Source organism: Miscanthus floridulus, chromosome 8 (genome assembly GCF_019320115.1).
Source record: "Miscanthus floridulus cultivar M001 chromosome 8, ASM1932011v1, whole genome shotgun sequence".
NCBI classification, from domain to species: Eukaryota; Viridiplantae; Streptophyta; class Magnoliopsida; order Poales; family Poaceae; genus Miscanthus; species Miscanthus floridulus.
Genome location: NC_089587.1, coordinates 209973303 through 210045391, shown reverse-complemented (window position 1 = coordinate 210045391; position 72089 = coordinate 209973303). Strand labels below are relative to the sequence as shown.

The 72089-nt window shown below is 45.6% G+C and overlaps 1 protein-coding gene across 1 annotated transcript; it reads left to right on the top strand.

Moving 5' to 3' along the window:
- Positions 1 to 21207: 21207 nt before the first annotated feature.
- LOC136478077 (ethylene-responsive transcription factor ERF060-like) lies at positions 21208 to 23069 on the top strand. Its single transcript, XM_066476403.1, has one exon. The coding sequence runs from the start codon at positions 21758 to 21760 to the stop codon at positions 22727 to 22729; it is 972 nt and encodes a 323-aa protein (XP_066332500.1). The 5' UTR covers positions 21208 to 21757; the 3' UTR covers positions 22730 to 23069.
- Positions 23070 to 72089: the final 49020 nt, after the last annotated feature.

Here is a 72089-nt window from a genome sequence, read left to right as displayed (position 1 = left end):
TCCGTCTAACGCTCCAGGTGGACTGAACTAGGACTACTTTGCAATTTCATTCGTGCAAAGCATATGCCAGTCCTGAAAGAGCTTTTCAAGTTCCGTGAACTTCAAGCACGAGCAACCAAAAACATACTGGAGTACGTTCCTTCTTCATCTTCTCTTCCATGCTAGGGCGCTCCTCCATCCAGCTCCAGGGTCCAGGCCTCCATCAGTCGCGGACCGGTCAAAGAGAGCACAAAACACGCGCCAGCGTTGTGTAAAGCGAGCGAACGATAGCCGACAGAAGTTGTGCGTGTGTAAAAGCTGATACCCTGATAGGCTGCCTGCCGATTCGGCGAAGATAAGAGGTCGGGCGCTGCGGCGCGTGGAGGAGAAAGGAGGAGAAGGAGGAGGAGGAGAAAAGCTGGAAATTATCACCGGAACCCGATGTGAGCCGAATGATTGGGCGCGGCACGCGGAGCCGGGGTCCGTGGAATTCACACCAAACAAGCAGGCAGGCACTCAGGCACACTCGTATTATCACCTCTAGTCTCATCCACTCCTTGGCCCGCGCCTCGCCTCGCCTCACCTGCCGCCCACCACCTCCGCCCAAATCACCGTCGGATCACTGATGCGACGTCCAACTGTTCGATGGCACTGTACTCTTGTGGCCGGGCTGCCAGTGTTTTGCTGGCCTCTCATCAGACGGTTGAATACCAGCTGATCATGTCACCACTACAACACAGTAAGGGGTTGTTTAGGCGGTGTTTGGTTCCATGGACTAAATTTTAGTCCATGTCACATCGGACGTTCGGATGCTATTTAGTAGAACTAAATATGAGTTAATTATAAAACTAATTACATAGATGGGGACTAATTTACGAGACGAATTTATTAAGCCTAATTAATCCGTCATTAGCATATATTTACTGTAGCATCATATTGTCAAATCATGGGCTAATTGGGCTTAAAAAATTCGTCTCGTAAATTAGCCACAATCTGTGCAATTAGTTATTTTTTTTGTCTATATTTAATACTTCATGCATGTGTCCAAACATCCGATGGGACATGGACTAAAATTTTCCTGTAGAAACCAAACACCCCCTTAGTTCCCCCAATTTCCAGAATTTAGCACTATGCAAAAAGAAGATTCCCCGTCACATCAAACTTGCGGTACATGCATAGAGTACTAAATGTTGACGAAATCAAAAACTAATTACACAGTTTGGTTGTACTTTGCGAGACGAACGTTTTGAGCCTAATTAATCAACAATTGGACAATTATTACTAAAAAAACAAAACGGCACTGTTAGATGCGCTAATTCGGCGAAACTAAACGAGGCCTAAGTTAGATGCGCTAACAGCTGCTGAGCCAACGGCTGCCAGGCTGGGAGCTCCCGTGGCCACCCATTTTCTAAATTGCAGAGCTCGATTAGCTCATCCGGAATTAACAAGCATATCTAACGGGGCGCGTCTGATCGAGGTTAATTAACCTGGCGTCGCACAAAGGATATGGGTCTGATGAGACGATGGCGCAGTTTTCTAGTGCGTGGTGCCTATCCATCCTATTGAGTGTTTGATCAGCAGCGCTCCTAGATTAAACCAAGGGATATCTTTGAATACTGAGCTAGGTAGCGGCGAGCGTCAGCATCTGTTGTCTCTGTTGATTTTACTTACTCCTATATAGGCTAGGTTGGACGGGTCGAAAAAACGACCGATACTGATGTTAATACTAATTTATTATAAAAGAAAAATAATGTCCTTTCGCTCGAACGGTACGGCTGTCATAATTAACTACTAGATGCTTCCAGTGGCTCATGAATGATCCTCATCCTGGACATGCTCAACTGCAACATACAAATATGTCACGTCAGATTCTAGGCCAAACCTGGATTCTAGCTACACGAACGACATGCATAGTGTAGGGGTAAAAGGTTACATACATGACAGCCTTCGAATCAGTGGTAAATAATCCATCTCGTACTCGGTACTCATACACCGGAAATCTTCCTGTCCGAACGATCCGACAGGAGCAGCGCGCCGATGTTTCCCGCGCGCGAGTCGCCGATGATTCCCGCGTACGAGTCCCACGTCTGTTGGCGAGTACGGAGTAAACACGGTCCAGCAATGGAGGCACCCAGCCCACCAAGCGTAGTAACTTTAGGAAGTGAAGTTTCTCTTTTCCCCCTTATATTACTCTTATATTTCTCTCTCTTTTTCTTAACTCTAGGTAGGCTGGTAGTCAGCTTCTATTTTTTTTCTTTTTTATATATTTCTTCTTTTCTTAACTCCGGCAGGCTGCTAAGTTAGTTTCTTTTACTTTCTTTCTTTTTCTTTACTTTTTTTTTATTTTTTCCCTTTTCTTTTCTTTTCTTTTCTTTCTTTCTTTTTATTTTTCCTTTCCTTTTTTATTTTCTTATTTCTCTCTTATATTCACATACTAGTTGTGTGATGTTTACAATTTCTCTGTCGTTCATTTTTTGTTTTTATTTTCTTTTTTGTTTTCTATGGTATTTTTTCATCTTTTAGTATTTTATGTTTCATTTATTTCTTTTTATTTTATTCTAACCAATTATTTTATTTATACTTTTCTCTTTCTTTTTTTCTTCCTTTCTTTCTTTCATTTACTCTATGAATTTTTATGTATTTTACTTATTTATTTTCTTTGTTTTATTCATTTATCTTTTAGTTATTTTTTATATATATTTATCTTTTGTTATTCATGTTTTTATGTATTTTTCTTTTTCTTTTTTATTAGTTTTATTTCCTCTTATGTTTCGTTCTATATTTTATTATTTTTATTTTATATTTAACTTATTTATTTGTTCTCTTCTTTAATTTACTATAATTAATTATTTAAATTATGTTATTCCTTTCATTTTTATGTTTTGCTTTATGATTTCTTGTATTCCTGATTATGCATGTGACGTTCGGGTAGTCTACATGTGATGTTCTCTAGTATATTTTGGGATGTTCACATAGCATAAATGTGATGTTCTCTAGTGAATTTTGAGATGTTTACCTAGCATAAATGTGATATTCTACGATACATTTTGTGGTGTTCATAAGATATACATGTGATGTTCACTGTAGTATGCATGTGATGTTCTATTATATTTTTTTATGTTCACATGTTAAGCATGTGATGTTCTATGATGTTTTTTTATGTTCACGTGTTGTGATGTTCGCGTAGTATACATGTGATATTCATGTAGAATACAATGATGTTCTATGATGTATTCTGTGATATTCACATAATATATATGTGATGTTCTATTATGTTCTTTTATGTTCACTTGATATAAATGTGATGTGCTACGATGTATTTTTTATATTCTATTTCATTTCATTTATTTTCATGTTTGCTTTTTTATTCTTCCTATATTCAATTCTTTTTATTATATAATTCTATATATTTAATATTTTTGTTGTTCTTTTTATATTTTACTGGATATTATAGGACCAATTACTTAAATCTATAATTTTTTCTCTTAGATCTGGAATATTGTTTCTCTAAATCTAGAACATTTTTCTTGTGAAGGCGGAACATTGCTTTTTGACCTAGAACATCACCTTGTTCCATAATAAAAGAAAATGCTCTATCTTTATGAAATAAATGTCCATTAATGAAACTTTATCTAAATATATTCATGTGGGGTCTTATTTTGAAGCATTTATTATAAGAAATGCAATGGTGCAATGGTTTAGCAGTTACAACTTTTTTTAGTTTACAAAATCATTCTTTAGTTGATGATGTCATCAATTCTGAGCGTTGGCGGCATCGATGTATGCACATATACCGTTTATAGTTGGCCAACTGGCCGGCCTAGCCCGGCCCGCAGGGGCTCGGGCCGGCACGGCACGCTGTGCCTCCTAGGCCGTTGTAACACCTCGAATGTTACGAGCTGACTTAGCACCTAAGTTAAGGTCTTGGAGAAATCAAGCCAAACATGTTTTCAAATTTTTAATAAGTTTGAACACGTATGAAACGGAAAAGCGATCTCGGTAAACAAAAATAAGGTATAACTTGTGTATAGTGTTTATGTAAAATGATGAGCGAATATGGTAGATAAGAAAGCAATTGTAATTTCTGGAAGTGAATATTGTAACTAGGGTTTTTGGAAGCTCAAACATCGAATCCGTGATTTAACGAGAACTTCCGTTGAATCGGCAAGAATTTGGATTGTGTTTAAAATATCATTTTTGATGAATTAAATTGAGTAAAATTGTTAAAGGGTGCTTAGATATTTTGCTCCTATGGGTTAGTAGGAAGTATGGGCTATTGCAGGGAGTACGGGTTGATCGAGGTTAATAGGGTTAGGCCTTTTAGAAATTAGGGCAAAAGTGTTAAAAGTGGCTTAGCTCCAATTGAAACTTTTGACTTTTCGAAGTCGAGAAAAGGAAGTAGACAATGCTATTTTGACATCCAAATTCTAACAAAATAGTTAGGCACCAACTTCATGTTCTTGTATTTTTGGTTGTCCCTGAGTGTACACTTGAGCATGGCTTAGGTGGTAGTGGTGTTGGGTGTTACGATACCCTCGTAAATTTGCTCTAACTTCGTAAAAACATGTCTAAATCGTGTCGTTGGCGCTCCATTCATGAACGGACGTTCAGAGCGATGAGCCCATGTTGGCATACATCTATCTTCTCCTCTAGTTGCTCCTACTCTTGGTGATTGCTTCACCAGATAGTTGGCACTCCTGCTTGTTGGATAGGGAAATTAGTTGAACTTCACTAGATAGTTGGTGATTGCTTCACTAGATCGTTAGCAGTTTTTGGCTTGCTTTAAAAAACATGCTTAGCACCGTTGGTCCCATGGGCGCGGTCACCATCCAAGCGAAGCGCTGCCGCTGCCGAGTTCCAAGTGTGCCCGGGCCACTACCACTGGCCAGCTTGCGGCTGGCTGACGCCGCGCGGCCTTTCCCCGGGCATCGGCCGGTCCTAGCTGGCTATGGCTGGTCTCGCTACTGCACGCGCGCCGCGCTTGCACGGCTGGCCAATGGGCCGCACCGTGGTTGCGGCTACATCGCGCGATTGATGTGATGCTCGCCCCGCCCCTCATCCTACCTACCCTGCCTAGTTCTTAAGCTAGAACCTTGCCATCATGATGAGTCGAGGGCTGAACACAGCGGCGGTGGGACGCTTCCCTACCCTGTTTTGCCTGCTAGCCGACATAGGCGATCTCGCTTAGGTCCTGCTGCTTATTGTTATGAACGTCATGCCAAGCCACCTGGTCTCATCACCTATGTGCACGAGCTCGCTCTGCCACCGCCGATCGAAGCCCTGCTTTAACACGCCCTACTGCTCGAGCTCCTCTACATGCTTAGGTACCGCACCCCACATTTCAAATTCGCCTAGCCCATGGTTTCTCAGCCCATCTCCTCATGTTAGTAAGTAGCAAGGAGAGCTAGCTAGCCGCCTCAACTGCATCTGGCCACGGTAGAGTCCTACGCCACGACAATTCGATGATTAGCTCGTCGTGGGCCATGTTCGCCGCTATGACCTTAGACTAGGGAGAGAGGTAGTATTAGAGCGGTAATAGTTCAATTGATTGTGGCTCTGAACTCGCCTTGACTCACGCCCTCTGGTGCTCGTGCGGTTTTGGCCAGGAAGCTCACCATCGGTGTAGTGCCGCGCCGGTGCCACGCTTAAAACGTCGTTGTGCGGATCGGTAGCACGTGGCCAGGCCATCTCAGCACCCCTCTGCCTTAGTCGCCACCGCAGGTCGAATCCTGGTGAGCTACTAGTGCTTATTCGCTAACCTCTTCCCTCCAATGGTGCCACAGGTCATCGGGACGAACGCGCTGCCGTCGCGATTAGCCTCTCACCACTACGGCTCTCGGTAGTGCACCACCAAGCCTCTAACCGCTGCCTACCCCTGAGGGTTTAGCCTTAGGTAGTGGTTGGTTCGTGGTTGCTGTCGTAGTAAGTCTAGCATGATCGGTGTAGCCGCCATTGCCGCTGGTGCGCTGCGCCGCCGCGCGTGGGCACTGTAACACCCTCGGTGTTACACCATAAATCATTTACTAAAACATGTCATGAGCATCATATTTATGTATTAATGCATGTGATAAAGTGTGTAGATCAATTTTTGTAACTCAAAACGATCAACTAAAATGTGAAACGAAGGTTGATTCGTTAGTCATGTTGTATCACTTAGGGTTTAAAACCAATTTTATTAAGAAAAAATTCTATAGAACATGTATGTGATACTTAAATAAAGTTTGAAGTACAAACTTTATAGATGACAATGAAATACTTGCGAACAAAAAATGATATTACTAGCTAATATTTCCACTAGCTTAGAAATTACAAATGGAAATCAAATTCAGCTAAAAAACTTAGAAATTTTTGTCTACCAACAGTTAGACACTGCTATGTTTAGCAATTTCTTATGAGAGATTGGGTTAAGGAGTGGTGTAGTGTTATAGCTCGATTTGGTAGTCTCATGTGCCACCTTGAGTATGGTGAAGATGGTTTAGGTCCTGAAGCAACCGTTTGGTCGTGTTGAACGTTTTAAACTTCATGCGTGTCACTGTCTCAGGTTTGTTGGCGCCGGGTGCGTGGTCATCGTGTGACCTTTTCATGCCGCGCACATGGCCGCATCCCACGTGGTCAACCATGCCACCGCGCTTGGCCGGTAGGGCTGCCTGGGCATGGCTGAGGTCGGCCGCAGCGAGCCACTGGCGCCGCGCCCTACTGCTCTGCCTCGCGCTGCCATCTTGGGTGCCGCCGCGGCCGCGCTACGCTACCGTCATGTTCGCACTACCAATGCTCCTCATGTTGTGATACTGTCGCTGTCGTCGCTTCGTCGTCGCGTTCGCTCTGGTCCACTGCATCTCTGTGCTGTTGCTGGTTCTGTGCGTGTCGCCTCTACCGCGCGCACGTGGGCGAGCCACCATCGCCATGCCATTTATGGCACTACGGCATATGGGCCATGCTGGCCGGACGCACGCACATGTTGTCTGTAGCACCGGCGCGTGGGGCCTCCCAAGCTCACCGCTCGCGTCTCGCTAAGGCAAGGGCAAGCCGAGCCCACTACCGCACTCCATTTCTCTCTTTCTCTTTTTCCCATGGTGAGCCAAAGAGCAAGCACCTCTCGTCAATTCCTCGTGCCCGTGTCTCCATCTTCATGTCCCCTCTCCAGCCGACCTTGTCCCACTTTGATTGTAGCTCAGCCGAGCTCCAATTTTGGACTTTTCCCTCCACCGTGCCATTAAGGCCAGGCTCGGCCGTGGACGAGGGCAGTCACCCATGACACCCATCCACGCCAATCCACCTACCTCACGAGCTTTGCCTCCATGTCCGCTTCACCCTACGTGCTTCGCTTGCACCTCTACCGTCTCCCCACTGCCGCTGATGTGGCCGTGTCCTCCGCGGCTCGTCGCCGTGCTCGTCGTGCGCATGTGGCCAGCACTGCTCAGGTAGTCGCCGATCGAACCACCACTTCGGCTTGGTTTGCGGTGTGCCCCTGGTGCTTATCCCCTATCTTTGCTGTCCTGTTAGCGTTGTGGCTCACCGAAACACGATTGCCGCCGTTGCAAGTCGCTCGCCACCGGGGAGAGCCCACTCTGCTTCACCCCCATTCATGCCACCGCCGCCCATCGCTTCGTGTTGAACCCTAGGTGAGCGTCAGCCTGTAGATAGGTCCACATGGGTCCCAGTGGCCGGCGCAAGCGCCAGTGCCACCGCTCGCCGCGCCGGAGTGCGCGGGGGAGGCCAGGGACCTTACCGTTGTAAAGAGGAGAAAGATCCAAAGGTTCTGTTGTAAAGTCGTTGTGTATAGAAATAGTAACATGGACTGTGGGTTATTTTGCTCATAGTCTAGGGGCATTTTTGCTAATGTACCAGCGCGCGTGGGATTCCCCCGTCGTGGGCTGCCTCGCGCTGCTGGCATGCCTCGAGTGGACAGCGCCTGTGGGCCGCCGCACGCTCGCGCGCATTGCGCCGCGTGGGCCGCGTTGGGTCAAATTGAGTTTATCTTTTTTTGTGGAGAATAGAAATAGCTTTTCATATTAATTCTGAGCTGAACTTTGGTAAATCATATAAAATCATGTAGGTATCCAAAAATTATGAAACCAATTTTGTTAGGTTCCTAAAATTGTGTTCTATCTGTTAGTGTATTTAGTTCATATATGTGCTTGTTGATACCAGGAGCTATTAAATCATTTGAGAGTGCTTAACATGATTAGGTTAAATACTGATGGAATTTTACAGTAGCTTCATGGTATTATTATGTGCTCACTGTAATTTTTATAGCTTTAGAATAGACTTAACATAAGGGTAGTTAAATGTTCTTTGTTTCAAATATACATTAAATCATTAGTAGAAATAAAGATATATCCTTCATTTATAAAGCTAGATGTTTGTTAGTTGAACCCAACTATCGGTGTGAAAAGTGATCAACTAGTAAATATTTGTTGTTTTGCCGTATGTTGTGATCGGATGTGGCCTAGCACTCAATGACATAGGGTTTATACTGGTTCAGGCAACATGCCCTACGTCTAGTTTGAGTCAATCGGTGACTTTATTCCTGAGCCTAGGTGCTTGAAGTTTGCTATGGGGTTACAAACGAGTGGGAGTAAGAAGGGAGGGTATTAGTGGTCCGGTCGGACTCTGGACCGAAGGGCCAAGAGTGACGGGAGCTCCGACGTGCGCTAAGTGTTCGAACGTATGTTCTGTTTGGCTTTAGAGTTCTAGAGCCAAGCAGAGATAATCAGAATGATCCATGTGTTGTCCGTTGGAATCGTCTATGTGAATCGATCATTGTTGGACTTCTCCTTTTGAAGAGAGCGCATCCCCTTTTATAGATGAAGAGGATGGCTTTAAAAGAGAGAGAGAGTGTGTGCTACCTAGTCTTGTTGCCCATGCCGTTGGTTACAAGGTGGTTTGTCGGCGCCCACAATACTGTTGATGGCCGGATGCATGTGGTTGGTTCCACTATGTTCTTCTAGAATGGAAAATGTCGACGTCTACCATACTGTAGGATAAATGTCAGTGCCCATAACATTGTTCATGTCCTGACATGTCTGGAAGGTTGCATAGCACCCTTCTGACATGACCTGACAGTACTATCCTACAGATGTGTAGGGTACGATCCTCGGTATTGCGGTTAACTTGAGAGCCCTACCTTACTTGCTCCGCCTGATTCTTTGGGTTCTTACCGAGCAGGCGTCCCTGTTCGGTTGTTTCCTAGTTGGCTCCGACTACACTGGTCGGAGAAGAGCTGTAAGCAGAGGTTCAGTGTTCTTCTGATCGGAGCCAGGCCTTCCGGTCAGAGAGGTGGGCCGGAGTCGGAAGCGAGCGTCGTCCTCTGCTTTGCCAGACCTTCTGGTCAGATAGGCGGGCCAGAGTCGGAAGCGAGCATCGTCCTCTCCTTTGCTAGGCCTTTCGGTAGGAGAGGCGGGCCAGAGTCAAAAGCGAGCGTCGTCCTCTCCTTGGTTAGGCCTTCTGGTTAGAGAGGTGGGTCAGAGTCGGAAGCGAGTGTCGTTCCTTCTTGGCCAAGCCTTCCGGTCGGAGAGGTGGGCCAGAGTCGGAAGCGAGCATTGTCATCTCCTTGGTTAGGCCTTCCAATCGGAGACTAGATCACCCTTCTGGCCTATCATTTAGGTTTTTTGGGCCAGCCCAGGGGTTGCGCGTTGTTCACAACGTCGTCTGCTGGGCTAAGCTTTTGCTGAGAAGCAGGTCCATTAGGGACCTCAGGTTTATGAACCCAGCACCAACACTTTACTTGATGAAGAGGATAGTTAGCATAGTATCTTAGTCATTAGAGCTAGCTTAGTACTTTACCATGTGTATTCTTATTTTTAAGAGTTGTTGTTGTTGCCAAAATGCTAAGTGTTGCATCATCATCGCATGCATATAGAGAATGAGTTAGTAGAGATCGTGACCATCGAAGATCATGAGTTCAAGGAAATCATCAAGGAGTACGATGAGGAGATCCTCATGTAGGAGGAGGTACTAGAGCCGCCACTATGTGACTGAGCTGACACCCTGCTTGCCAAGGCAAGCCCCGGTGAATAACCCTTATTTTGAATAATAACTGGATATATATCTATGATGTGCATTTACGTTACAGGAATTTTATGGAAACCACCTGCATAAATATATTTGTCCTATGAGTCCTACTATTATAGGTGTTAGTAGCTGCTATGCTTAGGTTTTCGGCAGCGTGAGTAACCTGTCGTTACTCATAATAGGTGATTATTATTACTCTCATAATAGAATGGTGAAAGGAAATGGAGATCGGGCAGGGATATGGTATGGGTATTGGTGGGTGTAATAGGTTGTGTCCCACGGTCAACGGAGCATAGCTTGGTTACACTGTTTTCCCTATCCGTGTTGGTTAAGGATCGGCCGTTGCATTGGATTCTAGTCAGGTCATAGACTTATTATCCTGAGTATATACTTGCTTATGGGAGCAGGTAGGGCTCGTTGCTCTCTTGTCATGGTTTCAGCCCTTTCTGAACCGACTGATTGGAGGCGGGGATGGAAGAGGTCTAAGCACCATACTGAGTCCGGGACTCAGGTGTGGGGGATTGGAGTCCAAGTTTGGATGGGGACCTAGGCCCCTTGATAGAAGAGTGGTGGGCTAGTCCTGCTTGTGCCTGAGGTATAAGCAGGGCGTGTGTTTCAGGGTACCCAACTGAGCTACATTGGTTCACGAATCGTCATGTAATACGATACGACTTGTCTATGATCTAACACCGTAGTAAGAACTAGAAGATGAAAGATGGTGAAATAGATCTGATTGCTCAACTCTTGCTTAAAAGTAGAACATGTGCTTACATAGAATGATTAGCTAATAAACTAATCATGACTCCTAATAAAACACATACATAAGGATTCACTACTAGTATTGCTTTTCGCAAAAAGGAAACCAAACAAACCATAAAGCTTATCATATTCTTTGGAGTCAGGAAATTATTCCCACTAGTCGGGTAAGTCTTGTGAGTACATTGTGTACTCAGGATTTATATACCCCTATTGTAGATGCAGCTTGAGGAATGGCTGTTGTTTGGAGGATTCTTCTGGTGGGCTCAGACAGATCCTTATATCTTGACGTTAGATGTTTATTTTAATTGCGATATTTAAATTCCGCACTCTGAACTTGGTATTGTAATAATGTATTTCTAAGAACTCTTGTTGTATAAAATAGACTAAGTATTGTAAACTTATTTTCATTATTTGATCCTAGAGGGAAAATATGGATTGTTCGAGTTCTTCCTTGGGGTGTGCTCGACGGGACCATCTGATATAGCTTGCTTTCGGGGTGCTTAATGTCTAGTGAAAGACGAGCGCCTCCGAAGGTGTGTTATTTCGGACAGTTCTGCCATGGACACGGCGAAAATAGCCCTGTTACCAAGGCAGCTCTTTCCAAGGTGTTTTGTGTAAAGACCTAGTCTAGAGAAATAGTACCTCACTGTGTCGTTTGATTTCCAAAGAGCACAGGCCCTCCTTTGCAAAAACGGTCGTGAGCGCAGGCTCCCCCGCCTTGTGCCATTTTCTAGGCCAGCTGTTGCGCACGGCCATGCCTCGCGTTAGGCTGCTAGGCCAAGTAAGTGGCCACCGGCCCTTTTCTTTTCTAAAGCGTTTCCTAATTTAATTGCTAAAAGCAAACTTGTAAATTCAATAGAAAAATTTATAGTTAATCAAAAATTGTGAAACTAATTTTGTTAAGTTTATAAAATTATGTTCCAACTGCTATTATATTTTGTTCACCTAGTTTCATAATACTTTCAAGTGTAACCTAATTAATTGGAATACTTCATATTGTGAAAACACAAACTTGTAGGAATTGCTGTGGCAAATTGATAGTAGTGTTGGCTCTAGAATTTTTACACCAAAATCCTATTATTTTTAGGCGCCTACGGTAATTTTTGTGGCTCCAGAATAATTATTTTACTAGGATAGCTAATCAGCCCTAGTTCGAATATATATATATATATATATATATATATATATATATATATATATATATATATATATATATATATATAACAAAATAAAGAAATACTTTGAAATGGTATAACTAAAATACTGTGGTTAAATAGCACGTTGTAGACAACATGAGTACGTAGCTTAGTATGTTAGTCATTAAAGCCAGCTTGTTAGCTTAGCAATGTAATCATATTTTAGAGTGGATGATCGTGTCGCCACAAGGAAATGCTAACTGTTGGTTATATCCTATCCAGGCAAGCTCCGGTGCATAATCCTTATTTTTTATAATCACTGAATATATATATATATATATATATATATATATATATATATATATATATATATATATATATATATATATATATGATGTGTATTTATGTTACAGGAATTTTATGAAAACCACATGCAAAGATATGTCTGTCCTATGAGTCTTACTAGTGCAGGTTCAAGTAGATGTTATGCTTAGGTTTTCGGTAGCGTGAGTAACCTACCATTACTAACAGTAAGTGATTATTATATTTACTCTCATGATAAAATGATGAAAGGAAAAAATGGAGACCGGGCAGAGATATGGTATGGGTATTGGTGGGTGTGACGAGTTGTGTCCCGCGGCTACGGGGCTTAGCATGGTTACACTTTTTCCCTGTCCATGTCGATTGAGGATCGTCTGTTGCTGTGGATGGTAGTCAGGTCACAGACTTATTATCCTCGTTACATACTTGCTTATGGAAGCGGGAAGACTCGTTACGCTCTTATCGTGGGTTTCGGCTCTTTCTGGACCGAATGATTGGAGGCAGGGAAAGGTGGAGGTCTAAGCACCATAGTGAGACCAGTTCTCAAATGTGGGGGTTTGGAGTCCAAGTTTGGACGGGGACCTAGACCCCCTTGACAGGAGTGGAATGGGTTGGTCTTGTTTGTGCCTAGGAAACAAACGGGACGTGTGTTTCGGGGTACCCAGCTGGGGTACCCAGATGGTAAAATGGTTCTCATTGCTCACCACCTACTTGAAAGTAGCATAGGAGCTTACATAGAATGGATAGTTAATGAACTAATAACGACTGTTAATAAAATTTAACATAAGGACACACGTTTAGCATTGCTTCCGTAGATGCAATAACCCTCAAGCCAAATAAGTTGCATATCCTTGGAGTCTTTTATTTTTCACCTGTCGTGTAAGTCTTGCTGAGTACAATCGAGAACTCAGGGTTTTATTCCCCTTGTAGCAGGTGATCGGAGGATAAATAGAGTTGACTCTTGTGTGTGAAAACCTCCTGGTGGACTCAGAGAGGATTCCTTTCACGTTATGACCGTAGTGTTTATTTATAACCCTCACTAAAGTTTTTTATAAAAAAATATGTGAAATCTGCTAACATTCTCTCGTATATAAATATCCACTATGTTAATACTCACCATGTCATTAAATTAATCTTTGTTTCCTCTGTAACTCTGATAATATTGTTATATTCGGCTGTTATAATCAATTGAGGTAATATTTTATTACTGTAATAAAGTGATGTAAGAAATAGCTTAAGAATGTTGTAAGCTTTATTGTGTCATTTATGATCCTGATAAAAAATATGGATTTTTCGAGTTCTTCCTTGGGGTGTGCTCGATGAAACAACACGATTTAGTGCACTCTCTTGGGTACTTAGTATCTAATGGAAGACATGTACTCTTGGGAGGGCACTAGATTAGATGGTTCTAGTCACTAGCCGTGCCCCTCCAGGGTCTCATGCCTGGCCTTCGGCCCAAGCACGGCCCTATGGGCCAAAATCCGTAAGCCGTGATAGCCCACAACCAGGTGCCCCTTAAAATACCTCAAACTGCTTCTCTCATCCAACACTTCTCCATTTTCACAATCACAGTTTCATAATTCATTCCTATTTCACATTCACAAGTAATAAATTGATCACAGATTCTAAATTCTAACAAAAGCCACCAAAGGAGACAAGGGAATTAAGATAACTGAGCTGTTTGTTCAATGTTGCCTCATTAAAAACCTTTCTAGGTAAAACTCACCCTTGTGGAAAACCCTAGAAAGAGAAAAAGAGTGTAGCACAGCTCTTAATTAAGTCTTAAACTATTGTTCACCAATATCAGTCACACATCACAGATACAAAGTTAACAGATCACTCTCAAGTCTCACAACTCTCAAGTCTCACACAATAAGTACCAGCAGAAGCCACAGATGTAGATCCAGATATGCCAGCCCTAGATGTGCTAGCAGCAGGAGCAGCTCCAGATGCATCTTCATCAAGATAAAGATTCTTGAAAGAGTCTTCCAACTCTTGGTTGTCAACAGCATGTTGTAACCTTATTTCTCCTAACTCCCAATCTTTTATGCAAGCTCCACAGTTTTAGGCAACAAGCGTCATCGCCGCTCTTCATTTATCCTTTCCTGTCAAGCTGAAACATAATTATGAAGAGATAGTTGAAACAGGAACAAATATAATATCTCTAGCCATTATAGATAGGATATGATAGGTTAGTTTGTGGTCATGCCACCAGAGAAGTAAGTCAAAGTCATCCTCATATGTTGTGACATCAGTCACTTATCCAGATAAGCTGTGAGCTTACAACTAGTAGCAGAAGTAGATTGAGATGAAGTGCGGGCAGAGGCAAGGGAAGGACCAACATACACCAGATGATCCAGGGCCTCCAAAAATTCTTCCCCACACCTATTTTTTCTTACCTGTATGGCTTACAGGGTGTGTAGGCCTCTGAAACCTAGCTGCACCAAACTTTCTCTCATATTTGTTAAACAACTTGTAAATTTCAGTTTTCACATCAGCATAATATGAACTGTAATCAACACCTAGTGTTCTCTATAAGTATTTGCAGAACATTAAATAAACCTCTCAACTTAGCTCTAGGATCAAGAATAAAAGCAAATGAATATAATAGAGGTATATCCCTGTCAGTATTTAAGGAATTTAAGCTTCATAGGATAGACAACAACTATTAGATTTTGATCTTTTTCGCTTGCATGCAAATGAGAAGCAATGTCTAGTAGATGGTGTAGAATAAGTGAACAAGTTGGATAGTAAACACCAGAAAGAACAACTGTGGATTCATAAAATATTTCCAGAAACTTCAATATCTTTTCAACTATATACCAATGCCTTGCAGTCAATAATGTTGAGCCATAATTTACATTAATGAACACAGAAAAAACATTCTTATATGGAACCAAGTGTTTAAGCATAAGGTATGTAGCATTCCATCTAACATCTATATCTAAGCGAAACTTTCTAGGTCTAACACCCTGAGCAGTACAGTAGTTCTTAAACATAGCAATTTTTGATTAGAAGAATTTAAGAAATTAATAGCAGTTCTAAAATCTTTTGTGTAAGGTTTGAACCTCTTTAAACCAGATTTTACAATCAGATTAATGATATGACAAGCACAACGTTGATGTACAAGACTATACTTACGTTGATTAGGATTTACTGGCTCAGGTGAAGGATCACAACCCTAAATAACCAGCAAACATAGGTGTCAAAGTATCCATAGCCTTAGCATTAGAAGAAACTATTGTCTAGAGTTACAGAGAAAATCTTGTCAATCAAACCAAATTCTCTAACCACACAAGCAAATTTTTCAAGTAATATTTTCACCAGTATGCTTCACCTTAATCAACCTCAGACCAATAATATTTTTTGTAACTCCTAATCAGCACTCACATAATGAGCAACAACACTAATGTAGTCCTTTTTAGCATTACTAGACTAAATGTCTGATGTCAAAGCAACTGATGAAGCATCAGACAACACAGAATTCTTAAGTATATTACGACATTCAGTAAATAGCTTACTAAGATCTCTAGTGGTGGTCTAGTCTAGAAACCATAGTAAACCTAGGGTTATGAGCACGAACAACGTACTCCTCCTATGCATCTGTCTCACCAATACTCAACTGGACAAATCAAGCCTAGCAATCAAGCAACATAATTCAGATCTAGCAACATCAGGTTTATAGTCCCAAGTTATGCACAGAACCATCAGGATTGTAAGTAAGCCTAGACTGAACCCTAGCATCTTGATCAGTTTTCTGCATACAAGATTTCTAGTGCCTCTTCAAGTTGCTAGTGCCAGCATTAGATCTAGCAGATAAAGTATGCTTACACATTTACAGGTAGCTTTAGTACAAATTTTCCTACCATTCACAGTCTCATAGATCTCATCAAAATCAACCCACACAGCAGATTTATGCTTACCAGTACCAACACTAGAAGAGCTACCAGCAATAGATGGAGCTGAGTCATTGGAGCAGGCCGGGGTCCCAGTCGTCGTCGCCCCTTCACCACCGTCGTCGTCTAGATCAATCGGAGCAGCAGAGCCGCTACCGACATCGACACCGAACAACGCAGTAGCGTCATCTTGGGTGTTGTTGTCATCCTCAGAGGGCAGGCCTCCCGCGATCATGTCGTCGTTGCCGGTAAGCGACCAGACAATATCGTCATCAGCAGCCGCCATGGTGGATGGCTCTCCAACACCGCTCCTCAACGGTGCGTGGGGCTGCCTTGGTCGCTCTATGCCACAGCTAGAGGATGACGCATCGGCTACCGACCTACGCAAAGAGATGGAGGATGAAAAGATCACATCAGAATACATCAATGGAAGAAGATAGTAGAGGAGGGTTAGGGTTTTACCTGCGCAACCGGAGCCCGATGCCGGAGAAGACGACGGCCACCCAAAGAACATGACACACCGGTTAGCAAGGACGATAAGCGACGGAGGAGGGACAGACGGGGACAATGAACTCACATAATCACCGAGATCTAGAGGGGAGATAGGGAGACGGAGAAGGGAGAGGCAGAGAGGGAGGGGATCAGGGGAGGTCGCCGGTGGCAGGCGGTTCGAGGTCACCGGAGTCGGGGTCGGCGAGGTTGGATGACAGCAGACAAGATGGCGAGGCGTCGACCGTCGAGCTGTTGAGGCGAGAGCTGGGCGAGAGGCGAGAGCGACGAGGCGATGGGGGAGAAAATGATTTAGGGTTAGGGTTGAGGAGGGAGAGCGCCGCGGCCGTCGCTTATATACGTGGGGGTGAGGTGTTGTGGGGCTGGGCCGGCTGGCCGCTTTGCCGCTGGAGGGAGGTCTCGGGCCGCTGCTGGGCCGATCCCTATAAACCGTGCCGTGTCGTGCCAACCCGTGGGCCTGAGTAGCGGCCCAGGCACGGCATGCTGCCTCGTGCCAGGCTAGCCCGAGCCCAATGACCCTTGTTCCGTGCCGTGCTTGGGCCGGGCCAAAATTGCGGGCCTCGTGCTAGGCCGCCGTGCGTCGGGCTGTATGGCCATTTATAATACCGTTACAAATAAATAGCTTAGTGTTCTGCTGTGTACCGGGGCAGAGAGATCAACATGCACGCGTACGCATACGTTCACGTACCCTGCACTGAGCGCTGACACGTACTCGTGTGAAACACGAAGCACGTGGCGCCACTTCGGCTCCCCGTGCGCGCTGCTGCACTGCCAGCCCCGCGAAAATTTTGGGCGCGAAACCGTCCGGTGCGGGAATCGCGCCGAACGCGCGGACCCTAAGAGCGCCCCTCATACACCACCACACTCCCATCATCCTATACCTGCCCTCCCCCGTAACTGCGACCACAAAATTCACCGAGTTCTAGATAAAAGAGAAACGACCATGTTTCGACGCTTCTCACAAGTCACAAGGAAGAAAAAATCGGAAGCAGACGAGAGCTACCACATCGTTTTCCTTAGCTCTTGTTTCGGGCAGGCAGGAGGCCACGCCAGCGGCTGGTGCAACCTGTGCGACTCGAGCCGGGCACGCCAACGCCAGGCCGAAATGCTTCGGTTCGCTTGCCGAAACCGCAGCGATTCCCCGTCGGCGCACGGCCGCCAATCGCCAAGGCGTGGCCGCAACCGCAACCACGCGCGCGGCACGCGGGCGATTTGCCCGTCCCCTTTCGGCCCACGTCACTGAACCGCCCCACCCAAAACGAGCTAGGGGGCGTCGCGTTTCACCTTTCACGGCGGCGGAGCCCACATGGATCCGCCGCGGCCACGGCATCGCGGGGTCGCCGGCTCCACCGGGCGCATCCGCATCTCATTCTCATCCGCGCGCGAGCCGTGTCAAAATCTCGTGGCCGTGCTCGCGCGGGGGTCGCTCGCCCGGCTCGATCGGATGCGGTTCGTCAGATATTTTTGTTCGCTTGCCTGGACCAGAATTGCAGCGGTTTTTGTGCGATCATGCTCGTGTTGCCCTTCTGCCGCCGGCAAAATTTATGAGACGCTGGTTCTGGAGTTGTTCTTCTGGTGTCGAGTTTTTGTCGGTAGATTGCAGCTCGCATCGGGCAGGAGCAGTTCTCCGCCATCAAAAAATCAACTCGAAAATGTCCCGACGTGCGATGCAATGGCTTGTCCAGCAGGATGTTGCGATCGCCTTACCAATGGCGCATTAATGTGCCCAACACGCATTTGCATCCTTCATGACCTGCTTGACCCGGTTTAAGTAAAGCATTTTCGTCCCCTTGATGCTTGTATACAATTTGCAGCATCCTACGATATGCTGCATCGTAGTGTTTGGTTGGTTCAACTTTAACGTAAACATAAATAAAATTAGTTCATTTGCATTACCCGTTGGTAAGGTCTGCAGCTTTAAATCGTTTGCGTTTGCGTTACTATCGGTAGAACCAAAAAGCTCCTAAGATCAAGCTTGCTAATAAAAAAGCGACTATCGGGCCGTTTAGATCACTCAACTTACACGTAGCTATAATCATTTGCGCACCTATTAGTTGCAATTAGCTGGTTGAAAATAGCTAATGTGTTAGTATTGCTAGTTGGGCCGTTGATTTTTTTATTACAGGAATACTATATAACACACATGTGTTTTAGCGAAAAAAAATACATAGATTTTTTCTCCCTCGCTCTCTCTCTTTTCAACTGTCTTCTCGGCCTCTAGCACCGTCTACCTTTGTCTGCACGTTTCTTGCTACTGGCTGCTGCATGCGTGCATGTGTGTGTGCGTGAGCGTGGGGAGGAAAGGTGATGTGTAAGAAAAGCCAGCAGAAGGACCGCCCGTCCTATACGCGTATACGCGTGTGGCTAGAAGATCCGAAGTCCGATTTGTTCTTTTGTTCAAAATTATTTCTTGTGATTTGTTGATCTGTGATCCTGTGATTTGTAATCTTCTGGAGGTAGAAAAATGTTGGAAGCTGTTGGATCTTAATTCTATGGTGTAGAAAAATTCATGTGTTGAAACTACATAAAACACATGGTAAGTTGATCTTCTTAATCAGTTACGACTTTCATTAACAAATTTTTACTATTAGTTTTAGCTGATTCAAACATGATTTAATTCTCAGTGAAACGGCTCCAACATCACCACCAGCGTGACTTTATCGTGAGGGATTAATGGCGGAACATCGAAAACCATACGGTAGCGATGACTCAGTCCTCGGTCCACTTGGAAATCGATTGGAACCAACAAAGTTTGAAATTTTCCTTCATCTCGCCTTATTTTTCTTGTTCTGTTGCTCTCCAAGAATTTATTGATTTTCGTTTCTCATGTTTTTTTCTCAAATAGTTGACGAAGCAACCTTATGAGAGGGACTCCATACTATAGTATCACCTATCACGTGGCTGTGAAGACTTCTGGAACCATGATTAGCTAATAAGCAGTCTGTTCGTTTCGTTGTAAATGATCGTGAATTATTTACTGCTGACTGATTTGCAGCATGTTCGGTTGGTTGGTTCGTATCGTTGCTGATTCGTTTATGTGAGAGAGAAGTACTGCTGGCTGGTTCATTGGAACAGTGTCCATGTGAGGGGGCTGGCTAGCCCAGCCAGTCAGCCAGCCCCAGCCGATCACGCTGTTGGTGTGAGAGAAAAATATTGTTCCATCTTATAATCTACGATTATATCCGAGCAGGCGAAAAGTCAGAAGAAACTCATCAATTGTAGAGTTGCCCGTAGCAGGAGTGCAAGACCGGCCTACAATTGGCGATATAATTGAGGAGGTACGGTTCAAACTTGTCCTTTTTGAGGTCCAAATCAATGGTACCCACAACCTCATCCATCACTCATCGGCTCCTGGATCAAGAAAGTTCAAAACTCAAATTTGTTTCGACTACACGAATTCACAGTTTCATACACCAGCATTCCGTATGAAAGCAACATCGACTTTATCAAACTTCTGCCCAAGATAAACGCGAGAACATAGGTTATATGTACTGCAATAAAAACTTCTGAAAATATATTTTTTTGTTCTCTTTATTTATTATTAATTCCCCTCCTAAATGCAAAGGGAGCGCAAATGTAAAACGTGGTCCCTAAACCTTAGTTTTAGAGTGCTATAAATAAATTAGACAGTTCAAAATGTCGCCACACTTACAAATCACGCTTCCACGGCAACAATAAAAAAATCAAGATGGATATAGAGCCCTAGATATAAGTTTGCCCAAGTTTGTCATAACTCAAAAACTTTTTAATTTTTGCTGTTAACGTATAAAAGTTTTGTTATAGATTGACCACACATGAATGAAATTAATCGATTTATTATGAAAAAACTTAAATAAATATTACTCCAGTATATTTTTATACACATAGCTAGGGCAAAGTTGGAAAATTTTAACTTAAACAAAATCTCGATGACCTTACAATTATAGTCGAAGGAAAAAATATTCAATAGAACATCCTTGCTTGCTACCGATTTATTTAGGATTATTTCAATAGCCCTAAAGATGTGAAATAGAGGGCAAAATCCCGGAACATCCTTGCTTGCGTTCGACTGGCTGGCTGGGCTGGGGCTGGCTGGCCGGCGCACTCACATAAACTCTGTTCACATGAACAGTGTTGTCAGACAGAATCATATTTTTCTCCCACAACAATCAACAGAAACAATATTTTGCTTATTTTTCAGTCCTGCCGAACAACGTCCTTTGTGCAATCCAAAAGGCAAATTCCAATTCCAAAGAACAAAGGGCACCACCATTGGCAAGTCAATCCAGCCCACGACACTCCCAATACACGAGACCAGGTGCACACGTGGCAGACCAGGACTGGCTGCGACTTGGCATTCGCGCGTGCTACCTCGCGTGGGATGACGCCATGGACCATGGACGAGAGCAACAGGCCTGCTTCCAAATTGCATTTAATTATTTTTTCATTCACGGAGCATTATTAATCGAATCGTTTTGTGCTAATCCACCGAGGAGAAGCAATCGCATCGCAGAGAACAGCGAGGAAGAGATGCCCGCTTGGCTTCGCGTGCACGGCCTCAAGCCTGGCACTATATAATGGCCTGGCCGAGAGACCTTTCTTCCCCAGAGAGACGCCTCAACCCCACCCACCCCACCCGCACAAGAACACCACGCCACATCCCACCATCCAGCTCCACGGTGAGGTTTGAGCGATCCGAGCAAAAAATCCTCCGCGACGCAGCAACGCAACGCAGGTTTGTTCTCTGAACTCTCTGATTCTTTTAGCAGCAGGGACGCACAACACAAGAAAGGTCCGGTTCAAGAAGCTCTTCTTTTGGGTTTATTAGAATCCTCAAAAGAAGCGTGTTCTTGGGTTAGGATTTTTTCTCACCTTCATCACACCTCTCCTAGGAGGAACAGAGATCCAGAGAACCTTTTTTCTCTTCTGGATTCTTGCCGCCTTTTGTTTGGCCTTCGAAAGGGTTGTTTTGCAATACCCTCTTTTTCTTTGCACAAACCCACCTCGTTTCTCTACTTTTATTGAGGAACAAGGCTGATTTCGAAACTTTTTCCATCTTTGATTTTCCATAAAAGAAAGCTCCTTTTAATTCTTCCCGTTTTAAGTTCTCCCCAGCCTCTTCTTCTACCTCTCCATCCAAGCTTTCTCCATCTAGTAGTCCTAATGGCCGCAGCCATCGACATGTACAAGTACTACAACGCACACCAGATCGCCTCCTCCTCCCCCTCGGATGAGGAGCTGGCGAAAGCACTCGAGCCTTTTATAACGAGTGCTTCCTCCTCCCCTTACCATCGCTACTCGTCCTCTCCATCCATGTCCCAAGATTCTTACATGCCTACACCCTCCTACACCAACTTCGCCACCTCGCCTCTTCCCACCCCCGCCGCCACCTCCTCCTCGCCTTTCTCGCAGCTTCCGCCACTCTACTCGTCACCCTACGCGGCGCCGGGCATGGCTGGGCCGATGGGCCTGAGCCAGCTCGGCCCGGCCCAGATCCAGCAGATCCAGGCCCAGTTCATGTTCCAGCAGCAGCAGAGGGGCCTGCACGCGGCGTTCCTGGGCCCGCGGGCGCAGCCGATGAAGCAGTCCGGGTCGCCGCCGCTGGCGCCGGCGCAGTCGAAGCTGTACCGCGGCGTGCGCCAGCGCCACTGGGGCAAGTGGGTGGCGGAGATCCGCCTCCCCAAGAACCGCACGCGGCTGTGGCTCGGCACCTTCGACACCGCCGAGGACGCGGCGCTCGCCTACGACAAGGCCGCCTTCCGCCTCCGCGGCGACATGGCGCGCCTCAACTTCCCGGCCCTCCGCCGCGATGGCGCGCACCTCGCCGGCCCGCTCCACGCCTCCGTGGACGCCAAGCTCACCGCCATTTGCCAGTCCCTGGCGGGGTCCAAGAACGGCTCCTCCGGCGACGAGTCGGCCGCGTCCCCGCCGGACTCCCCCAAGTGCTCGGCGTCGACGGAGGGGGAGGGGGAGGAGTCGGGCTCCGCCGGCTCCCCTCCTTCCCCGACGCTGGCGCCGCCCGTGCCGGAGATGGCGAAGCTGGACTTCACCGAGGCGCCGTGGGACGAGACGGAGACCTTCCACCTGCGCAAGTACCCGTCCTGGGAGATCGACTGGGATTCCATCCTCTCATGAACGATCAACTACAACTGCTATAGTAGTAGTAGCAGCAAGATTCAGTCAGTGTCAGCTCAATGATAGCTGTGTAATTTTCGATTTGGGGTTTGCAGCTGTGGTGGCTCGATGGCATTTTAGAAATCGGCCATGGCGGCTGCGAGGAGCAATTGAGTAACTAGCTAGTACCTCTCGTCCAGTGTTGTGATGCAGCTAGTAAGTACGGGCTAATCTCCTGGTTGAGCTGCCGGTTGTTTTTTCTCACGGCACGGCCAGTCGAGAAAGTCAGTGTAATCCCGTGTTATTAAGTGTTATGGTCTATCTGTTGCAGCTTAATTAAGTCTTCGAGCTTATCTATCTAGTATTCATCTTGAACGTGTTGTGATGACGTGTGTCTTTCTTTTCTAGTCGTCTGTCTTATAAGCTATACTTTTTCGATTAACTAAGAGTATTTTTCTATCCCAACAACTTAGCCAGGGCTGTGGCTTTCTATCTAGTATTCATCTTGAACGTCGCATGTATGGTGTGCGCACTTGTGATCTAAGCTGTTGAGCTGTGGCTTTTGGCTCCTGATTTTGTTTTCTGCTGTAGTGCTGTAGCTGTAAAGCCGAGATCTTGCTCGCAGTTGCCTGTTGGAAACAAGCCAAAGAATTTGATGTCAGCCGTACTTTTTCAGAGAAGTATTTTTCGGCTTATTTTTTCAGCGGGTGCAAGCCAACATGGAAGGTTAGCCTCTTGCTTTCACGGGACTTCAACGTGCGGATCGGAGTGTAAGCCCTTGTTTAGTTGGAGGCCAAAATTCAAAAAATCGCTACAGTACCTGTCACATCGAATGTTTGCGGCCCGTGCATGGAGCATTAAATGTAGACGAAAAGAAAAACTAATTGCACAGTTTGGTGGGAAATTGCGAGACGAACGTTTTAAGCCTAATTAGTCAATGTTTGGACACTATTTGCCAAATAAAAACGAAGGTGCTACAGTAGCCCCAAAATCCCAATTTCGCGAACTAAACAAGGGCTAAACTGTGAAGCACTGATGGTCATGGAGGTGAAGTATGGGAGAGAGAAGGGTGTGTGGAGTGTGGACGCTAGGAGCCGTAAAGTTAGCCACCATTGTTCCGTTGTCTGAGCTAGTCACTCCAACCTAAAAAGGTAATTCTAGAATAGTATTTAGTCATACTATCTTAATTTTTATAAACATATTAATACTTACCATACTAAATAAGAATTCTTAGATTTTTTATGAAATATATTTTCGTAATATACACATTTAGAGTCTTAAATGTTAAAATTATTTTTTATAAACTCACTCAAACTTAAATTGGTTTGACTCTAGACTCAGAATTACTAATCAGTATTCATTCATTATCTTCCAAAAAGAAAAGAAGCCACGAAAGGACTGACATGTGATGAGGTTGATCCGTTAGTGGTTTAAATCTTCAGTGTTTTACGCGTGCTGAGGTAGCTGTAACTCAAGTTTGCAGATGACCAAGGAGTGGCCAGTCACCAGCTGCCTATAAGTATTCGTATGATGGTGGTTTGGTTAGGATGCACACGAGAGCACTAACCCAGACGTACGCCCATCCACAATCCTATCCGTCCATTTGTTTATTCCAAAGATGGCAATGCAATTTGCGGCAGAAGCATCCGGACTGCCGGCCGGCCGAGCCCATCAGCAGCATTTCTGAATTGAAAGCTTATCCCGGCGAAAACGACCGGACGGCCGCGGCGGACCAGCCAATCCTCATCGCCTCCGCGTCCGACGACGGCCCTTACCTTCCATTGCCACTAGACGCATTTCTTTAATCGCCCATCCAGGTCAGGCCACAGATATATATGGCCATGCAGCCCAAGGCCGTCGGCCCGACACGACGCCCGTTTTTTTGCCCGACCCAAGCACGGCCCAGCCTAGTGGCGAGCAGGCCCGGGCTAGCACGGCCCGGAAGAGCAGACCGTGCCTGGGCCTTACCCTAGGCACGTGGGCCGGCACGGCACGGCCCCGGTCCACAGCGAATGGCCCGGTGGCGGCCCGGCCAGTCAGCCTGCTAAGAGCTTCAGCTAGCCCGGCCCGCCCTTATCCCAGCCCCCACCCCTGAACTGCCGAACCCTATCCCTTCCCCTCCCTCGCGCAGCCCCCTCCCCACGCCGCAGTGCCGCTGCCGCACTCGCTCCTCCTCCTCCTCACCTCTGCGCCGGCGCCCCTCCCTTCCCTCGCATCGGGCGAGGCAAGCATGGACGCGGGACGCCTCCTCCTTCTCCTCGGCGTCATCGGCTCCTCGCGCGACCTCTCCTCTCCTCCAGCCGCCTCCTCCACGCCCCCGCACCATCGGCTGGCGCATGGCGACTTCGAGCACGACGGCGTCGAGCGTGGTGGCCGGCCTCCAGCGGCTCCTCCGGATCCAGCTTCGTGGGCGTCAGCCTCCTCCACACCTCCACGCCTCCTGCTCCAGCGAATCCGCGTCGAGCTCCTCGGTGGCGAGAGCGCCGGCCTCTTCCGGATCCGACGTCGATCTCCTCGGCGACGAGCGGCATCGACCCCTACACCTCTCGGGCTCCCCTTCGCCCTTCCCCTCTCTCTCTCTCGGCAGCCAGTAGGCCTCGGGCTGGCACGACCTGTGAAATTGGTCGTGCTTCTCGGGCCGGCCTGACACGAAGATCGGTCCATAGTGCCGTGCCTAGGATGAAGGCCAAGCCCGTGGCCTTGTGGGGGCACAGCCCGGGAGGCACGGCGTGCCGTGCCGGCCCAACCCTTATCGGGTTATCGGGCTGGGCCAGCCCGTTGACCATCTATAGCCCAGATAATGAGGCACCCCCAACCAACGCCCTCTGTACGAGAGGGGGCGCCTATCTCTGTCCCTTTGTTCTCATTCCCTCCAGCAATTGCTGCGCAAAAGAACCGAGAACAGTTGATTGTACGAGCTCCTTTTTTTGAAATCTGGCTGGCAAGTTGGCCTAAGCGACAGGCGTAACTCTTGGCAACTTTGTTTACACGCAAAAAAAAAAAAATGAGAGGTTTTCAGTATTCGCGCAGAGCATTTCGATCGCACTCCCTTCCATCCAAAAGTATCGGCGACCTTGCATGTTCATCTGAGCGCAACGTCCGCGTCCACTCATAGTTTCAGCCGAAATATCAGCACGTTCGTTTCGTCGTAAATGATCGTGGATTATTTACTGCTGACTGATTTAGTGTGAGAGAAAAATATTATTCCAACTTATAATCCACGATCGTATACGAGCAGGCGAACATGCTGTATATCTCCAGCTCCAAGCTTACACACACCTGTTAACGCACAAAGGCTACAATAAACAACAACGGCAGCAGAACCCTATACCGTGCCGCCTTTTCACATTGCCATTCCATTACTATTTGGTAGGAGCACCAAAAAAAACAAACAAACAAAAAACACGACGAGATGGCGAGAGAACACTCGGAGATATGCGCGGATCTGATGAGAGTGAAGAGGCAGCAAAGTCCGGAGGGCATATGATGCTTTCACATCGCCCAAATCTTGCCGTAGCCCGTAGCTCGTAGAGGAGGGACCGTCAAAGTCGCGGAAAGCGCCGGCGACGACGTGGACCGGCAATTATATTGGCTGCGTAGCTGCGGCCGCGCCTGCCTGTCTGCCTGCCTGCCCAACTTTATTTGGCTCGCTCTATGGCGCCGGATTTGTCCAGCGATGGAATCCGCCAACTGCAGCAAAGATGCGAATGGGCATTCGATGATAGGATCGCGTGCTCCCTCGCTCGCTCGTTTCTTTTGCTTGCCGTCAAACTAGCTCTAGAAGCGCAATTGATTTCTCGGCCACTTGGATGGATGGATGTGATGCGCTAACTTGTTACAACTTAATTACCAAAGTGACGGCAGTTACTGTCAGTCTGTCACTCGGTAAAAGTGTACACAGCAGGGGCGAAGCCAGGTTGATGGGGTCGATACTTGTATACTTTGGCTGTGGCTCGTCGTAAACGATCGTAAATTTTTAGTCGGAATAGTATTTTCTCTCACACAAATCAGCCAGTAGTACTTCTTCACGAACCAGTAACGATACGAACCAGCCAACCAAACAGGCTGTAAGGACGTGTTTGATTCGTGTCGCATCACACTGCACCTTCCACGCTGTAGTTTGGTGTGCGTTTGGTTCGCGTCCGCACTTACGGCATGCCGCGGCGTGACCATGGCTCCGAAGTTCAATTCCTGCGCCTCACCTTGCCAAAAGTCCGGCGACAAATCATATGCCGCACTTTTGGCTGTGCCCCTGCTGCGGCTCGGCGCGTGCCAAACAGACCCTAAGTCCTAAGTCATAAGTTACGATAATATATATCATACATAACATTGAAATCATAAAATAACAACTGCATAGTGCGATAATATAAGCTTTGAAAACACCAGTTACCTCCTATAGTTCCCTCTATGGTTACGATCCTTCATCTATGTGAAAGCGAGCTATCACATCATTGATTGGAAATGTGGCTAGAAATCCTGGTTTTGTGAAGCATATGATACAATCATTCATAAATCCATATCTAATACTATTTTCACAATATTGTCTTCACAATTTTCATTATTATATTCATCATCACCAACTAGTGGTGATTTCCTTTTAGAGAATCCCTCCAATGTGCTTTGATTGCCAGTCAAATTGGTCACATAATATTAAATTAAGGCCCATAGATACTAATTTGCAAGCACGAAGCATCCATGATCCATGCCAATATTATTAAAAGTCACATAGATTCCTGGCATCTTTACTCCAACTGAAGCAACAGAGAATGTACTAATTGCCTTTCGAGTTTAGACTGGATCGAGACACAATCGGGAGAGGAGATGAGCGGAGAGAGCTACCTTATTGTTATCGCCGGAGGTTGCCCACCATTGCAAGTCGACGGCTCGCTCATCACTGTGATTTAAGTCCGGCCGGCCACCCAACGCAGATCATCAGTTCACCACCCGACGACAAGGAGGATTATCGACGGGAGAAGCCACATGGATTTGGGATGCGAGCAGCCGAGAATAACGAAGATGAAAGGGCGTGGCAATTAACGTTTGGCATTCAGGCCGACTGTTTGCCTGGCTGTACGAGTATTGCTAGGGCTATGGAGATATCGAAATGGGCTCAGCCTACCACCGGGGTCCAACAAAAAAATTACTGGGGTCAGTACTGGCCAAAAATCGCAGGTACAAGGGGTGATGGCAAAACCGTCGGGCGACCCGATGGTTACACGTTGCTTCGCCCTGTTACACTGTAGGAGTAAGTCCATTGATATAATGAATGAATGGAATAAAATAACCTACAGGGCATGTAAGTGAGGCGTGCCGAGCTCCGTAACATCCTCCATTCAAGTTCTCTGCTTTGGAATTTTAACCAACTAAAGTCGGGTTAGGTTGCACTGCCACGCCACGCAGGCACGCACGACGTCCTTGGTAGTTCTCCTCCGGCAGCTTCTGCCTGTCCTGTCCGGCGCAGCGGCGCTGGCGCCACGTTTGGTGGCTTCCGCCTCGCATTTGCAGGCCGCAGCCATCGTTTTCGTCCTGCTGCTGACAAAGCGAGCGCGTGAGGTGGTCGTGCAACGTGCATCCTGCGCGGCTCCGCTTGATAAACATCGCGACGGGGACGGGTGTGGAACTGTGTACTGTACTGCTGCTCGCGTAGTCGTGTTTGTTGAAGTTGAAGGAAGGCAGGCCGCGCAGGAAAGGAGAATGGCGGAGAATTCGCGTCGGAGGCTGGGAGCGTCGCAGTCCACTAACATGGTCGTGGACTGGTGGTCCAGTCCCAGTCGTGTTCATCTTGGGCCACAGCCCGCCCACTAACATGGTCGTGGACTGGTGGTCCAGTCGTGTTCATCTTAGGCCTGAACCTGAAGCGCTTATGATATGATGAGTCTGACTGAGTGTCACCATCGGGCCCGGAAGGAACCCACCCACCCTTCTCGAGCCATCTCAATCAACAACATTTGTAAAAGCGGCCGGTCTCGTGATCCGTGGGCCGATAGGCACGCGGCGAACCGAACGCGCTCGCTCGTTGGGCCTTGAGCGGGGCACGAGGACCACAAGGGCTTTGCTTGCATCTGCCGGAATGCTGGCGGACGGTTTCACACAGGTGCGGTTCGGACCGCGGACCTGAGGTGGTGCTGGCTTTGGACCACAACGCAAGGCCTGGCCCCGGGGAGGTCAGGCTTCCAAGAAACGACATGACAAGCTCGAGGCACTAGTGGTACTACTGCACAAGCAACCAGTCCCCCAGGCCCTGCTTGATGCATGTGGCTGGCTGACACGGCACGACTGGCGACACGAGGCTGCAGGTTTGCACTGGCTTTTTCCTGTCTTGCCGCTGATGCCGATGGAATCTCGCGTGCTGTTTTCAGACCCCACCAGAATCTAGGTCAAAGCCTAGATTCTCGTGTGGGCGATGGGGGCGTTCGCTTGACCACACAGTGACACAGAGGCAGACAGAGTTACTGTACGTACTTGCAGCAAGACTCGGAGACTGCCGTTCCGTTCCAGGCTTCCAGCAGCGTTCAAAACCATCGGCGATCCATGTGAGGCAGGCTGATCAGATCATTGTGGTGGCAATTGCTGGTGGCCAATGGCAAGCCCGTCTTTTGTAATATAAAATGATTCGACCGAAAGATGGGAACCTTTTGGGCCACGTGAAATCCAAAGGTGCTGTCCAGTCCATCACGGTGCAATATCGATGCGATGCCTGCCCGGCTGCCGGTAGTCGTAGCTTTCCAGTGTCATCATTTACACAGTTACACCTATGCGGCCTGTTCGCCACCCAGCCAACAATGTTTTTCCCTTACAATAAACTAGCACTAGCCAGCCCAAACCAGACCAAACTAACCAACGAACAGACCGATGATATTTCGTTTTATTTTATATAAATATATAGCATGGTCTACAAGCCCCGGAACCAGGTTACTAGCTAGCTACTCCTGCTGTACTTTGTTATAGGGCGTGCAAATGGAGTACGCAACTTGCAAGGACACGCAATTACTGTAAGTGTGCTCGTACTCCCTCCGTTCCAATTTATCTATCGTTTTTAGTGTTCGTGTCACGACTTTAACTTAATTTGTATAAAATATGTGCAATATTTGTGTCTCCAAATAAATTTATTAAAAAACTAGATTCAAAGATCTTTTCAATAATGCTAATTATGTATCATAAATAATAATATGTTTTAATATATATTTTGTTAAAATTGTTTCTCGAGAAAAAACGAAAACGACAGATATTCTGGGACGGGGGGAGTACATCACTAGTTGGTGGCTTAAACTATTAGTCTATTGCCCGTGTGTGCAGTGTGCCGACTGGGCCGGTGATCCCTAAAAAAATCGGAAGAGAGCGTGCTGCATCACCCAACCTGGCGCCGTTGGCTTATGCTGAAATTTGACTACGTTGTGAGAGAAAAACACTAATCTATAGCTGAAAAGTAGCTCAAGGGAACAGGGCTCTGGTACTTGTATAACTCAACTCCACACCTTCAACAGCCAGTTCCAAGTTAGTATTAGACTAGATGTTCCGATGAAGAAAAGAAAAGCACAAAACTTTTGAGCTAGCGAAAATAGAAAAGCACAAAACTTTTAGAGAGAAAATATATAAGGGGTGTTTGGATCCGGTAACTAAAATTTAGGAGGTGTCACATGAGGGTGTCGTATGTGGTGTTCGGATAGTAATAAAAAATAAATTATAGAATCCATCGGTACTCCACGAGATGAATTTATAAAGCCTAATTAATCCATCATTAGCACATGTTACTGTAGCACCACATTGTTAAATCATGGACTAATTAGGCTTAAAAGATTCATATCGCAAATTAGTAGCGAACTGTGTAATTAGTTTCATAATTAGTCTATATTTAATACTCCATGCATATGTCTAAACATCCGATGAGACAGCGACTAAAGTTTAGGAGGAGGAACCAAACACCCCCTAAATAAAGAACAACTTATATGTGAGTCATACATGATAAGATGCCATCTAATCTAAAAATCGATGCTGACCCTCATTATTGGAAATGCCCTAACGATCGCTCAACTAGAGCCCTACAACAGAACATGCTGCATGCGCATCAATCTCCCCACTAGTGCATCCTCTGTCCTAAAAAAAATTCAATTTTTGCTTTTCCACTAAACAATTTTGAGATTGAAAAAATATATAACAGTATTAACGTCTATGATACCGAATAACGGGGAGTATTACTCTGTTAATAATTAATATTCATAGTATCAATTGAAAGATACTCCCTCCGTACCAAAAGAATGAAATTCTGGAATAGTGTCACATTTTAGTATATAAAGTTTGACCAATTATAAATAAAAAGTATAAATATTTATAATATAAAATAAAGACCATCAGATTAATTACGAAATGTATTTTCATAATAAATTAATTTAGAGCGCAAAAAGAAAGAAAAGATGGATAAGGATTGTATTCTTTAATTATTTATCTATGTTTTATTACTTAATTTATGATTTACGAATTTCAATTTTTTTTTATTCTATTGGATTGGATTTGTTCGAGAATTCGAAGAATTACAACAAAATCTTTAGAAATCACATTTTTAGTTAGGAACTTCTATGGATTTTATTCTTCTTCTTTTCTTGTGAATATTATTTACTAGAAACTTAGTCAAATGTGAATCACTCTAACTGGCACACAACCCATAGTTGTATTCTTTTAGGGACAGAGATAATACAAATATTGATTATTTTCTATAAATGTGATCAAACTTTTAAAATTAACTTGTTGTAAGCATTCAGAATGTGCGGTACTCTTTCGTTTTAATACGGAGTAGACTCAAAATTGGCAGCGCGGCATCAGCAAAAAAAAGGCCGGGTCTCAGTGTACCGCTTGTCTCAAAGGAAGCTGTACAACGGCGTCTGTGCAACACCAGTTTGCGGAGACACTACCTGACAGGTCGAAAATGGACGGAACGTACAGACTACAGGCACCAGAGAGCACAAGCTAGCGTACACCAGCTCGATGGGTAAATTCAAATTAACCGTGTGCCGCTCTTCACGCCCGTACGCACTGTGCATGCATCTGATCAACTATAGCTACACCTATACTGCTCCCTCCGTAATAATCGCACGTCTAGGATTTGAAGCTGCAAATTAGGGCAATTCTATCTTTGCCCTTGTTTAGTTTCATCCCAACTTCCAAAAAGTTGCTACAGTACCTGTCACATCGAATGTTTGCGGCCCGTGCATGGAGCATTAAATGTAGACGAAAAGAAAAACTAATTATACAGTTTGGTGGGAAATTGCGAGACGAACGTTTTGAGCCTAATTAGTCCATGTTTGAACACTATTTGCCAAATAAAAACGAACGTGCTACAGTAGCCCTAAAATCTAAATTTCTCCAACTAATCAAGGGCTTTGTATCTGGACAAGACGTGTTCATATTCAGAGTTACATTTTTTTTTATTGGGGGAGTACGTTTTTGCCCTATGAGGTGACATGAATGCAGAAGCAGCAACGTTACTGTGTGAGGGGACAAGGACACATGACTGGTGCTGCAGTGCAAAAACGTGTGGATGAGAGCATCCGCACTCCGTCAGTTCCCTCAGTTGGTCCCACGCCGTTCAATAAACTTTTGTCTTCTACTGCTACAGACATAATAGTAATCGCCGTGTTCGCTATAGATACTTTCCAGTTATAGAACTTTTTTTTCTTTCACAATATTTTAACATAACTATTAACATAAACTAAATTTTAGCATAAATAAACAGTACGAATATTTTAGGACGAAGAGAGTACACGCAACCTACACGACAGCAAACACACAGTCCGGTCGATGGATGCATATGCATGGGCGGCATTGGGCAGAGGGTATGGCTGCAGTCCGCTTGCACCGTTCGATTGACTTATAAACCATATTTTTTTAATAATAAATAATATTTTTATCTCGTAACAAATCGGCTAAAAAAAGGTCAGCCATGGCTATTTCGTCGGGCAAGCTAGCGCCACGCCGTGGGGCCCCGGTCGCGTTCCGACGAAGCGCGCTCTGTGCTCGCAGGCGGCGCGTACTTGCGGCCGTGGGGATTGGCCGCGTGCCAACCGAGGTGGGAGGCCCCGCTGCCCCGGCCCCGCAGCCGGTTGGTCACGGTCAGCCGTCAGGCGTGCACGCCGCCACAGGCGCGCCCTCTGGTCTCAGGGCAGGCAGTCAGGCTCTGGCTCTCCCTAGACCGTTCGTTCGTGCATCCTGTGCCGTCCCATCCGCGTCCGGCCTCCCTTCACAAGTCTGAAAGAATTGACGCGAAACGACGTGCATATGTGCGTACGAATACGCGCAACACATGCTCGGCTACGCGACGCGACTGCGTACTCGAATCCACGAAAGGCCGGCCGGCCGCCAGGCAGCCAGAGAAGAACTCATTCACAGGTAGCGTAGCGGCGCGGGAAAAAAATTGGGTATGGGCGTACGCGGCATCTTGCGGCTGGCCACACAGATGATGACGCGTGGCAGGCTCAATGAAACTGGCTCGGAAGGCTTGCAACTGAAGGTTCACGTGTCGCTGGTTCACTGGCCAGCCGCACAGTGCGGCGTACGGGAGTGTCGTACCCAATTTTTTTCCGGCTGCTGCCGGCTGGTGGCGACCATCGATCGTGTGATCCACGAGACCCGGCCGGCCCCGGCCCCTGGGCAGCAAGCGGGGGGCAACAACGAGATGGAAAGGATGGTGGCTGACGCTGGTGGCGACCATCGATTGTGTGATCCACGAGACCCGGCCCCCGGGCAGCAAGCGGGGGCAGCGACGAGATGGAAAGGAGCGCAGCTGACTCGACCGGAGCAGGAGCCACAGCCCACAGGCCCACATCACAACAGTGGTGAGGGCTTCATCAACGCTGCTTTTTGAGCAGTAGCCTCAATTGCCACGTAGGATCAGATAATTAAAGTAGGTGCTTCAAATTTGTGACAATGACTTGCAGAAGCTACATATGTTTGGGAGAGAGAAGGTGGTCAATACTAAAAAAAAAAAAGAAGAGGAAAAGGAAACAAATGTGTGGCATGATAAAAAGAAAAAGTTTCTTTACAAGCCACGAGGAGTGATAGTTTGTATTGTGTAAATAGTAGTATCAACACTTTTAGTCTACTTATGGTCCATCGGCCACGGTTGAAGCACCACATGCATGCATTGGGATGGTACAATGCGGCCTTTTTCTCTTTATATATACTCTAGGAAACATGTGGATTGTAACAGGGTATGTAATTTGTAGTGGTGTCCATGTCAATAATACTGAGATAAGTTCTTCTTAGATACCCTATAGATTATAAAAGATAGATTCTAGAAGCTAGATTGTGAAAATCTAGATTCTAAAAGCTGAGATGGGAGGTTGTTAGGATCCATAGATTCTAGAAGCTAGGATGGGATGTCTTGAAGTAAAATGTCCATAATACCCATACTCTGCCTTTTGCCCATATAAGGTTGAAAAAAGAAGTGAAGGGTAGGTAGGTCTTATCAAGTCTAGAAGCTAAAAAAACTACGATTGCCCAGCTTATCAGACCGTAGAATTTGGAGTTCTATAAATTGTAAAAGCTGACCAAAAGCTATATTTGTTGGATCCAAAGCTGGATTCTGGAAGCCAGCTTCTAGAATCTCCTTCAATCCAAACAGGACCTCAGTTATTTTTATTAGATTTAATTAAACTTGACTAACCTTAAATGAAATAATTTCAAGATCCATAATAAATGCAAGTGCAATAAAGAATAAATCATGTATGAAAAAACACAGTAGATTGACCCAATTTAAATGTGTGCCTATATATTAGGCACACCTATTGGTGGGAGTTTCAAAAATGTGGAAGGTGGGCTACACGATGCCGCAACATGCACAGGCTCGGGCGGCCAGACAACACCATGAGTGGTGTGGCGTCAATGAAGATTTTGTAGTTCCAAACTCAAAGCGAGATGGTAAGAGTAAGGAACAGATGGACGAGGGAGAGAGTGATAGATGAAAGAAAAAATACTTAAGAGGGAGGCTTGAATTAGGGCTGTTAAAAACTAGGACTCAAAAACAACTTATAAAAAACCTAGACAGGTTCTATGTACATGTGCAATATTTTTTTTTCTAAAGTGTTCTTATGTCTAATGCAAAAGTTTGCACCCTTCCAACCCAATCAACTAACCTAGCAAACCAACAAAGAAAAATGATCTGGACTGCTTGAATCAATGGATCAGTTGCACGTAAGACATCAAAACCTCTCACGGGAGCATAGCGGAGTATGTTTTTAAAAAAAAAAAATTCAACCTTGTGTATTTGTAACATGTTTCTCTGCCAGGTCAGCACCATAAAAGCCATCAAATGTAAGCCATGATCGTTGTAGTTGACTCGGTTTTATTTGTTTCCCCTTTTTCGACGTTGGTATTGGTGCTAAGACTCTCTGGCATGGAAGACAAGAGTCGGACGAGCGAGTCGTCAAGATTAGGGATAAGACAAGAGAATAGGATGAGATGGCGATAAATGGTAGTACACGTTGGGAGAAGAGCTGCGTGTGAATAAAAAAATAGTTTGACGACTTCTCATCGACTGCTGAGTTACCGACGTCCAACTTAGATATAACTCTTATACATGCGTGTAATGCCTCTCATATTTATAACTCTAATTGAATTCTACAAATATTTTTTTGACAGTCTACAAATACTCCTATATATTTTATTTATGATTGTTCTATCTATCTTTGATTTATTATTTATTTATTACTATATACTATACTTTTCATAGAGACGTTACATCTTGATTTCTAGAATCATTGTGTATGAAAATAATAAAACTTGAAAGCGTTCGGACATATATATGGAGCTGAGGTCCTTCGCAAATGCTGAATGCATATGCGTTTTTTGCTATTTTCATTTGCAAAAGACACACATTATCCCCTCTCTAAATTGGCAATTCAGCGGTCTGCGTCGATTCGATCTTCGTCCAATAGAAACTAATTAATAAAATCAAGCTACAAGTAAAGTTTTCATATCAAGGAGAACACAAGATGTCGCAAGCAGTGATCTGATGCAGCTAGCTGATGCCTAGAGTTCAACAGATCGATTTCAATTTGGTAACTAAACTCCAACTAAGATCCTACTCACTAGATCCAGAAATATAAAATGCATTTGTCCTGGCTGTTAAGGAAACGTAGCGAGCAAAATCATGGGCCGTTTTTTTCTGGGCAAAAAGGTGCTTTTAATTTGTTGGTTGGTGCAAACTAAAGAAGGAAAAAAGCAACAAAAGCCGGGAGGAGGAGTGTGGCAGCAGAAAACGATGGGTACTTTGGGTGGGGGACGCGGAAAGCGGTCGCGTTCTTTTCTTTTACACGACGATGGTTTTGCCATCCCCTAGCTTTTTTCTCCTTTTTTCCCACCGCGCACTAGCAAGCTCCACGGCTCCACCCGACTGCGACGGCCCTGAAAATCTCAGATTTTCGATCGGTGCCGAGTCCATGTGGCATGAGCAGATAAAATTTCTTTCCATCTTCCCATCTCAAATACGCATGGCACGCAACAATGTCTGCGAGTTGATAGCAAGCGTTCAGTTAATGATATCTCTAAACATTTTTTTTGGACGAACCTACCTATATATCCCCATCTTTCCGACCCACGAACACGATTATCAAAATCAGTATGCTGTGTGTTGTTGCAAGCACGCACACAGAAGATAGATTAAAGGTAGATTTGGTAGCACAATACTATAGTGTAGTTGCTTGGTTTGTTGATCCTGGTTGTTGCCACCACTAACAATGAGGAGTGTTTTTTATTTATTAATTTAGTTACATCCTTTAGCGAAGAGCATCAGACAAATTAACAGCGTAAAAGCTAGAGCAGATATTACCCAATGAAAGCTGCTGAGTGCCCAACTTAGGTTTCAGAGAATTATATGTTAGTTGACTCTTCTTTTTTTAAGTCGTTTCCTTTATTGACTAGTATAATGCTCGTGCTAACGCTACGGCAGAACATATTCAAACAAATCAAGAAACTAAAAGGCTAAATCCACCATTGCCCTCAAGCTCAAAATACAACTACTGAAAAGAGTCATCAGACTTGTTAGTATCAAGTACTTGCTTCGTTTAAACGTTGTACGCTGCGACAATATCAACAACCGAAGAGAATCAACTAATCATTTATCGACTACCGTAATCTAATAACAATGAAGTGAATAATTTTTTTCTTCCTCTCGCGCCAGGAAAGGAGAGGGCGAGGCAACCGCACGCACATTGTCCCACGCGCCCGCTCCTCTCGCTGGCTCAAGCTGGACGACCAGGGGACTGCACTCCTCTTGCTTGACCGCCCCGTGCCGGCCTCTGGGCCAGGGACCGCGTCGGCCGGCCGAGCGAGCTAACTCATTGATTCTATGAAGAAATTTTCATATGTAATATTGTGAAAATATAGTGAGAAGCAATGAATCCACCGTACCATAGGTTCTATCATTTCACAAGGGAAACAACAATGCCCTTTAGCCAAGAAGTAACCTCACATAGTATTAAAATCAGAAATACTTGTAATGAAAAGAAGATGACAAAGTATAAAATCACTGCATACCATGTATTCGTAACTCGCGCTAGGTCCTGCTCCACGTTTCTCTTGCATGCATCTAGAAGAGTGGTTCTTGCCTTCTCACTTGATGGCCATTTGTATCCCATAGGTGCTCTGTTTATGGCTGCTACCATTTCAGACCACTGGGGACTTCTCAACACGCTGAATGGAATTCCAATAGCACACACATATGTTCAGTCAGTCGGTGAAAAATCCTGAAGAGAAAAAAAATCAAAATATTCAAGCAAGAATATCTAAAGATACTGAAGTCTATATGCCACTGATCCACCTATTTTGCCATAGCAATTGCGTGGATCTCTGGATAAGCTTTTGCACATTTGCAGTTTCTCATAATTATACAGGTGTATAGCATGCGTGTGAATGGTACTTTTAACGAATAATCCATAAAGCAACATTCAGGTATATACATACTAAAACTGAAATATATGCATACTAAAACAACCAAATTGCATTGTAGAAAAAAGGCAATATAATTGTTTCAGGTAAGAAAAACATTATACATGTCAATTTTCTAGGAGTATTATGGCTGCGGCTTAGATTAGTTCATTAGAACTTAGAGATTGTATTAACCAACGATAGAGAATGTTCAGTCAACTATAATTAAACAAATCTTCACAGGCCACACCATTCTACACGCCTCTGAGCAGATGTAGCTCCTGGATCTTCACCATAGGGATGCTACTAAAAAAGGAGAAAAAAACTAAAATTCTAAACTATAAGGAGAACCCAATGTAAATCAGTCTGAGTCGAGATCTTAAATGAGTACATGATAAATGAGCACATGAGCTGGACCAGCTAATCCAGGAAGCTTGATTGATAGAGACAAAAGACAAGAATCTGCTATAGGAAATATTCAGAAGTGGACATTTTAAGGAACAACTCGCGGGCGTCTCGAATCCCTTTTGGGGGTGGTCAGGGAAACCAGCAGGCTTTGGGAATGCAAGACGAATCAACAGAGAGGGTGAGCAATATTTAGAGCCAAGTCGAAGATTCTAATGACCCAGGCATTTAATTTGCAAAGACTGGAATTTTGGGCAAAAACAAGTCGATGTTTCTCTCAACGTAGAACTCGTCGAGCAGGAGGAACCGAGTCCAGGTTCTTGAGCTCATCCCTGCATGCTCAAGGTGCCGAGGAGAAGTCAATGCCCGATTGAGGATCGACACAAACGAAATTGGGACTTGGCTGGCTTTTACTTACCTGCCGGTGTCAGGACCGTGGTGCCCTGTCCCTCGAGCTGCAACTCCGCACAGACCTTCTTGACCATGGCACTGGGCTTCTCGAATGTTGAGATTTTTCTAGGGGCGGCCGGAGAGGAGGAAGAGCAGGCAAACAAGCCTGCGACTGGGCGAAGTGCATCCATCCAGCCCAGTAGCACTGAGCCTGCGCGACGCGGCGGCGCCCGCGGGTTTGCTGTCCGGTCTGGCGGCCGACGGCCCCGGCGCTCGGGGCTGGCCATGGATTGTTTGTCCACGCCGCGACCGGGCCTGCCGCCGTCGGATTCGGAGGCCTGCTCCCCGTTGCCCGAAACCCTAACCCTAGCCTCCGCCGTCGGCGGCGGAGGAGCGGATGCCGCTGAAGCGTTCGTGGCCGGCAGCGAGGACTTCTTCTCATCTTTGGCCGCGCGGGGCGGCCTTGGTTGTCGTGGTGCCTGGCGGCCGGCGGCCTGGTGGGAGAGGAGAGTGACGAGTCGCGCACGCGTGGGGGGTGGAGCCGCGTCTGTGGGAGAGGGAGGGGCGTGCAGGATGCGGGGAGGAGCGAGGGCGCGGCGTCGGCGTGTGGATGCGTGAGAAGCGTGGCATCCCACATCGAACCGTGGCCATCAGATTTGATTTAGATGTTTTATTAGCTCTTGATTTTAATGGAGATAAATTCCTGTGTGCATTTTTCTAGATGCATAATGGTTGAAAGCTCTTAGGGGAGGACGTTTTCTGGAGGACCTAGTATAATTTTGATTGGTCTATTATAGTAGAGATTAGTACAGTTACACAGCACTTGACAGCAACAAGAATCTGATTAGGCGGTTCCTAACATGCGAGTCAGAAGCAGGGTCCTTAGCATATAATTGTACGGTTAAGCATATGCAAATTTAAATTTATATCTTCGATGTTTTAGTTATGTAATCAGTCTCGTCCCCAGACCCTCAAAAAAAAAAAAAAGAGGCAATGAACTTCGGTTACATATATGGTTGGAATCCTTTATTTTTTCTTACAAATTGGAGGTTCCTAACATGTGAAGTTGCAGCTGAGAAGTGCATAATTATATGCAGCATATTCACATATTTTTATAATACCACCCTTGTTTCAGCCATAACAAATTTAATTCCTAAGAAAAAACGAAAAATAGAGGGAAAGCTGTAATTGAAACTTAAACCAGCAGCTTAATAACTTGGCAACGCGTGCTGAATGTGTTCTCTGAAGAACGGCAGCAATATCCTGTATCACCTGGACAAGGCCATGTTTTGGCCCGTTCGCTGGTCTGAATCATAGCTGAAACGGGCTGAAAAACATTGTTTTGGTTGAATTGTTGTGAGAGAAAAACACTGTTCCGGCTGAAAAAACAAGCCGACCTAAGCCGAACGGAGCCGATCCTGGGGATCGAACCTAAGTTGGGAAATTAAAAAAAAAAAAGAAACTTAAAAAAAATTACTAGTCCCAGACTGGGAAATTCAACTTTGAACACAATTAAGGCTGTGTTTAGTTCGCGAAATGAAAATTTTTGGACGTCACATCGGATGTTTCGGGGATGTCGGAAGGGGTTTTCGGATACTAATAAAAAAAATTAATTACATAGCTCGCCTAGAAACTGCGAGACGAATTTATTAAGCCTAATTAATCTATCATTAGCGAATGCTAGTTACTGGCCCTGTTTGGATACTCTAGCACAGCTAGATGTTAGAGTTAGTTTCTAGCTCAGGACTAGCCCTGAACTAACTCTAGCCTAAGAGATGTTTGAATACAAGGGTTAAAATGACAATAAATGTGCTTTCCAAATCATTGGTGCGGGTGAAAGTAGAGAGAAAACAGTGGACCCCACCTCAAATAGCCCCAACTAGCCCAAATAATCACCTCTTTGGGGGATAGTTTTTTAAGGTGGGCTAGTTATAAATAACCCACTCTAGCCCTCCTGTTTAGCTACTTTAGGGCTAGTTGAGCTCCAACTAACCCAAACTAGCTCTAACCCATGGATCCAATCAGGGCACTGTAGCACTTATGGCTAATCATGGACTAATTAGTCTTAAAACATCCGTCTCGTGATTTCTAACCAAACTGTGCAATTAGTTTTTTCGTCTATATTTAATACTTCATGCATGTGCCACAAGATTTGATGTGATAGTTTGGGGTGGCTACTGGATGCCACATCCTGGAGAGTGTACTTGCACACGCCTCTTCCCTTCTGGTTGGACAGGCCATGTCTAGGTTCGATGAACTCAGTCGGCTACGTAACATAACCGCCTAGACACACTGTTCTCTCTCCTTCCGGGTTCTACTTGATGGATTTGACCTACACAAATCCTACTTATCAATAGGCCAACCAATCTATCATCTTCATGGCCCCGTTCGGCTGGCTCAAACTTAGTTGAAATTGGCTGATTGTGTGAGAGAGAAATACTGTAGTGGCTGAAAGATGCACAGTGATTTATGAGAGAAGCAACCGGCTGGTCTGAACAAATCAGACCAGCGAACGGCGCGAATGAGTCAATGCTCTGACCATTTTATGTGCACATGAGAGAGATCTGTCAAATGGGCAAGGAATGTCATCAATCCAACATGGCATGCCCCACGGCATTTTGCACGGTTTTATGCGCCAAAACAATACTCCTTCCACCCCTAAAATATTTGACGTTTTAGTTTGAACATGAGAATTAAGAAAGAGTAATGATAGAGATATCTCTACTAATACTAAAGAGACAAAATTTCTGGCTAAATTTTCGTCTGGATCTTTTCGTCCGGCTCTGATCCACTTCTCTTTCCCCTTTGACGGCTCCCTCCGTGATGGACTCAGACACGGTCTCCCCAAAATCTCCACGGGTCACAAGATAAAAATTGGGTACAATACAACGAACCAATTAAAGATGTCACGAAGCAAACAATAACTTGCAAGGCAGCAAAGACCAGGAGAGAAACGATTCAAGATAAAAGAAAAAAAAACTCTAAAAAGTTTCCCTACGAAGCAGATCACGCCCACCGTTACAAGTCCCAAACACGATACAAATCCAAATCAGACTACCTCAATAAGGCAACAATTCATCAGATCATCAAACCAATAAATCAAACCAAGGAATCAAAGAACTCAACAATTCCTCAGATCATCAAACCCATAAATCAAACCAAGGAATCAAAGAACTCCACACCGACGGCGCTGCTGAGCACGGGTCATCGACGAGGTGGAGGCAGGCCGTGGAGATTTTTTTTTAATTTTAACCTTATTTCGAATTTAATTTTAAATCTAACACTGTCGGTTTTTTTAAACTAACACTTTTGGCCGCGCCTATTGCCCTGGCGCGGCCAAATGCCCGTGCCGCGCCATGCATGGCGGCGCGGCAGAGGGCTGACGTGGCGGCGACCGGAAGCGCTGGCCGCTGACTTGGCAGGGCTTTGGCGCGCCACCGATCTTGGCGCGGCAGTGCCGCGCTCAGATCCGTGGCGCGGCAGAGGGGGGTATAACCCACGCCGCGGCCCGCTTGCCCGAGCAGCACAGCCGCGTCGCTCCCACGCCCGCCCTTCGCCAACCACGCCGGCCGCTGCGCCATGTACGGCGGCAGCCCGGCCCTCCATTGGTGCCTCCATCCCTTCCCTTCCATTCCTCGGCCGCCTCCCTCCCTCCTCGTCCTCCTCGTCCTAGTTAAAGGTAACGATGCACATTTTATTTTCGTTTGAATGGTGGAGAGGATATTATGAATGGGAGTTAAGATCAGTAGAAAAAAATATGTTTGGGAACTATGGTGAAGATATTAGTTTGATTTTATCAATGTTAAGGTTAATTATTTAGTTAGGATTATGTTTGCCATGTATATTTTTGTTGCTATAATTGTTCTTTATAATATTTTAGTTGCATTGCAAATAATTACATTTTCCAACAATTTACGTTGTTTTGATTGATGTTTAATTTGAACCATTTTATTAGATGGAAGACATGTTTCGGGAGCAGTTATGGCGAAAACGGGGTCGTCCTAGAGAAATGTACCCCGACGAGTCTAGCAAAGATGCCCCCGTCCCTCCTGAACTCCCTGTCCCTAATTGTGACTGTGGTCGTCCGGCCGACGTGTTTCAATCGAGACATCCCCACACAGCGGCTCGTTGCTTCTACACGTGCAGTTGTTTTAATGTAAGTAATTGTTTCTACTATCTTTTTCTTCTTCATTTGTATTACTAGATTACTAATATTTTGTTGAATTTTTGTTGTATAGGACCATGAGAGGTGCTTTTTCTTTCAGTGGATCGACGGTGCAAAAAAGTTTGATCCTAGGTACCTCCTTTTCGACGATTGGTTTAGAGGGAGAAATCCCCGTGAGCGCTTCAAGCGGTGGGTTCCACCCCCCTAACCCTCCACCAATTACGGCTAAGGAGAAGCACCTAGCCGCAGTTAGACGACTCGAGGAACCTCCTCGGTGCGATTACGGAGATCGAGCTGTGATAAACCCCAACAATACGTTGGAGTTTGTGTGTCCAAACAAGCATGAAGTAAGTGCAAAGTGTATGTGTTGAAATCTTTAGCTATATGTGTTCATGTACTAATGTCACGTTATTTAGGTGCATTCAATGTCAAAGTGTCGTTTCAATGAGTGGTTGTATGGTCCTAAGAACAAATGGCCCGAAGAACCTCCAAAAACAAAACAAAAGAAGGGATTGGTAAGGAAGGAGGCAAGGGAGGAGACAAGAGTACAGATGCAGGTCTTGAACGAGCATGTTGCTGCATTATGCGCCAGTGAGTGCTTGAACGGCTTTTTTTCGTTGCCTGATTTTAAATGTAATATAATCGCGTTGCTAACTGATTGCATTTTATACATGAAGGGATTGGTTGCAGCGAGGATCATGCCGCAGAGGTGGCTCATGCAAGGTATGAGGAGAAGAAGTTAGATGAGCATGGATCACGAGCTGGACGCACCGTTCAGTCACCGATTGTGTTGTCTGATGAGGGGAGCGACGATGAGGACGACACTGGCAGACTGAGTGAGCTCATAGCTCTAGCAGAGGTGGGCATGCAGGCGCAGGATAATGAGGACGACTCTGGTAGACTTAGCGAGCTCATCGCTCTAGCAGAGGCGGGCATGCAGGCGAAGAAGGATGAGGACGACACTGGTAGACTGAGCGAGCTCATCGCTCTAGCAGAGGTGGGCTTACAGGCTGAGGAGGATGACAACGCGTTCTTCACTCAGGCCGCAGCGGCTGCAGATGAAGCGGAGGCCGCTTACTACAGGCGACAGGCAGGTCAGAGCAACACAGGTGAGCCTAGCAACAACAACAGGGTTGTGGTTAAGGATTGGTACTTGGACGACGAGTTGCTTACTCAGTATGTTTCTGACTGAGGATTTTTGATTGCACCGTCTATTAGTTCCATGCTTTATTAATGATCAATGTAGCTATGTACTACAAATTCTATTACCCATGATCGATCTTAAGTGATCACATCTTTTTTTATCCCAAGCCCATGATCGTGCGCTTAAAATTTGTAAAGCGAACAAAATTATTTGCCGCGCCATAGCCTAGGGTCAGGTGCTACATAGGCATGGTTCTGCGTCTGTGCCGCGCCATGGTACGTGGCGCGTCAGTGCCGCGCCAGATCCCACGGCGCGTCAGTGACGCAGCGAGCCCACGGCCAGCTACAATTGAGTTGTTCTTGGTGCTGTATAAAACTATAAGTGTGGTACAAAACGAACATGACGCGAATAAATGGACGACAAGTTACAATACAACATTTTCATTGTTTATGAGTCTACAAGTTTTCGACGACAATATTCGTTGGACATAAGTTCGACGTAATGAACTAAGTCCCACGACATGAAGGGGGTCGTCGTACTCCACATTAAGAAGAGGGATCAGCTGGTGCGGCGTGGGAGGGGCCATCCTGTTACAAAATGATAAACAAAGGGTTAGAGTATTCGAATTAACAATTTTCAGATTAACATCATGTAGCATTGCAAAATTTGAACTACATGTTATGCAATACGAAAACAATATGAAATCACATGCTGTCTTCTATACCGGCTAGCCTTGTGGCCAGATTATTTGCAAACGGAGTAAAGATTCCTGCCACGGGTCTCGTTGAAGTCTCCCCCGCCGTACATGTCTTCCTCGTACCCTCTCATAGCGTCCATGTCCCCCTTCAGTCGCTTCTTCTTTCTCCTACCCTTCCCTACCTTCATTAGATCCGGATGCGGTGCGTAGTCATAACCATTATAAGGTGGCCACTGTGTTGGGTCAAGGTATGGCTCGAAGCTCATCTCCCAAATACTAACGGTGTTCGAACGAAGATACAAAGGTGACATATATGGTAGATCCTCATAGTTGTACCCACGAACTCTATAGGCCGTGATCATATGAGAGCAATGGGCAATGGGGCATGCATGATCTGAGGGACGTTGCAACTGCACTCTACCTTTTCAAGATCAACTTGATAGTTTCGTCCACCATAACGTTCGCCGCCCAAGCTTGTGCCACCCTTGTCCCGTACACTAAAGATATGGCGGCGGGGTCCATACGGCTCGGTAGTGTGCTGCTTGGCCAATTCCTCGACCTCCTTCAAATATTCAGCTCCGGCCTTTCCAAAACGCCCCTGCTCAGCTATATTCCTCTGTGCAAGTTCCCACCTCTTCACAAAATATTCGTTGCACTTATGAAAGGAGAACTCAACAATTCCAGACACAGGCAACGATCGAACTCCGCTGAATACACGGTTGAAGGACTCCGAGAAGTTAGTTGTCATGATGCCATACCTGAAACCCCCTCGTCATATGCTAACGCCCACTGAGCCTTCTGTTCCATCTGTGCCTCTAACCAGGCCTTTTCCGCTGCATTTACTATCTTGTCTAGTTCTCTCTTTGTCTCCTTAAACTCGTGCTCTGTACGTACACAACATAGAGCCTTTACTTTGTCACATACCTTCTTCTTCCGTTGACGCCGCCAGAAATTTGCGGCAAAGTGTCTCATGCACCATCTATGTACTAGAGGCGGGAACCCATCTATATGCTCAGCTACAGCATTAAGAAGTCCTGCGTGACGGTCAGAGATCAAACATATAGTGCGAGTTGAGCCAAGCACTTGCACACGTAGAAGCCGCATGAACCATGACCACGATTCATTGTTCTCTCCCTCTGCCAAAGCAAAAGCCACGGGTACTATTTGGTCCTCAGGATCAACAGCAGCAGCCATCATCAAGGTGCCCCTGTACTTTCCTATTAGAAAAGTGCCATCAACAAGTACGACTGGCCAACAAAACTAGAATGCATGTTCTGTTTGCACGAACAACCAGAACACACGATAGAGGACATGCCTCAATGGGTCCCGAAAACACATCCCTCCGGTGTCCACAAACCATTTCAAGCCAGGGGTTGTAATAATACATTGCACATAAGATGCAGGGCACCCTGTTGTACGCTTCCTCCTAAGTACCCCATCGAATCGCCAGAGCAATTTGCTTAGCACGCCAAGCCTTTCTGTACGACACATCGTACCTAACGAATCCAGATATGGACTGTTGTAAAGAAGACACCGAGATGTCGTTATTGTCATCAACGGGCCCCAATATACGACGGGTAAGGTAACGTGCAGTGAGCTGCTGATGATTTTCCTTCTCCCTATTGTCTAGACAAGTGTGGGGTTCAACAACTTTTGTTATCCTCCACTTGCCATCACTCTGTCTCCTTCGTGCATTTAACCTCCACAGACAACCGTTTTTGCATATCAAGTGATACCTCAACTCCTGGTCTGAATGAGTGACGGTGTACGATCTATGGTGGTACACAGCATAGTCCTGAAGGAAGAGTTTCATCTCTGATATTGTGTTGAATATCATCCCCTTTCTAAGGGGTTCTTTCTCACGGTTATACAATGAATTCCTACACAGCTAGAGACCGATATCACAAACTGCCATATCCGTCATGCTGACATCCCTATAGTTCGAAACGCCCCTGAAAGATATGTTCTTGGACCTTAGTTGCTCAAGCTCAGTCGCTGTGTAAGGTGGTGGTGGAACATACTGTTGCGCTTCGCTAATTCTGGCCCATGAATCATAGGGGTTATCATCTGCAGCCAAATTCGTGACTAGTCTACCCTGAACATGGACACCATGCAAAACCTCAGTTGGTACTGGTAATGGCATAGTTTGAACCGATACTGGCATGACATCAGCCGGTGTTGCCACAACATCTGTACCTCCTTGGTCATTATCAGAATCGTCTGAATCACTGCTAACTATATCACCGATCATGTCCTCCTCCTCCTACTCCTCCTCTTCCTGTTCGAACTCATTCATATCGAAGTCATTGCTTATACAGCCTACTGCAGTTGAATGAAACTGATCCTGCGTCAACTGACCATCCAAATCCATGTTTTCCTGAGTTGCTTCCCCTTCGACCCATAATTCTTGTTCATTGCCTCCAAAACCATAAATGGACGAGCCGTCTTGAACACCATGCATCATGTACCCATTCTCCACCACCACCTCAGCCATGGACACATTGGAACCTTGGATGACCCTAGTGTAGTAGGACCAGTGAGCAGGGTCGCACAAGGGCATAAGGACATAGTGTGCCCTAGTCTTCCCAGTATCAAACCTCCCATTCAGTGTGAAATCACTGTCAAACTTTGCATTCAAACAGACACAAAGGTCGTTGAAGCTAGGAGGTTCATCAAACCATTCTAATTCTTCTTCCATATCCTCAAACGTACCATCTTCTCTCCTAACACTTCCTCCGTACAAAACTCTAACATAACAATCCATCTGCAAAACCATTTCAAGACACTTCATTAAGTCGTCGAAATCATCGTGCCTAATATCCATACTAACATTAATATATTTTCTAAATATAACTATACTAACTAATCAAATATTTACATCTATACAAGGCTAACTTATTATATTACGTATACTGACTAAACTAAATAACTATACTAACTATACTTTAATAATTTTTCTAACTTTATTAACCGCGTTAACAATATTAGTGGACTACCTCGCTGCAGCACGCAAGACCGGACCGGGAGGCGCGGGCGCAGACCTAGGCGGGTAGCCGCTGTGCGTGACTGGAGGTTCTTGCCGGAGGGGGAGGAGCGCCGGCGTGCCGACGTGACGGATGGCCGACGGCCGGGCTACCTGGCGCGGCTGCCTTGCTACTGTTGCGGGCGCGGCTCGCTAGCTGCCGAGGGTGGGCTGGCTGGCGTGGGCGGACGCGGCCGTGGCGGACAGCGTGCACGGCGGCGAACAGGCGCGGGCGAACGCGGTGGCGGCGCCCAGGCTGCGTGGCTGCGCTGCTCGCGGAACGGCTCTGCTGCTCGGGCAAGCGGGCCGCGACGTGGGTTATACCCCCTCTGCCGCGCGCGACAGTGCCGCGCCCTGATCGGTGGCGCGGCAGAGCCCTGCCACGTCATCGGTTAGCGCTTCTGGTCTCCGCCACGTCAGCCCTGTGCGCGGCACAAGCATTTTGCCGCGATAGGACACTAGGCGCGGCCAAAAGTGTTAGTTTTTTTTTTAAAAACCGACGGTGTTAGATTTAAAATTAAATTCGAAAAAAGGTTAAAATTAAAAAAAAATTCGTCGTGGACGGCGGGTTCGGCACGTTAGGCGACGAGGGAAGCAGGGCGGCGAAGCTCGGTCTGGCACGGTCGCAGCAGGCGGTGGAGTACGACCGGCGAGGACGTAGGTGTCCAGTGGGCCGGTGGCGAGGTACCGGGTACGGCACGAGCTCCTGGTTGGCGTCGCGGGCTGTCCGTGGCGGCGTTCGGAGCAGCAGGCTGAGGAAGATGGCGCGGCGTCATGGGCACACCCGAAGTCGTCGCGGCTGGTGCTCGGAGTCATCGGCGTCCGCAGAAACGGCGGCGAGGTTCGGGGTAGGGCATGGCGGTCGGCGGTCGGAGGCTCGGAGCTCGGCTGTTCGGCGGTGTCCGCGCAGCAAAGTCACAGGGCGCGGACGTAGGGACGTCGACGCGGCGGCGGAGATCGGCTTCGTGGATGCTGGCAGCTACCCCACGCGGAGCAGCAAGCCACGCGCCTAAGAGACGGCGCCGCTGGCGTCACACGCGCTCAGGCCGCCCCCGCGCGGGCCACCGCAGTGTGCGCCGCCGCCGGATGCGCGCCCCTGCCGTCGCGCGCGCTCGGGAAGCCGGCACGCATGCGTTCGGGCAACCGCAAAGCTGCACCCTGCCGTGAGTGCCGCCACTGGATGCTGTGGTGGTGCGGCGCTTTGCTGTGTCGTGTGAGTAACAGGAGAGGCGGCTGGAGCAAGGGAGACCGAAGTGATTGAGTGAGAACTGAGATGGGATTAGGGTTTCGTCCCTCTTATATGATCCTCTTTTGGCCTGCTAAGATCCTGGCCGTTCATCATGCATCAACGACTGAAATCAGCTGGCAGATTTTGCAACCGGGCCTTCAAGTGGAGAAAGGCATGGGCTGGACGCAGGCCTGCGTGCGTGCTGGGTAATAAGTTTCCATTAGCGCTGACTTAAGTTGTTATTATATTTAGTTTATTAAGTTTTTTTCCAGCATCTCAGTTTTGTGTTTTAAGTATATAAAATAAGTTGATTGCCCACATTATGATATTTATTCCCATTCTAAATAAAATTTACTTATCATATTTATTTGCCGATCTTTCAAGTCGCCTTTTTAAGTATGATTTGGGAATATTTCTTACTACAAATCATAAATGCTATATTTTGGGTTAACAAATAATTGTAACATTATACGTCTTTGAACCTTTGTCCCTTCGCTAAGAAATAAAAATTCTCACTATTAAGTTGTTGATGTAGTTTTTATTAGGAACTAATTGATGAAAACATAAATTGAAATATTGAACGGTTTATTGTCTAATCAAATCTCTAATGTTAATTAAAGACACAAAATTTTGATGCTTCGACCAGATTTAATGTTTGTTATGAATAGGGTAGGGATTAATTCTATTTCTGTGCTTTATAATGGAAGAAAAAAATCAATCAAATTTTATTTTACATAATACGATACAGACTTAGTTGGATAAGTAACATTATTCTTAATATTATATATCGTGCTTATATAAAACTTATAGTTTTTCAAATTAATTTTTATAAAAAAGGTAAAATAGAAATAAATATGCAACACACTTGTCCTCGACTCTCATTAATGTTTGATAATTGTTTTCTCCCATTGCAACGCACGGGCACATTTGCTAGTATTGGACAAAGAAAAATGTATATATAAAATGAAGGGTGCATTCAAAACTGAAAAGATCAACTATTTTCGAATAAAATTTAAATTCTATAAGGTCAAGTATTTTAGGACGGAGTGAGTATGTGTAACTTGTAGATAATGCGAAGATCACATATGTGGCAGAACCGCCTAATCTGATTTCTCCAAGAGTACTTGTCGGTGCGGGACCCACGGGATACACCGTAAGGAAGACAGGAGATATAGTTTGATTAGGATTCCTCCCATGTAATCCTAGTAGTAATACTACCCTGTAATCCTACTATGACTCTACATTGTAAACCGACTAGGACTCTGGCCTCCTGACTATATAAAGGAGGGCAGGGCTCCTTAGATGGAGAGGTCCAGAAGGAGTTCAAGAGAACAGATAACGCAACACAACACCTTACGATCAATCAACACAAAGGCTAACGCCGACTGGACGTAGGGCTATTACTCGATCTACGATCGAGGGTCCGAACTAGGATAAATCGACTATCTTTTGCGTTAACCGTCGAGTTCTGCATACGCTGAAGCCCAAACATACTACCCCGGGTACCCCCGTGGCAGACTATCGGTGGTGAAACATCGACAGCTGGCGCGCCAAGTAGGGGCTTTCGGCGACTTTGCATCCGAGAGCTCGACGGACCTCGACAACATGATTTTTTTGAAGGGATCAACCTTCATCTTTGGTTCGTGGATCTACGAGGCAGGCGACGATGGCAAGCTCCAAGGCCGTCTCCTCGAAGATTCGGATCATCATCAAGACCTTTCCATTTCGGCGACAACGACATATCAACTTGCCGGAAGATTCACGCAGCTCATGATGTCCGATCCAACTCAGATTTGACGACCTTCCGCATCCGACTCAAACTCAGGTTCCGCATCCAAAATAGAGTCTTACCCGAGTTCTTCCGAGAAACCGAGTTCTTTTCTGATGGGGCTTAAGAACGCGGCCTTGGTCTATCAAGACTACAACTCGGAGTACACTCAGAGTACTTTAAAGAAGACGGGTTCTCTTCCATTTGGTCTCTGCAACATGGCAACGTCTTATCAGGCACAGCCCGAAAGATCTCTTAATCCAGTGCTTGGAATGCCACTGACAGGAGCTCAGGAAGGTCTCGTACTAACCGTAACATCTCAAGACTGCATCATCCACTGGCCAGGTTCTATTCCTAAAGATAGCGGTACCCGACTAGTTGACACAACAACGACAACAGCTCTACCCTACCAAGAAGGAGACTTGATCTGCGACCTTGAAGCCTCTACTAAAGTTATCAACAACTCTGATAGCACAGAAACCAACGCCGATGACAGAACAACTCACGCACGAGAAGTATTCATGATTCGCCGTCCTCGATCACCATTGGCCCCCCTAGAAGCACCCGACGTCAGGTCATCGGATGAATCTGAGTTCAACATATCACCCTTTATCCAAGGGCACGATGGTGGGACCGAAAATCAAAAGCAAGCCAGAGAAAGAAAAAATAAATTGAAACAAGGACACCAACGCCATGCTAGGCAGCGCAAGGAAGCATGGATTAGATATGAGTCAGATCTGGCTGAGTACGATAGAAGAAAATCAGAACAAGAAGTCGAAGAAAGACGCGCGGCAAATACACCCTACGACAGGATCAGAGAAGCACTAGAAGAACTCAGAGCAATCTCACATCCCAGTGAAAATAGGAACAACTCCGAGATTATCTCCGGTCAATAGCCCTAAGGACGCACGATGGAAGAACTCGCACAAAACTACCTGCCAGATCGACATCTCACGTGCGAGAAGATCAAAATCAAAGGAAGTCCGCCTTCGAGAGACTTGGTCCAAGTGGAAGTCACAATGGGGAAAGTAGAAGAGACCATAATTAAAATTACCGAGTCAAACAACCAAGAAAAATCAGAAGCAAAGTACCCATACAGACAGCTACGAGGAACTACTCTCAACAAGACGACAGGTGGTTGGAAGGAGGTGGCGAATCAGAATACAAAGAAGACGGAATGCACGATAGATTCCCCTATTTTGCAAACAAACTTGCTTCAATATGACTACCTCACAAGTTCAAGCCGTCCAACCACTCTAAGTATGATGGCAAGACTAAACCAAGGCAGTGGCTTAGGATATACTCGCAATCGATTGAACTAGCCGGAGGAGACGACGATATCAAGACCCTGTTCTTTCCCACGGCCCTTGAAACCATGCCCCTTCAATGGTTCGACAAATTGAATCCAGGATCAATCAGAAATTGGGAGGACTTGTAAAGAGCTTTCTGCAAAAATTTCACGGGTATCATTACACACCCAATCACCCACGCAGAGTTAAAAGGACTCAAGCAGAAAAGAGGCGAAAGTCTCAGAAATTACTATCGATGATTTGGCGAACTACGTGCCCAAGTACATGACATCACCGAACGAGAAGTAATCGAAGCTTTCTCTCATAAAATCATGGCTAGGTGGCAATTTTAGGACTTCTGCAAAGAAAATCCAAGAAACAATGAAGAATTCAGACGTACGGTAGAAAATATGATTACTGTAGAGGAGAAGACACAAGAAAGGTTCCCGGATAGAAACAACCGAGACAACTCAGACAAACAAAATCATCAAAACATCGACAGCTGGCGCGTACAAGTTGATAACTGAAGATGGAAAAGAATTCAACAATACATGGCACATCAGCCAACTAAGAAGATTCTACGTATGAAAACAACTCAAGGAAGAATATATATACAAGCCACAAGAGATCAACGTTCATGATCAGTAAAGATGGTGTTCCTCAACAACATATGTCTTATTATGGCTTTTCCCCAGTTGTTTTCACTAAGCATACCGACCGAGAGTAAAAGAGCTGAAAAGATGCTTGAGACCGCCGATGAGGGTAGCTAACAAGCTAACACCCAAACCAAAAAGCAATACGGCTAATAATATGCCTGAGCATACCGCCCGAGAGCAAAAGAGCTGAAAAGATGCTTGAGCCCGCCGATGAGGGTAGCTAACAAGCTAACACCCGAACCAAAAACCAACACGGCTAATAATATGCCTGAGCATACCGTCCGAGAGCAAAAAAACTAAAAAGATGCTTGAGCCTGCCGATGAGGGTAGCTAATAAGCTGACACCCGAACCAAAAAGCAACATGGCTAATAATATGCCTGAGCATACCGGCCAAGAGCAAAAGAGCTAAAAAGATGCTTGAGCCCGCCGATGAGGGTAGCTAACAAGCTAACACCTGAACCAAAAAGCAACACGGCTAATAATATGCCTAAGCATACCGGCCGAGAGCAAAAAAGCTGAAAAGATGCTTGAGCCCGCCGATGAGGGTAGCTAATAAGCTAACACCCGAACCAAAAAGCACCACAGCTAATAATATGCCTGAGCATACCGGCCGAGAGCAAAAAAACTGAAAAGATGCTTGAGCCTGCCGATGAGGGTAGCTAACAAGCTAACACCCGAACCAAAAAGTAACACGGCTAATAATATGCCTGAGCATACCGACCGAGAGCAAAAAAGCTAAAAAGATGCTTGAGCCCACCGATGAGGGTAGCTAACAAGCTAACACCCGAACCAAAAAGCAACATGGCTAATAATATGCCTGAGCATACCGACCGAGAGCAAAGGAGCTGAAAAGATGCTTGAGCCCACCGATGAGGGTAGCTAATAAGCTAACACCCGAACCAAAAAGCAAAATGGCTAATAGTATGCCTGAGCATTCCGGCCAAGAGCAAAAGAGCTCAAAAGATGCTTGAGCCCGCCGATGAGGGTAGCTAATAAGCTAACACCCGCTAGTCCTAAGACTTTCCAGTACCAATAAGATCAAGAAAGTTTGTCAAGACCACAATCTACATATACCGAGTTGTCTACATGGCGCAGACGAATGCTAGACAAGCACTCGACGAAACAAGAAAATTTGTCAAGACAACGATCTACAAATACCGAGTTGTTTACACGGCGCAGATGAAAGCCAGACAAGCACTCGACAAATCAAGAAAGTTTGTCAAGACAACGATCTACAAATACCGAGTTGTTTACACGGCGCAGACGAAAGCCAGACAAGCACTCGACAAATCAAGAAAATTTGTCAAGACAACGATCTACAAATACCGAGTTGTTTACACGGCGCAGATGAAAGCCAGACAAGCACTCGACAAATCAAGAAAGTTTGTTAAGACAACGATCTACAAATACCGAGTTGTTTACACGGCGCAGACAAAAGCCAGACAAGCACTCGACAAATCAAGAAAATTTGTCAAGACAACGATCTACAAATACCGAGTTGTTTACACGGTGCAGATGAAAGCCAGACAAGCACTCGACAAATCAAGAAAGTTTGTCAAGACAACGATCTACAAATACCGAGTTGTTTACACAGTGCAGACAAAAGCATGACAAGCACTTAACAAAATCAAAGACATCCAGGCAAAGAAGACATCAATGAAAAATAAAGGATCTTCATTCAAAAAGAAGTATAATATCCTATTCAAAAAGATCTTATTTTTTGAAACAAGCCAGTTGTCTAACTACTCATCACAGTTTCCGACTACTTTGGCTGCGGTGACCAACTACTCAATAGCTCATGTCCAAGTACTCGCAAGCTGATGCTCGGGGGCTACAACCACTGGGGTCTCCTGAGCGCAAAATGTCAGGATCGCGCGCTGATTCTACCACGCGGCCGTTAATCAAGTTGATTTACCTGGGTTGCTGAGGCCTTAATCCGTGAAGCCTACTTGCCGAAAAGGGAACCATTTTCTGGACCATGTCATCAAATAAGGAGCTCGCCCACCACTGGCTGTCTTACTTGACCACTGCTTCGTTGGGTGAGACACACGCCCCACGCTGTCTTACTCGGTTGCTGCTCTAGAAGTCACCAGGACGTCCGACTACTCGGCCGCGGTAATCGACTACTCGGTTGGGGTGATCAACTACTCGACAGCTAAGGTCGACCTTGTTGCAGTGATTTGGAAATTCTAAGGTGGGGGTGATACGGGGTCTCCGGTGAGGGGACTGCCCACCTGAAGCCTTTTGACGGATTATCTAGGTTGCCTTACTTGGATCGGATCATGGTCGAACGAGAAGATTTTGCGTCAGCAAGATGAGCACGAATATGAGGATACACGTGCATATTTATATATACTTTCATTACTCAAGCGAAACAAAGGAAGAGGCATGACATATAGCAGCATGCAAGAAGACATCAAGCACGCAAGATAATTATGGAAAGTATTCGGTGGCGCAACTGTGTTGACTTGCAATGGTATATGGATAGCCTACTGCAGTTCGCGGGTTACTTGGATACACCCTTGAGAATGTCTACAAGATCCTACATATCCTCAGAAGAGGTTTTCAGTTTTTTGAACAACTCAGATTCAAGACCTCCAACTTTTTGTTCCAAATAGCAAGAGGCTCGGGGGCTACACTCAGTGAGTGCACTTTTTCTTCCGAAAAGCGCACAACACTCAGAAGACTTCTTCAAGACATGAGTTTTCAAACAACATAAGATTCAAGACCCTCCAACTTTTTGTTCCAAATAGCAAGAGGCTCGGGGGCTACACTCAGTGAGTGCACTTTTTTCTTCGAAAAAGCACATGTCACCACGAAGACTTCTTCAAGACAGACCACTTCAAGGCCTCACGACAAAAAGAACCCGGACCGATCTATATCCGAGTTCTTTTTGATAAAGAACCTAGGTATATGCTCGGGAGCCATTCGATAAAGAATCAGAGCAAGTTCAAGACAAGACCCTCCAGCTCCTTGTTCCAAATGGCAAGAGGCTCGAGGGCTACACCAAGATGGGAGTATTTTTTTCTTCAAAAAAGCACACACCACTCGAAGATCCCAAGAAGCGCTACATGGTTTCACTCTAGAAAGCACTCGGGCGATGCTTGTTCCTGCTCGGCAAGACCTGGAGGAATAAGACGAAGCTTCTAGAGCTCAACCATGAAGTGCTCGGGGGCTTGTCGGTGTGGGACCTATGGGATACACCATAAGGAAGAAAGGAGATCTAGTTTGTTTAGGATTCCTCCTTAAAGGATCAAGATGCCCAAGAGGGGGGTGAATTGGGCCAATTCTAAATTTTCTTGCAATAATTAAATCCTATTGATTGCCCAATTAACCCCTTATGCCTAGAAAGTGTTCCTAATGTTCTATCGCACAAATAGACTTGCAACCTAAGTTCCAATCCTACTCTAGCATGTCAATTCTAGGAATGTAAATGACAAGAATTGAATTGCTCAAAGTAATGCTCAAAGTAAATGCTCAAAGTAAAGAGAGGAAAGGAAACGCGACGATGTTTTGCCGAGGTATCGGAGAGTCGCCACTCCCCACTAGTCCTCGTTGGAGCACCCATGCAAGGGTGTAGCTCCCCCTTGATCCGCGCAAGGATCAAGTGCTCTCTACGGGTTGATTCTTCGACACTCCATCGCGGTGAATCACCCACAACCGCTCACAACTTGAGTTGGGTCACCCACAAGCTTCGTCGGGTGATCACCAAGCTCCCAATCACCACAAAGCTGTCTAAGTGATGGCGATCACCAAGAGTAACAAGCACGAACTCTCACTTGACCACGCGAAGCCTAATGAGAACGGTGGATGCACACTTTGCTACTCTTGATTCACTAATGAGGCTACTCTCTTGGATTCTCAAATCTCAATCACCTCACTAGGACCTTGCTCTTCTTGACACCCACAAACGTGTTTCTCAGCTGTTGGAATGAGCAAAAGTAACTTCACACACGAGTGGAGCTTCTATTTATAAGACAGCCTGAAAAACGAACTGTTATGTGCCTCTGCGGGGTGACCGGACGCTCCGATCATGTTGACCGGACTCTCCGGTCAGTTCATCCCGCACACCAGTGTTTAAGTGTTGACCGGACGCTGGAAGGGTCTGGTCACCACTGACCGGACACATTCGGTCACATTGAACACTCACTGGAACCTTACTGTACTCGACTGGACGCTGAACCTTCAGGGTCCGGTCAGTACTGACCGGACGCGTCCGGTCGCTGATTTTCATCTTTGGAACCTTACTAGAGTTGACCGGACGCTGGCCCTCAGCGTCCGGTCACTTGACCCCTCCAGCGTCCGGTCAAACCAGACGTGTTCACCTCAGTAAAATGAACTGATCGGACCCTGCGACCAGCGTCCGGTCGCACCAGAGCCAGCATTCGGTCAGTATTTGACCCTCCATTCACTTCCAACTCACGATCATATGTGAATGAAGTTTGCTCCATTGGATCTTAGACATATGTAGGAGCTACCTAGTGCTAGTGTTAACAAGTGTGCACCACACCTAACTCGCTAGACTCATCTATGTCAAGCTACCCGTTCATACCCCCCTTAATAGTACGGCCAAAGGAAAAACAAAGTCCTAAACTACTCTAAGTGTCTCTCCAACTCCAATCGACACTTAGAACTAGTCATCCTTAACCTTGTCGTCCATCCTTTGAAAACCGAAACGATTTCCATCGTAGGGGCATGACATCCATGATTGCCCAATTGATCTCCATTACTATGACCTAACTTAATTGCCTCTGCAAAATACACGTTAGTCATAGTAATCTTGTATTGTCATTTATCACCAAAATCCAACTAGGGGCCTAGATGCTTTCAATCTCCCCCTTTTTGGTGATTGATGACAATACCACCTCGAGTATGTGAAAGAGTGAGGTTTTTGACATGCTTGGTTCATATAAGCTTTTGTAAATAAGAACAAGAGAGTTAGGTAAGCTTATATGACCCAAGCTAACACAATGTACTCAAAAGATATGAATTAAGCATGAGTACAAGTAACAAGACTAATTTGCATCAGAGTATAAACGCGGAAGCATTGGCAAATGAGCATAATATAAGTGATATGACATATAAATAATTCAAAGTGGAGAGCACACATGTCACATATCACAATTACGTAGATATCACTATCACTTAAATATAAATGTATGCATCAAAGATAAACACACGAATGCATAATAGTAATAGTGTAGCACACAAATAAAACTCCAAATGTATATAATAGACTAATAGCTAACTAGGCTCCCCCCTAAAAGTCGCTCCCCCTGAGTCTACATACTCGAACCCTCTCCCCCTTTGGCGTCAAACACCAAAACCTAAGGGTCGGTCGGTGGGGCTGCAGCGGACGAGTCGGGCGCTGAAGTATGAGGAGCAAGCTGAAACTAGGCGCCATCATCATCTGACCCTGAGCTCTGTACTGACTGACCCTCTGTGGCTGGAAGCGTCGCTAAAGTGGTCTAGGTCTGAGCTAGGGCAGGTGCTGCTTGTGATGCTGCTGGTATGTCTGTCGTAGGATCTAAAGATGCGACAGAAGAAGGAAGCCTCTGAGTAGTCACGGCGACGGGAGCTACTATAGAAGGACCTGGGGCATGCATATGTGGCGGTGTAGGCATCCCTATCAACTCGCTGAAGGATGCTCCAAGACTCCTGGAGACTGACGTGTCAGGCACAAATAGCGAGGATGACTGATCCGGTGTGAAGCCCGTCTGAAATGGTGTGAACTGCAGGGCTACCACTGGTGAGGCTAACCACTAGGACACCTATACAGTAAGTGAAGCAAACTAAGCTAGAAGCAGTCCCTAACTCTGAAGCCCACTGGGCTGTACTGCTGGAGTCGTCGTAGTGGTGGCAGGCTGAGCAAGCTGGGGTGAAAGCTATGGTTGTGGAGCCCTAAGAGCTGTCACTACATGCTGCATGAATCCCATAAGCTGCTGCTGCATGAGTAACTGCTGCTGATGCATCTGCTGCTGCTGCTGCTGCTGGAGGACCTGCTGCTATAGCTAGAACTCATCCTGACGAGCCTGAAACTATGCAAAGTTGGCAGCGGTCTCCTGAGCCTGTTGTGCCTGATCCTGCTGCATCCGCTCAAGAATAGCAATGAGAGCGGGGTCCGTTTGCGGTGTAGGTGGAGCTGAGCTAGAACTGCCGGCCTCATGGTCATGTCTACATGGAGGCATATGAGGAATAGGTAGGTAGTCATCATCCAAACTGTCACTGGACTCGCTCACCTCCTGCTGTGCCTCAAGCTGCTCCTCCTTAGTAGCTGCTATCCCTTGAATAATCTTGTTCTGCTGAGCTACGGACTCTGGTACATCTAGACGACGGCAAGGCTAACTGGGTGCCTGAGGAGTGCTGTGCCTGATCCTCTGTGCCATGTTATATGCTGGAAACTCTGTGGTGGCACCTCTGTACTCTGCAACCATCTCTGGTGTCCTAACTTGCATAGCCTTGAGAATAAGGAATGTGATCCAATGTGCATATGGGAGCTACCTGCGACCCTTGAAGCCCTTTGCTATAGTATCCTCCATCTCTGACAAGAGGAGGTCCCAAATGTCAAACACTGTCTGCTGCATCAGGGCGTTAAGGAGCCAAAGCTAGAGGCGAGTCAAGCCCTCTCTGTATCCCATCCTAGGAAGTAGTGTCCTCCTTATGATAGCCTCTAGCAATCTAGCTGTAGGAGTAAGGTCACTGGGGTTTCTCCTCGACCCCTCACCAAAGGGCTTCTTGAAGCAATGGCGCATAAGATCTGTAGGGGGCACCAAACCACCATGAGGACGCCTGGGAGGCTCCTGCTGTCCATAACACACCTCATGCAACCTGACAGGCTACTCCTGTAGTCTCAGTATCTCCCTAGCCCTCTAACTCGTCATCCTGTAGTCTCTGCCTCTGAATGCAAAGTGAATATATCTGTGATGTGGGTCAATAAACAGAGAAGCATAGAACTGCCAAACCCAAGAAGGTACATATAATCCTATCCGGCCTATCAAATCTATCAGCCCCGGCAGATATGCAAGATAGGGGCGAATGTGCTCTCCAGCTGCTGCGACTATAGCCTCTATGCTGTAGACTCTCTGAGATCTGAAGACTGCTCCACTGTTCAGATAGGCATTATAGAAATCCTCCTATAGTGGCGTGTAGAAACCCTCTGCTGCTCTCTCATCCCTCCTCAAAGGAAACCACACCTCAAACTCTACAAAGCGAAGCTGCTAAACCTGCTTGGCCGTGGCGGCCCTCAAGTCAAGATGTACCACTAGAGGCGGACCCTGTGGTCTAGGCAGTGGACGCGATCCCCTCCGTTGTGTCTGTGGCCTCGGTGAGACTAGGACTCGGGTATGACCAGAGCGACGAAGCTAGGGCTGTGGTGCCTGCTCTGTCTCCTCAGCCTGCTCGGCCTGCTCACCCTCCTAAGTCTGCTCTACTGGCACTGCATGCGGCTGTGACTCCCCCTAAGGCTAACCCTCATCAATGACAAGACGTCGTCCTGCAACCATGACGGTCCCAACTGGACCACCATGACGGCGCTCAGCCTCCTCAAGTGCATCCCTAGTCACCGGTGGAATCTGCTGATCTGCTATAACCACTCCACTATGAGCACCTCCTCTCTTGGCATGCTCTACGGCCTCTGCAATTGCTGCTGCCCGAGCTGTCCCTACATCTAGGTACTTCCTTTTCTTGGATGCAATCTTCTTTGTCGCCTTGCCTTTTGGATCTACAGGCAGGCGAGGCGAGGGCCTCTGATCATCATCTCCTGGACCACCTCCAACATTCTTCGTATGAGCCATCTGATCTGACAAGAAAAACTACCGCTGATAAGATCAACTGTCGACTGACACTTTCGAGGCTTGGCCTCGATCCGTACTCACGAGCTTGGCCCCGAGTTAGCTGACAACTGCCACTGACACCTCAATGGCACCAACTCGCTGCACGATGGAATAGATGGATATACAAATAAATACAATATATCTAATAGATGCGAAACCCTAGGAAGCAAGCAATGTAGGAACGAAATTGAGGCGACGGGCTTTCTACCTGACGAACTGGCAATCCGATGAAAAGAAGAGACGTCACGGGGGAACCTCGGAACCGGCTAGGGTTAGGGTTCGCGAAGCACGGTGTGAATCGGTGAAATCGATGGCGAGGATTGCAGTGCAAGGTCATGGTGGTGCTAGGCTACTGGAGTACGAGTAGGGTGCAAGGGCTCAGGCAGTGGATGCGCTAGCGTAGGGCTAGCATGGTGGTGTGGCTCGGTTGGCATGGTGGCGTGGGGAGGCGCTGCTGGCGGCGGCGCTGGAACTGCGTGGGAGGTAGTGCCATGGGTAGAGGCATGCAGACGCGTCTGTGGAGACACAGGGAGTAGCGGCTGCGGCGGTGCTGGGAGACGTGGCAGCACAGCAGTGGCACGCGGGCTCGGCTACGATGGCGTCGCTGAGAAGGATGTGGTGGATAGGGCTCGGTGAAGGCGACGTACGGATCACGGTTAAATGGGTCCCCTAACGCGACGAATAAGGAAACTAATTAACAGTCCTAAAGCCGCACGAGATCTACTGACCAGATGCTCCGGTGGTAGCGACCGAACACTACCACCCAGCGTCCGGTCGATTCCAGAGATGTCCAATTCCTCTGGAATCGCGACCGGACACGTCCAGTGGTCCATGACCAGACGCAGGCAGGGTTCGGTCAGTTGCCTTGAATGCCATGTAGATCGACCAGGCGCTGGAATCCTTCCTGACCGGACGCTCAAAAGCAGAGTCCGGTCACTCCTTCAGCTTCTGTTCACCTCCTGTGAACTGACCGGACGCTGGACATCAGAGTCCGATGCAATGTCCGGTCACTCTTTTCCAGTAAATCTTCAATGATCCTTCGCGCTGCCTGTTCCCAATCAAGTCCCAACTTGAATAAGATCCAAATAAACACCAATTGGGACTGATGTGAGTGACCTCTCTCAAACCCTTAAATTTTTCAAAATATTTTGCCTTAGGCTATAATTCTTTTTATGAAAATAGGCAATAAAAGGACAAATGGAACAAAATGACAAAACAACATTCATGCATATGCAATGCAATACTTGAAAGTAAATCTAGTTGCTTGTCAAGTTTGATCCAAGGTTAAGCTTCTTCACATGCTTTTTGGTGGTTATCTTAACCATGTTAGACAAGCCCTATATGCATTACCGAAAATTAAACATGTTGTTTATTACAATGAATGCAAGGAACAACACAAGCTCATCTTTTAGTGAAGTTACTAAAATCAAGCACATTGAGCTCATTTTGCAATCTACAAAATGTAGCCTCATCTAGCGGTTTAGTGAAGATATCCGCTAATTGATCTTCGGTCCTTACACCTTCTAGTGATATATTATTTTTAGCAACATGATCTCTTAGAAAGTGATGGCGGATATCTATGTGCTTGGTGCAAGAGTGTTGAACCGGATTGTTTGCAAGTTTTACCACACTTTCATTGTTGCACAAAAGAGGTACCTTTTCTAGAACTATACCATAGTCTAGCAAAGTTTGTTTCATGTATAGTATTTGTGCACAACAAGCACCCACGGCAATGTATTCCGCTTCGGCGATGGACAAAGCCACACTATTATGTTTCTTGGAGGACCAAGACACAAGTGATCTATCAAGCAAATGGCACCCTCTGGATGTGTTTTTTCTATCAACTTTGCATCCGGCATAATCCGAATCGAAATAGCCAACTAATTCAAATATAGCTCCTTTGGGATACCAAAGGCCAATGCTTGGTGTGTGCTTAAGATACCTAAGGATTCTTTTTACGGCAATTAAATGTGTTTCCTTAGGATTAACTTGAAATCTAGCACACATACACACACTAAACATGATGTCAGGCCTAGATGTGGTCAAATATAACAAGCTACCAATCATAGAACGATAGAGAGTTTGATCAACCGGGTTACCTCCCTCATCTAAGTCGAGATGTCCATTGGTAGGCATTGGTGTCTTGATTGGCTTACATTCATCCATCTTGAATCTCTTGAGAAGATCTTTTGTGTATTTCTCTTGAGAGATGAAGATGACTTCTTTCATTTGCTTGACTTGAAAACCAAGAAAGAATGTAAGCTCACCAATCATTGACATCTCGAACTCCTTTGACATCAATTCACCAAATTCTTTGCATGAGTCTTCATTTGATGATCCAAAAATGATATCATCAACATATACTTGACAAATGAAGATATGCCCATCAAGCTTCTTGGTGAAAAGTGTGGTGTCGACCTTCCCAATAGTGGAGCCCTTCTCAATGAGGAAGTCCCGAAGGCGCTCATACCAAGCTCTTGGGGCTAGCTTAAGCCCATATAGTGCCTTGGACAACCTATAAACATGATTAGGATATCTAGGGTCTTCAAACCCGGGAGGTTGATCAACATAGACTAGTTCATTAATAAAGCCATTTAAAAATGCACTTTTCACATCTATTTGATATAATTTCATTTCATGGTGTGATGCATATGCAAGTAGGATACGAATGGCTTCTAGCCTTGCAACCGGTGCAAAGGTCTCTCCAAAATCTAAACCTTCAACTTAAGAGAACCCCTTTGCAACTAGTCTTGCCTTGTTCCTCACAACAACACCTTGATCATCTTGCTTGTTGCGGAACACCCACTTTTTTCCAATGACTCTTGCACCTTTTGGTCGCTCTTCTAGAGTCCAAACTTCATTGCGAGTGAAGTTCAACTCTTCATGCATGGCATTGATCCAATCCGGATCCTTAAGAGCTTCTTCTACCTTGGTAGGCTCATAGCAAGAGACAAAAGAGTGATGAGCAATAAATGAAGCAAGTTTTTGAGATCTAGTCATTACTCCTTTTAATTGACTCCCTATGATGAGATCTTGTGGATGATCTTGTAGTAGAGGTGTATTTCTTCTATTGACCACTTGAGAGGGAGGTTGTGGAGCATCAACGTTTTGTGCTTGTACCACCATTTGCTCATGGGAGACATGAGTATCTTTATTTTCTACTCTCCCAACTTTTTCACAATCTTATGGCACATTTGATAAAGAGGGTTGATCAATCACTTGTACATCATCTTCATCATCTTTTGGCTTGATGTCTCCCACCGGCATGTTCTTCATAGCCTCTCTCAATGGTTCATCACCTACATCATCAAGATTCTCATGTGCTCCTTGGGAGCCGTTAGATTCATCAAATTCCACATCATATGTTTCTTCAACCAAGCCGGTGGTATGATTAAATACTCTATATGCTTTGGACTTTGATGAGTAACCAACAAGAAAACCAATATCACAACGTCTTTGAAACTTCCCTAGGTGTTGTCGCTTCTTGTAGATGTAGCATTTGCAACCAAACACCCTAAAGAAGGAGACGTCCGGCTTCTTCCCATTGAGCAACTCATAGGGTGTCTTGCCAAGGAACTTTTGAAGGAATAGGCGGTTTGATGCATAGCATGCGGTGTTGATTGCTTCTGCCCATAGAGCTTCAGGGGTGTTGTACTCATCAAGCATAGTTCTTGCAAGAGTGATCAATATCCGGTTCTTCCTCTCAACTACACCATTTTGTTGAGGAGTATATGTTGCGGAGACTTCATGTTTGATTCCAACTTAATCACAATAGGCTTCAATGTTTGTGTTGTCGAACTCTTTGCCATTATCACTTCTAATCTTCTTGAGCTTCACTTCAAATTCATTTTGTGCTCTTTTGGCAAACTTCTTGAAGCAAGATGCAACTTCGGATTTGTCATGAAGGAAGAATACCCATGTATATCTTAAATAATCATCAACTATCACAAGACAATAGAGATTCCCTCCCAAACTCTTGTATGTTATTGGTCCAAATAAATTCATATGTAGGAGTTCTAGCACTCTTGTGGTTGACATGAAAGCTTTTGTTGGATGGGTATTTGCAACTTGCTTGCCGGCTTGACATGCACTACAAAGCTTGTCCTTCTCAAACTTCACATCCTTCAACCCTCTCACCAAATCATTCTTCATAAGCTTCTTGAGTGAGCTCATCCCAACATGAGCAAGTCTTCTATGCCATAGCCACCCAAGTGTTATTTTGGTGAATAGGCAAGTCTTCAAAATTGCATCTTCGGAGGTGAAGTCCACTAGATATAAGTTGTTGTATCTAAATCCATTGAATATCACTTGATTATCATCTACTTTGGATACAACAACCTCCTTCTCAGTGAACAAGCATTGGAAGCCAAGATCACACAATTGTCCAATGGATAGCAAGTTGAAGCTCAATAAAGCAACATAAAGCACATTGGAGATGGAATGATCATTTGATATTGCCGCTTTGCCCAATCCTTTAACCTTGCCCTTTGAGTTATCTCCAAATGTTATTCTCTCTTGTCCATATACATCTTCATCTAGTGAGGTGAACATACGAGGATCACCGGTCATATGTTGAGTGCAACCACTATCAATAACCCAATGACTTCCACCGGTCTTGTAGTTCACCTACACATAAGAGATTCAAGCTTTAGGAACCCAAACTTGTTGAGGGCCCTTCACCTTCTCAACAAGTGACATAGCCACCCAAATCTTCTTAGGCCTATTCTTGTTAGGGGGTCCTAAGAACATGACTTTCATCTTTCCACTAGAATCTTTTCTAAGCATGTAGTGAGCATTGAAGGCAAAGGGTCTAGCATGCTTGAGCAAGGGTTGTGGCGGTGGAGTTTGACACTCAAGAGCAAAGTGGACTTCTTGTCCACACTCAAAACATGTCTTTGGCTTTGGCTTTGGCTTTGATTGTTGTTGTTGAACTTGAGCCTTCTTCTTCTCTACACTCGCCACATATCCAATGCCACTTCTATCCATCTTCATGATGGTGTTCATGAGTAGCTCACTTTGGAGATGCTTGCCTCTTGCAAACTTGCTCAATCCTATCTTGAGATGCTCTTTCTCCATTTTAAGCTTCTTGTTCTCTTCCTTGAGAATATCATTGTTCTTCTCTTCCTTGAGCTTCTTGTTCTCTTCTTTGAGCTTCTCATTCTCAAGGATCAACTCTTCATCATGATCAAGAGTTTCTAGCACAATGGTGTTGTGGCTTTTCATCTCTTCAAGATCTTTCATGAGCTTTTCATTTGCATTCTTGAGCTTGACATATTCATCATAGTCATTGCACTCAACCACTTTCTTGCCTTTGCCACTAGATCCATGCTCAATGCTCTCATTAATCAAATCATCACATGATATAGCTATATCAATCTTAACAACATGGTTAGTAGCATCATGTGGCTCATTTGGTAAAAATTCTTGAGCAATGACAAGAGTATCATAATTGATCTTAAGAGTAGTGTATTCATCTTTTAGCTTATTGTGGCTAGAGATGAGCTCATTGTATGTCCACTCAAGTTTTCATGTTTATCTTTAAGTTCTTTCTTAGAAGATTTGAGCTCCTTGAGTTTGAATGATATAGCGTCATTTGCTTCTCTAAGCTCAACATTAGCCTTTTCTATTGTATCACATTTTGCTAAAAGTGAATCATTCTTAGCATCTAGTTTTTCAATTTTTGCTCTACTCTTTCTAATGATCTTAGTGTATTTTCTTAGTATTTTAACAAGATCATCATATGAAGGTGAATCATCATCATCATCGCTATCGCTATCATCATCACTAGCTTGCTCATCATCACTACTATCATCATTATTAGTTACCTTGCGTTCACCCTTGGCCATAAGGCATAGGTGTGTAGAGGATGATAGCGGTGGTGGTGGTGAAGATGAGAGATCAATAGCTATAGCGGCCACCTTCTCATTATCACTATCATCGTCGGATGATCCACTAGATGAATCAATGTCCATGAGCCAATCACCGATAATGTAGGCCTTTCCACTCTTCTTCTTCTTGTGGAAGTCTCTCTTCTTGCCATCTCTCTTCTTGTATGGCTTGTTCTTCTTCTTTTCATCTTCTTCTTCATTGCTTGAGTCATCTTTCTTGCCCTTAAACTTGTTCTTGAACTTGTCTTTCTTGGGCTTGGTGCATTGGTGTGCTAGATGACCAAGTTCACCACAATTGAAGCAATCCATTTTGGAGATTGGTTTTCTTCTAGAGCTTGTGAAGAACTTCTTCTTCTTGCCGTCGAACTTGATGCCACTCTTGTTTAGCTTCTTTAGCATTTTGGCGGCTTTCTTCACCATGAGAGCAAGATCTTCATCTTCATCTTCTTCATCACTTGAGCTCTCATACTCAAGTCTTGCTTTGCCCTTATCTTGGCTAGTTTTGAATGCTAAGTCCTTCTCTTTCTTCTTGGTAGAGTATGAGCCATCTTGTGGCGTGATGTGCATGTACATCTCATGAGCATTGATTTTTCCCAAGATTTATGTCGGTGTAGCGGTGGAAAGATCACCTTGGTGTAGCACGGTCACAATATGCCCATATTTATCAATGGGGAGGACACTCAAGATCTTTCTCACAACGTCGGATGGTGACATTTGAGTAAGTCCAAGCCCATTGACTTTCTCTACAAGAACATTTAAACGTGAATACATCTCATTAGCACATTCTTTGGGAAGCATCTCAAAAGAATTTAGCTTTTTAATTACAAGATGATAGCGTTCCTCATGCTCACTCTTGGTTCCCTCATAGAGTGCACAAACGTCTGACCATAGTGCATGGGTGTCTTTGTGGTTCCTTACGTGGTTGAACACATCTTTGCAAAGGCCTCTAAAGATGGTGTTTCGAGCCTTTGCATTCCATTTCTTGTAATTAACCTCATCGCCTTGTAGGTTAGTAGCATCCCGAGGTTTTGGGAAGCCTTGTGAGGCGGCTCTAAGTATACCAACATCTAGAGCCTCTAGATACGCCTCCATGCGAATTTTCCAATATGGAAAGTTATCTCCCTCAAAGATAGGAGGAGGTCCATCCCCATGAGACATCTTGCTCTAGGCAGTTAAGTCTAAATACGTGAGCACGTGGCTCTGATACCAATTGAAAGGATCAAGATGCCCAAGAGGGGGGAGGGTGAATTGGGCTAATTCTAAATTTTCTTGCAATAATTAAATCCTATTGATAGACCAATTAACCCCTTGTGCCTAGAAAGTGTTTCTAATGTTCTATCGCACAAATAGACTTGCAACCTAAGTTCCAATCCTACTCCAGCATGGCAATTCTAGGAATATAAATGACAAGAATTGAATTGCTCAAAGTAATGCTCAAAGTAAATGCTCAAAGTAAAGAGATGAAAGAAATGCGGTGATGTTTTGCCGAGGTATCGAAGAGTCGCCACTCCCCACTAGTCCTCGTTGGAGCACCCGCGCAAGGGTGTAGCTCCCCCTTGATCCGCGCAAGGATCAAGTGCTCTCTACGGGTTGATTCTTCGACACTCTGTCGTGGTGAATCACCCACAACCGCTCACAACTTGAGTTGGGTCACCCACAAGCTGCGCCGGGTGATCACCAAGCTCCCAATCACCACAAAGCCGTCTAGGTGATGGCGATCACCAAGAGTAACAAGCACGAACTCTCACTTGACCACGCGAAGCCTAATGAGAACGGTGGATGCACACTTTGCTACTCTTGATTCACTAATGAGGCTACTCTCTTGGATTCTCAAATCTCAATCACCTCACTAGGACCTTGCTCTTCTTGGCACTCACAAACGTGTTTCTCAGCTGTTGGAATGAGCAAAAGTAACTTCACACATGAGTGGAGCTTCTATTTATAAGACAGCTTGAAAAACGAACCGTTATATGCCTCTGCGGGGTGACCGGATGCTCCGGTCATGTTGACCAGACTCTCCGGTCAGTTCATCCCGCACACCAGTATTTAAGGTCAGTTCATCTCGCACAACAGTATTTAAGTGTTGACCAGACGCTAGCAGGGTTCGGTCACCACTGACCGGACATGTCCGGTCGCATTGAACACTCACTGGAACCTTACTGTACTCGACCGGACGCTGAACCTCCAGGGTCCAGTCAGTACTGACCGGATACGTTCGGTCGCTGATTTTCATCTTTGGAACCTTACTGGAGTCGATCAAACGCTGGCCCTCAGCGTCCGGTCACTTGACCCCTCCAGCGTCCGATCAAACCAGACGTGTTCACCTCAGTCAAATGAACTGACTGGACCCTGCGGCCAGCGTCCGGTCGCACCAGAGCCAGCGTCTGGTCAGTATTTGACCCTCCATTCACTTCCAACTCATGATCATATGTGAATGAAGTTTGCTCCATTGGATCTTAGGCATATGTAGGAGCTACCTAGTGCTAGTTTTAACAAGTGTGCACACCACACCTAACTTACTAGACTCATCTAGGTCAAGCTACCCATTCATACCCCCCTTAATAGTACGGCCAAAGGAAAAACAAAGTCCTAAACTACTCTAAGTGTCTCTCCAACTCCAATCGACACTTAGAACTAGTCATCCTTAACCTTGTCATCCATCCTTTGAAAACCAAAACGATTTCCATCGTAGGGGCATGACATCCATGATTGCCCAATTGATCTCCATTACTATGACCTAACTTAATTGCCTCTGCAAAACACACGTTAGTCATAGTAATCTTGTATTGTCATTTATCACTGAAACCCAACTAGGGGCCTAGATGCTTTCACCTCCTATGTAATCCTAGTAGTAATACTACCCTGTAATCCTACTAGGACTCTACATTGTAAACCGACTAGGACTCTGGCCTCCTGACTATATAAAGGAGGGCAGGGCTCCTTAGATGGAGAGGTCTAGAGGAGTTCAAGAGAACAGATAACGCAACACAACACTTTACGATCAATCCAACGCAAAGGCTAACGCTGACTAGACGTAGGGCTATTACTTGATCTACGATCGAGGGTCCGAACCAGGATAAATCGACTATCTCTTACGTTAACCGTCGAGTTCTGCATACGCTGAAGCCCGAACATACTGCCCCGGGTACCCCCATGGCAGGCTATCGGTGGTGAAACATCGACAGTACTTGTCTTCCATTAGACACTAAGTACCCAAGAGAGGACACTAAATTACGCTGTTTCGTCGAGCACACCCCAAGAAAAAACTCAAAAATCCATATTTTTCTATCAGGATCATAAATGAGATAATAAAGCTTACAACATTCTTAAGTCATTTCTTACATCACTTTATTACAATGCCAAAATATTACCTCAATTGATTATAACAGCGGACTATAACAATGTTATCAGAGTTATAGAGAAAGTAGGATTAATTTTATGACATGATGAAGCATTAACATAGTGGATATTTTTTATACAAGAGATGTTAGCAGATTTTACATCTTTTCTTATAAAAAACTTTAGTGAGGGTTATAAATAAACACTACAGTCGTAGCGTGAAAGGAATCCTCTCTGAGCCCATCAAGAGGTTTCCACACATAAGAGTCAGCTCTAAGTATCCTCCAATCACCTATAATAGGGGAAATAAAAACCCTGAGTACTTGATTGTGCTTAGCAAGACTTACCCGACAGGAGGAAAATAAAAGACTCCAAAGATATGCAAAGCTATCTGACTTATGGGTTATTGTATCTGCAGAAAGCATTACTAAACATGTGTCCTTATAGTCAATTTTATTAGCAGTCATCATTAGTTTATTAACTAACCACTCTATGTAAGCACCTATGCTACTTTCAAGCAGGTGGTGAGCAATCACAACCATTTTTCATCTTTCATATTCTAGTTCTTACTACGGCGCTAGACCATAGCCAAGTCGTACCGTCTCACAGAAATGGCGATTCACGAATTAATGTATCCTAGCTGGCACCCTGAAACACAAGTCCCGTTTGTACCCCAGGCATAAACAAGACTAACCCATTCTGCTCCTGTCAAGGGGTCCAGGTCCCTGTCCAAACTTGGACTTCAAGCCCCCACACTTAAGACCCGGTCTCAGTATAGTGCTTAGACCTCCACCTTTACCCGCCTCCAATTAGTTCTAAAATGTCTTAGTTCTAAAATCCCAAGGTGTTTCGGCATTTTATTGATTAAATATATATTTTTGAACAATGGCTCATTTAGCTACCTTAGCAAACTAATTATTATGGAGCAACAAAAATTACAGTAAGCACATAATAATGTTAGGAATTTACTATGAAAGTTTCAGAGCCAACACTATCACCAATTTATCACTACAATTTCTACAAGTTTATATCTTATAATATTAAGCATCTAAAATTAATTAAATAACTCCTAAAAATATTATAAAACTATGTGAACAAAATATACTAGCAGATAGATCATGATTTTAAGAACCTAACAAAATTGGTTTCATAATTTTTGATTAACTACACAATTTTATATTGAATTTACAAGTTTACCTTAGAAACTAAATTAGAAAATACTTTAGAAAACAAAAAGGCCCGGCAACAACCCCCTCAGGCCTGGCAGCCTAGCGCAGCGCGACGGCCTAGCACAGCCCAAGGCCGGGGCGCTCGAGCGCGACGGCGGTTTTGCAGAAAACCCCTCGTGCTTTTAGATAATAACATGACTACTATGCGCACTATTCCTACCATCAATAATCTTGTAACTAAGCCCTCGGATGCTTTCACCTTTACCACAGGGAGGTCCCTGGGGATCCCCGCGCACACCGCCGAGGCGGCTGACGGCACAAGGCGGTTACGTCGGTCAAACTAGGCTCACTACGACGGAATTAAGGGGTGACCACCATCTATAGCTAAACGTGCAAGGATGGGTGGCTGTTAGGGACTCGGAGGTGCACTATCGCGGGCCGCAGCGGCGAGCGGCTATCCACGGTGGCGACGCTACTGTTCCGACGAACCTACGTACGCTCGGCGGAGTAGAAGTGGCGGATAAGTATCAGTGGCTCACCGTGGTGCACGCCCCACTAATGGTTGAATGAGGGAAGCACTGTGGGGGTCTAGCCACATGCGCCCAGGCATGGCGGCGACGCCCCGAGCCTGACACTGACGTGTCACCACGCCGCCTCGAGTTCTCTCGCCAAAATAGTGCGAGCACGGGATAGAGAGAGTCAAGGAGAGTATCCCTTTGTGGGAATATGACCCCAGGCATCCATAAGATAAGACATGGGCCGCACCATCAGAGGTGTCCCATCCCACAAGATCAAGGCGTAAACGACATTGGCCGACGTGCACCGCAAGATATTGTATAATACCAAATAGGATACTTTTCTTCTAACCCTTTCCCTCTAGAGTGTATAAGGAGAGGTAGGGGTCCCCTAGTGGACATCTACATACATCTCATATTCAATACAATACACCAAAGACATAGGACGTAGGATATTACATCGATTAGATGGCCCGAACCTATCTAAATCGCTGTCTCTGTGCCTTGTGTCACCATCCAGTTCCTGATTACGCGCACCTTCACCGATCATTCTACCTCCGTGGGATACCCCTTGGAGGACTACCAAGCATCTTTTGCCCACAGTTGGCGCCCACCATGGGGCTCATGCACGCTGATCCCTGGCGAACCAGATCGCATAACTCAAGATCAACATCCTTCACAGCGATTCGGCTGATCGCGTCGACATCCTTCGACAACCACGACGCACATCTTCATACGCGGATTGACACCACCAAGCTCCAACTACGTCCGTCCTACTCCAACACGAGATCAACTTCATTCCAGCCGTCAAGCGAGTCGTTAAGCGAGCTACCCACGTCGTCGACTAGATAACGCCATACGCCACTGACTAGACATCCTATCTAAAGCTAAGTCACGCTTTAATATTTTTCTAAATATTCTCCAATCTTTATATATCACCATGATGTTTCTCCAAAC

Bases quoted from the DNA above. Each gene is read 5' to 3' on its own strand.
- LOC136478077 (XM_066476403.1), top strand. From the start codon at position 21,758: ATGGCCGCAGCCATCGACATGTACAAGTACTACAACGCACACCAGATC.